Source organism: Rutidosis leptorrhynchoides, chromosome 11 (assembly GCF_046630445.1).
Source record: "Rutidosis leptorrhynchoides isolate AG116_Rl617_1_P2 chromosome 11, CSIRO_AGI_Rlap_v1, whole genome shotgun sequence".
Taxonomy (NCBI): Eukaryota; Viridiplantae; Streptophyta; class Magnoliopsida; order Asterales; family Asteraceae; genus Rutidosis; species Rutidosis leptorrhynchoides.
Window position 1 is genome coordinate 17716447 of NC_092343.1, and position 72089 is coordinate 17788535.

The following is a 72089-nucleotide window of genomic DNA, read 5'->3' on the forward strand; positions in this document are numbered from 1 at the left end:
CTTGTTGAAAGCATTGAATCAATTCTAGAAACCAATGAAATAATTATAGAAATAATACATGAAATAATTCTTGAAACCATTCTGACATCCATTTAAATATTAGCATTGAGCTAATTTTACTCGTTCTTACTAGGTTTCACATACCATTTTATACAAATACACATTCACAGTCAAACCGCTTCAATCAAATAATTTCATCTAGACCGGTTCATTCAGAAAATTTAGAAAAAATAAGAGTATTTTGACAGAAAAATTCATGAAAAGTCTATTTATTTCACACCCTAAAATGAGTAGTTTTACACGAGATTTAATATCTGGGAAACTAATATTAAAACTGTAAAAAAATACTCTTGTTGAAAACTTTGAATCAATTCGAGAAACTAATAAAATAATTATAGAAATAATACATGAAATATTTTGTGAAATCATTCTGACGTCCATTTAAATATTAGCATTGAGCCAATATTAATCGTTCTTACTAGGTTTCACATACCATTTTATACAAAAATACATTCACTGTCAAACCGCTTCAACCGAACAATTTCATCTAGACCAGTTCATTCAGAAAATTTAGAAAAAATAAGAGTATTTTGACAGAAAAATTCATGAAAAGTCTATTTGTTTCACACACTAAAATGAGTAGTTTTAAGCGAGATTTAATATCTGGGAAAGAAAAATTAAAATCGTAAAAAAACATTCTTGTTGAAAGCATTGAATCAATTTGAGAAACCAGTGAAATAATTAAAGAAATAATACATGAAATAATTCGAGAAACCATTCTGACGTCCATTTAAATTTTAGAATTGAGCTAATTTTACTCGTTCTAACTAGGTTTCACATACCATTTTATACAAAAATACATTCACAGTCAAACCGCTTCAACCTAACAATTTCATCTAGACGTGTTCATTCAGAAAATTTAGAAAAAATAGGAGTATTTTGACAGAAAAATTCATGAAAAGTCTATTTATTTCACACACTAAAATGAGTAGTTTTACGCGAGATTTAATATCTGGGAAACTAAAATTAAAAGTGTAAAAAAATATTCTTGTTGAAAGTATTGAATCAATTCTAGAAACCAATGAAATAATTATAGAAATAATACATGAAATAATTCGTGAAACCATTCTGACGTCCATTTAAATATTAGCATTGAGCTAATTTTACTCGTTCTTACTAGGTTTCACATACCATTTTATACAAATACACATTCACAGTCAAACCGCTTCAATCAAACAATTTCATCTAGACCGGTTCATTCAGAAAATTTAGAAAAAATAAGAGTATTTTGACAGAAAAATTTTTGAAAAGTCTATTTATTTTACACACTAAAATGATTAGTTTTACGCGAGATTTAATATCTGGGAAAGTAAAATTAAAATCGTAAAAAAATATTCTTGTTGAAAACTTTGAATCAATTCAAGAAACTAATAAAATAATTATAGAAATAATACATGAAATATTTTGTGAAATCATTCTGACGTCCATTTAAATATTAGCATTGAGCTAATTTTACTCGTTCTTACTAGGTTTCACATACCATTTTATACAAAAACACATTCACAGTCAAACCGCTTCAACCAAACAATTTCATCTATACGTGTCCATTCAGAAAATTTAGAAAAAATAAGAGTATTTTGACAGAAAAATTTATGAAAAGTCTATTTATTTCACACACTAAAATGAGTAACTTTTACGCGAGATTTAATATCTAGGAAAGTAAAATTAAAACTGTAAAAAAAAATATTCTTGTTGAAAGCATTGAATCAATTCTAGAAACCAATGAAATAATTATAGAAATAATACATGAAATAATTCGTGAAACCATTCTGACGTCCATTTAAATATTAGCATTGAGCCAATTTTACTCGTTCTTACTAGGTTTCACATACCATTTTATACAAATACACATTCACAGTCAAACCGCTTCAATCAAATAATTTCATCTAGACCGGTTCATTCAGAAAATTTAGAAAAAATAAGAGTATTTTGACAGAAAAATTCATGAAAAGTCTATTTATTTCACACACTAAAATGAGTAGTTTTACACGAGATTTAATATCTGGGAAAGTAAAATTAAAACTGTAAAAAAATACTCTTGTTGAAAACATTGAATCAATTCGAGAAACTAATAAAATAATTATAGAAATAATACATGAAATATTTCGTGAAACCATTCTGATGTCCATTTAAATATTAGCATTGAGCCAATATTAATCGTTCTTACTAGGTTTCACATACCATTTTATACAAAAATACATTCACTGTCAAACCGCTTCAACCGAATACTTTCATCTAGACCAGTTCATTCAGAAAATTTAGAAAAAATAAGAGTATTTTGACAGAAAAATTCATGAAAAGTCTATTTGTTTCACACACTAAAATGAGTAGTTTTAAGCGAGATTTAATATCTGGGAAAGTAAAATTAAAATCGTAAAAAAATATTCTTGTTGAAAGCATTGAATCAATTTGAGAAACCAGTGAAATAATTAAAGAAATAATACATGAAATAATTCGAGAAACCATTCTGACGTCCATTTAAATTTTAGAATTGAGCTAATTTTACTCGTTCTAACTAGGTTTCACATACCATTTTATACAAAAACACATTCACAGTCAAACCGCTTCAACCTAACAATTTCATCTAGACGTGTTCATTCAGAAAATTTAAAAAAAATAAGAGTATTTTGACAGAAAAATTCATGAAAAGTCTATTTATTTCACACACTAAAATGAGTAGTTTTACGCGAGATTTAATATCTGGGAAACTAAAATTAAAAGTGTAAAAAAATATTCTTGTTGAAAGCATTGAATCAATTCTAGAAACCAATGAAATAATTATAGAAATAATACATGAAATAATTCGTGAAACCATTCTGACGTCCATTTAAATATTAGCATTGAGCTAATTTTACTCGTTCTTACTAGGTTTCACATACCATTTTATACAAATACACATTCACAGTCAAACCGCTTCAATCAAACAATTTCATCTAGACCGGTTCATTCAGAAAATTTAGAAAAAATAAGAGTATTTTGACAGAAAAATTTTTGAAAAGTCTATTTATTTTACACACTAAAATGATTAGTTTTACGCGAGATTTAATATCTGGGAAAGTAAAATTAAAATCGTAAAAAAATATTCTTGTTGAAAACTTTGAATCAATTCAAGAAACTAATAAAATAATTATAGAAATAATACATGAAATATTTTGTGAAATCATTCTGACGTCCATTTAAATATTAGCATTGAGCTAATTTTACTCGTTCTTACTAGGTTTCACATACCATTTTATACAAAAACACATTCACAGTCAAACCGCTTCAACCAAACAATTTCATCTATACGTGTCCATTCAGAAAATTTAGAAAAAATAAGAGTATTTTGACAGAAAAATTTATGAAAAGTCTATTTATTTCACACACTAAAATGAGTAACTTTTACGCGAGATTTAATATCTAGGAAAGTAAAATTAAAACTGTAAAAAAAAATATTCTTGTTGAAAGCATTGAATCAATTCTAGAAACCAATGAAATAATTATAGAAATAATACATGAAATAATTCGTGAAACCATTCTGACGTCCATTTAAATATTAGCATTGAGCCAATTTTACTCGTTCTTACTAGGTTTCACATACCATTTTATACAAATACACATTCACAGTCAAACCGCTTCAATCAAATAATTTCATCTAGACCGGTTCATTCAGAAAATTTAGAAAAAATAAGAGTATTTTGACAGAAAAATTCATGAAAAGTCTATTTATTTCACACACTAAAATGAGTAGTTTTACACGAGATTTAATATCTGGGAAAGTAAAATTAAAACTGTAAAAAAATACTCTTGTTGAAAACATTGAATCAATTCGAGAAACTAATAAAATAATTATAGAAATAATACATGAAATATTTCGTGAAACCATTCTGATGTCCATTTAAATATTAGCATTGAGCCAATATTAATCGTTCTTACTAGGTTTCACATACCATTTTATACAAAAATACATTCACTGTCAAACCGCTTCAACCGAATACTTTCATCTAGACCAGTTCATTCAGAAAATTTAGAAAAAATAAGAGTATTTTGACAGAAAAATTCATGAAAAGTCTATTTGTTTCACACACTAAAATGAGTAGTTTTAAGCGAGATTTAATATCTGGGAAAGTAAAATTAAAATCGTAAAAAAATATTCTTGTTGAAAGCATTGAATCAATTTGAGAAACCAGTGAAATAATTAAAGAAATAATACATGAAATAATTCGAGAAACCATTCTGACGTCCATTTAAATTTTAGAATTGAGCTAATTTTACTCGTTCTAACTAGGTTTCACATACCATTTTATACAAAAACACATTCACAGTCAAACCGCTTCAACCTAACAATTTCATCTAGACGTGTTCATTCAGAAAATTTAAAAAAAATAAGAGTATTTTGACAGAAAAATTCATGAAAAGTCTATTTATTTCACACACTAAAATGAGTAGTTTTACGCGAGATTTAATATCTGGGAAACTAAAATTAAAAGTGTAAAAAAATATTCTTGTTGAAAGCATTGAATCAATTCTAGAAACCAATGAAATAATTATAGAAATAATACATGAAATAATTCGTGAAACCATTCTGACGTCCATTTAAATATTAGCATTGAGCTAATTTTACTCGTTCTTACTAGGTTTCACATACCATTTTATACAAATACACATTCACAGTCAAACCGCTTCAATCAAACAATTTCATCTAGACCGGTTCATTCAGAAAATTTAGAAAAAATAAGAGTATTTTGACAGAAAAATTCTGGAAAAGTCTATTTATTTTACACACTAAAATGAGTAGTTTTACGCGAGATTTAATATCTAGGAAAGTAAAATTAAAATCGTAAAAAAATATTCTTGTTGAAAGCATTAAATCAATTTGAGAAACCAGTGAAATAATTAAAGAAATAATACACGAAATAATTCAAGAAACCATTCTGACGTCCATTTAAATATTAGCATTGAGCTAATTTTACTCGTTCTTACTAGGTTTCACATACCATTTTATACAAAAACACATTCACAGTCAAACCGCTTCAACCAAACAATTTCATCTAGACGTGTTCATTCAGAAAATTTAGAAAAAATAAGAGTATTTTGACAGAAAAATTTATGAAAAGTCTATTTATTTCACACACTAAAATGAGTAACTTTTACGCGAGATTTAATATCTAGGAAAGTAAAATTAAACTGTAAAAAAATATTCTTGTTGAAAGCATTGAATCAATTCTAGAAACTAATGAAATAATTATAGAAATAATACATGAAATAATTCCTGAAACCATTCTGACGTCCATTTAAATATTAGCATTGAGCCAATTTTACTCGTTCTTACTAGGTTTCACATACCATTTTATACAAATACACATTCACAGTCAAACCGCTTCAATCAAATAATTTCATCTAGACCGGTTCATTCAGAAAATTTAGAAAAAATAAGAGTATTTTGACAGAAAAATTCATGAAAAGTCTATTTATTTCACACACTAAAATGAGTAGTTTTACGCGAGATTTAATATCTGGGAAACTAAAATTAAAAGTGTAAAAAAATATTCTTGTTGAAAGCATTGAATCAATTCTAGAAACCAATGAAATAATTATAGAAATAATACATGAAATAATTCGTGAAACCATTCTGACGTCCATTTAAATATTAGCATTGAGCTAATTTTACTCGTTCTTACTAGGTTTCACATACCATTTTATACAAATACACATTCACAGTCAAACCGCTTCAATCAAACAATTTCATCTAGACCGGTTCATTCAGAAAATTTAGAAAAAATAAGAGTATTTTGACAGAAAAATTCTTGAAAAGTCTATTTATTTTACACACTAAAATGAGTAGTTTTACGCGAGATTTAATATCTGGGAAAGTAAAATTAAAATCGTAAAAAAATATTCTTGTTGAAAACTTTGAATCAATTCGAGAAACTAATAAAATAATTATAGAAATAATACATGAAATATTTTGTGAAATCATTCTGACGTCCATTTAAATATTAGCATTGAGCTAATTTTACTCGTTCTTACTAGGTTTCACATACCATTTTATACAAAAACACATTCACAGTCAAACTGCTTCAACCCAACAATTTCATCTATACGTGTCCATTCAGAAAATTTAGAAAAAATAAGAGTATTTTGACAGAAAAATTTATGAAAAGTCTATTTATTTCACACACTAAAATGAGTAACTTTTACACGAGATTTAATATCTAGGAAAGTAAAATTAAAACTGTAAAAAAAATATTCTTGTTGAAAGCATTGAATCAATTCTAGAAACCAATGAAATAATTATAGAAATAATACATGAAATAATTCGTGAAACCATTCTGACGTCCATTTAAATATTAGCATTGAGCCAATTTTACTCGTTCTTACTAGGTTTCACATACCATTTTATACAAATACACATTCACAGTCAAACCGCTTCAATCAAATAATTTCATCTAGACCGGTTCATTCAGAAAATTTAGAAAAAATAAGAGTATTTTGACAGAAAAATTCATGAAAAGTCTATTTATTTCACACACTAAAATGAGTAGTTTTGCGCGAGATTTAATATCTGGGAAAGTAAAATTAAAACTGTAAAAAAATACTCTTGTTGAAAACATTGAATCAATTCGAGAAACTAATAAAATAATTATAGAAATAATACATGAAATATTTCGTGAAACCATTCTGATGTCCATTTAAATATTAGCATTGAGCCAATATTAATCGTTCTTACTAGGTTTCACATACCATTTTATACAAAAATACATTCACTGTCAAACCGCTTCAACCGAATAATTTCATCTAGACCAGTTCATTCAGAAAATTTAGAAAAAATAAGAGTATTTTGACAGAAAAATTCATGAAAAGTCTATTTGTTTCACACACTAAAATGAGTAGTTTTAAGCGAGATTTAATATCTGGGAAAGTAAAATTAAAATCGTAAAAAAATATTCTTGTTGAAAGCATTGAATCAATTTGAGAAACCAGTGAAATAATTAAAGAAATAATACATGAAATAATTCGAGAAACCATTCTGACGTCCATTTAAATTTTAGAATTGAGCTAATTTTACTCGTTCTTACTAGGTTTCACATAACATTTTATACAAAAACACATTCACAGTCAAACCGCTTCAACCTAACAATTTCATCTAGACGTGTTCATTCAGAAAATTTAAAAAAAATAAGAGTATTTTGACAGAAAAATTCATGAAAAGTCTATTTATTTCACACACTAAAATGAGTAGTTTTACGCGAGATTTAATATCTGGGAAACTAAAATTAAAAGTGTAAAAAATTTTCTTGTTGAAAGCATTGAATCAATTCTAGAAACCAATGAAATAATTATAGAAATAATACATGAAATAATTCATGAAACCATTCTGACGTCCATTTAAATATTAGCATTGAGCTAATTTTACTCGTTCTTACTAGGTTTCATATACCATTTTATACAAATACACATTCACAGTCAAACCGCTTCAATCAAACAATTTCATCTAGACCGGTTCATTCAGAAAATTTAGAAAAAATAAGAGTATTTTGACAGAAAAATTCTTGAAAAGTCTATTTATTTTACACACTAAAATGAGTAGTTTTACGCGAGATTTAATATCTAGGAAAGTAAAATTAAAATCGTAAAAAAATATTCTTGTTGAAAGCATTAAATCAATTTGAGAAACCAGTGAAATAATTAAAGAAATAATACATGAAATAATTCAAGAAACCATTCTGACGTCCATTTAAATATTAGCATTGAGCTAATTTTATTCGTTCTTACTAGGTTTCACATACCATTTTATACAAAAACACATTCACAGTCAAACCGCTTCAACCAAACAATTTCATCTATACGTGTTCATTCAGAAAATTTAGAAAAAATAAGAGTATTTTGACAGAAAAATTTATGAAAAGTCTATTTATTTCACACACTAAAATGAGTAACTTTTACGCGAGATTTAATATCTAGGAAAGTAAAATTAAAACTGTAAAAAAATATTCTTGTTGAAAGCATTGAATCAATTCTAGAAACCAATGAAATAATTATAGAAATAATACATGAAATAATTCCTGAAACCATTCTGACGTCCATTTAAATATTAGCATTGAGCCAATTTTACTCGTTCTTACTAGGTTTCACATACCATTTTATACAAATACACATTCACATTCAAACCGCTTCAATCAAATAATTTCATCTAGACCGGTTCATTCAGAAAATTTAGAAAAAATAAGAGTATTTTGACAGAAAAATTCATGAAAAGTCTATTTATTTCACACACTAAAATGAGTAGTTTTACGCGAGATTTAATATCTGGGAAAGTAAAATTAAAACTGTAAAAAAATACTCTTGTTGAAAACATTGAATCAATTCGAGAAACTAATAAAATAATTATAGAAATAATACATGAAATATTTTGTGAAACCAATTTGATGTCCATTTAAATATTAGCATTGAGCCAATATTACTCGTTCTTACTAGGTTTCACATACCATTTTATACAAAAACACATTCACATTTAAACCGCTTCAACCAAACAATTTCATCTAGACCGGTTCATTGAGAAAATTTAGAAAAAATAAGAGTATTTTGACAGAAAAATTCATGAAAAGTCTATTTATTTCACACACTAAAATGAGTAGTTTTACGCGAGATTTAATATCTGGAAAAGTAAAATTAAAATCGTAAAAAAATATTCTTGTTGAAATCATTGAATCAATTTGAGAAACCAGTGAAATACTTAAAGAAATAATACATGAAATAATTCGAGAAACCATTCTGACGTCCATTTAAATATTAGCATTGAGCTAATTTTACTCGTTCTTAGTAGGTTTCACATACCATTTTATACAAAAACACATTCACAGTCAAACCGCTTCAACCAAACAATTTCATCTAGACGTGTTCATTCATAAAATTTAGAAAAAATAAGAGTATTTTGACAAAAAAATTCATGAAAAGTCTATTTATTTCACACACTAAAATGAGTAGTTTTACGCGAGATTTAATATCTGGGAAAGTAAAATTAAAACGGTAAAAAAATACTCTTGTTGAAAACATTGAATCAATTCGAGAAACTAATAAAATAATTATAGAAATAATACATGAAATATTTCGTGAAACCAATTTAATGTCCATTTAAATATTAGCATTGAGCCAATATTACTCGTTCTTACTAGGTTTCACATACCATTTTATACAAAAACACATTCACATTTAAACCGCTTCAACCAAACAATTTCATCTAGACCGGTTCATTGAGAAAATTTAGAAAAAATAAGAGTATTTTGACAGAAAAATTCATGAAAAGTCTATTTATTTCACACACTAAAATGAGTAGTTTTACGCGAGATTTAATATCTGGAAAAGTAAAATTAAAATCGTAAAAAAATATTCTTGTTGAAATCATTGAATCAATTTGAGAAACCAGTGAAATACTTAAAGAAATAATACATGAAATAATTCGAGAAACCATTCTGACGTCCATTTAAATATTAGCATTGAGCTAATTTTACTCGTTCTTACTAGGTTTCACATACCATTTTATACAAAAACACATTCACAGTCAAACCGCTTCAACCAAACAATTTCATCTAGACGTGTTCATTCAGAAAATTTAGAAAAAATAAGAGTATTTTGACAGAAAAATTCATGAAAAGTCTATTTATTTCACACACTAAAATGAGTAGTTTTACGCGAGATTTAATATCTAGAAAAGTAAAATTAAAACTGTAAAAAAATATTCTTGTTGAAAGCATTGAATCAATTCTAGAAACCAATGCAATAATTATAGAAATAATACATGAAATAATTCGTGAAACCATTCTGACGTCCATTAAAATATTAGCATTGAGCTAATTTTACTCGTTCTTACTTGGTTTCACATACAATTTTATACAAATACACATTCACAGTCAAACCGCTTCAATCAAACAATTTCATCTAGACCGGTTCATTCAGAAAATTTAGAAAAAATAAGAGTATTTTGACAGAAAAATTCATGAAAAGTCTATTTATTTCACACACTAAAATGAGTAGTTTTACGCGAGATTTAATATCTGGGAAACTAAAATTAAAAGTGTAAAAAAATATTCTTGTTGAAAGCATTGAATCAATTCTAGAAACCAATGAAATAATTATAGAAATAATACATGAGATAATTCGTGAAACCATTCTGACGTCCATTTAAATATTAGCATTGAGCTAATTTTACTCGTTCTTACTAGGTTTCACATACCATTTTATACAAATACACATTCACAGTCAAACCGCTTCAATCAAACAATTTCATCTAGACCGGTTCATTCAGAAAATTTAGAAAAAATAAGAGTATTTTGACAAAAAAATTCATGAAAAGTCTATTTATTTCACACACTAAAATGAGTAGTTTTACGCGAGATTTAATATCTGGAAAAGTAAAATTAAAATCGTAAAAAAATATTCTTGTTGAAATCATTGAATCAATTTGAGAAACCAGTGAAATACTTAAAGAAATAATACATGAAATAATTCGAGAAACCATTCTGACGTCCATTTAAATATTAGCATTGAGCTAATTTTACTCGTTCTTACTAGGTTTCACATATCATTTTTAACAAAAACACATTCACAGTCAAACCGCTTCAACCAAACAATTTCATCTAGACGTGTTCATTCAGAAAATTTAGAAAAAATAAGAGTATTTTGAGAGAAAAATTCATAAAAAGTCTATTTATTTCACACACTAAAATGAGTAACTTTTACACGAGATTTAATATCTAGGAAAGTAAAATTAAAACTGTAAAAAAATATTCTTGTTGAAAGCATTGAATCAATTCTAGAAACCAATGAAATAATTATAGAAATAATACATGAAATAATTCGTGAAACCATTCTGACGTCCATTTAAATATTAGCATTGAGCCAATTTTACTCGTTCTTACTAGGTTTCACATACCATTTTATACAAATACACATTCACAGTCAAACCGCTTCAATCAAATAATTTCATCTAGACCGGTTCATTCAGAAAATTTAGAAAAAATACGAGTATTTTGACAGAAAAATTCATGAAAAATCTATTTATTTCACACACAAAAATAAGTAGTTTTACGCGAGATTTAATATCTGGGAAAGTAAAATTAAAACTGTAAAAAAATACTCTTGTTGAAAACATTGAATCAATTCGAGAAACTAATAAAATAATTATAGAAATAATACATGAAATATTTCGTGAAACCATTCTGATGTTCATTTAAATATTAGCATTGAGCCAATATTACTCGTTCTTACTAGGTTTCACATACCATTTTATACAAAAACACATTCACATTTAAACCGCTTTAACCAAACAATTTCATCTAGACCGGTTCATTGAGAAAATTTAGAAAAAAATAAGAGTATGTTGACAGAAAAATTCATGAAAAATCTATTTGTTTCACACACTAAAATGAGTAGTTTTAAGCGAGATTTAATATCTGGGAAAGTAAAATTAAAATCATAAAAAAATATTCTTGTTGAAAGCATTGAATCAATTTGAGAAACCAGTGAAATAATTAAAGAAATAATACATGAAATAATTCGAGAAACCATTCTGACGTCCATTTAAATTTTAGAATTGAGCTAATTTTACTCGTTCTTACTAGGTTTCACATACCATTTTATACAAAAACACATTCACAGTCAAACCGCTTCAACCTAACAATTTTATCTAGACGTGTTCATTCAGAAAATTTAGAAAAAATAAGAGTATTTTGACAGAAAAATTCATGAAAAGTCTATTTATTTCACACACTAAAATGAGTAGTTTTACGCGAGATTTAATATCTGGGAAACTAAAATTAAAACTATAAAAAAATATTCTTGTTGAAAGCATTGAATCAATTCTAGAAACCAATGAAATAATTATAGAAATAATACATGAAATAATTCGTGAAACCATTCTGACGTCCATTTAAATATTAACATTGAGCTAATTTTACTCGTTCTTACTAGGTTTCACATACCATTTTATACAAATACACATTCACAGTCAAACCGCTTCAATCAAACAATTTCATCTAGACCGATTCATTCAGAAAATTTAGAAAAAATAAGAGTATTTTGACAGAAAAATTCATGAAAAGTCTATTTATTTTACACACTAAAATGAGTAGTTTTACGCGAGATTTAATATCTGAGAAAGTAAAATTAAAATCGTAAAAAAATATTCTTGTTGAAAGCATTAAATCAATTTGAGAAACCAGTGAAATAATTAAAGAAATAATACATGAAATAATTCAAGAAACCATTCTGACGTCCATTTAAATATTAGCATTGAGCTAATTTTACTCGTTCTTACTAGGTTTCACATACCATTTTATACAAAAATACATTCACAGTCAAACCGCTTCAACCAAACAATTTCATCTATACGTGTTCATTCAGAAAATTTTGAAAAAATAAGAGTATCTTGACAGAAAAATTTATGAAAAGTCTATTTATTTCACACACTAAAATGAGTAACTTTTACGCGAGATTTAATATCTAGGAAAGTAAAATTAAAACTGTAAAAAAATATTTTTGTTGAAAGCATTGAATCAATTCTAGAAACCAATGAAATAATTATAGAAATAATACATGAAATAATTCGTGAAACCATTCTGACGTGCATTTAAATATTAGCATTGAGCCAATTTTACTCGTTCTTACTAGGTTTCACATACCATTTTATACAAATACACATTCACAGTCAAACCGCTTCAATCAAATAATTTCATCTAGAACGGTTCATTCAGAAAATTTAGAAAAAATAAGAGTATTTTGACAGAAAAATTTATGAAAAGTCTATTTATTTCACACACTAAAATGAGTAGTTTTACGTGAGATTTAATATCTGGGAAAGTAAAATTAAAACTGTAAAAAAAATACTCTTGTTGAAAACATTGAATCAATTCGAGAAACTAATAAAATAATTATAGAAATAATACATTAAATATTTCGTGAAACCATTCTGATGTCCATTTAAATATTAGCATTGAGCCAATATTACTCGTTCTTACTAGGTTTCACATACCATTTTATACAAAAACACATTCACATTTAAACCGCTTCAACCAAACAATTTCATCTAGACCGGTTCATTGAGAAAATTTAGAAAAAATAAGAGTATTTTGACAGAAAAATTCATGAAAAGTCTATTTATTTCACACACTAAAATGAGTAGTTTTACGCGAGATTTAATATCTGGGAAACTAAAATTAAAACTGTAAAAAAATATTCTTGTTGAAAGCATTGAATCAATTCTAGAAACCAATGCAATAATTATAGAAATAATACATGAAATAATTCGTGAAACCATTCTGACGTCCATTTAAATATTAGCATTGAGCTAATTTTACTCGTTCTTACTTGGTTTCACATACCATTTTATACAAATACACATTCACAGTCAAACCGCTTCAATCAGACAATTTCATCTAGACGTGTTCATTCAGAAAATTTAGAAAAAATAAGAGTATTTTGACAGAAAAATTTATGAAAAGTCTATTTATTTCACACACTAAAATGAGTAGTTTTACACGAGATTTAATATCTGGGAAACTAAAATTAAAACTGTAAAAAAATATTCTTGTTGAAAGCATTGAATCAATTCTAGAAACCAATGCAAAAATTATAGAAATAATACATGCAATAATTCGTGAAACCATTCTGACGTCCATTTAAATATTAGCATTGAGCTAATTTTACTCGTTCTTACTTGGTTTCACATACCATTTTATACAAATACACATTCACAGTCAAACCGCTTCAATCAAACAATTTCATCTAGACGTGTTCATTCAGAAAATTTAGAAAAAATAAGAGTATTTTGACAGAAAAATTCATGAAAAGTCTATTTATTTCACACACTAAAATGAGTAGTTTTACGCGAGATTTAATATCTGGAAAAGTAAAATTAAAATCGTAAAAAAATATTCTTGTTGAAATCATTGAATCAATTCTAGAAACCAATGAAATAATTATAGAAATAATACATGAAATAATTCGTGAAACCATTCTGACGTCCATTTAAATGTTAGCATTGAGCCAATTTTACTCGTTCTTGCTAGGTTTCACATACCATTTTATACAAAAATACATTCACAGTCAAACCGCTTCAACCAAACAATTTCATCTAGACCGGTTCATTCAGAAAATTTAGAAAAATAAGAGTATTTTGACAGAAAAATTCATGAAAATTCTATTTATTTCACACACTAAAATGACTAGTTTTACGCGAGATTTAATATCTGAGAAAGTAAAATTAAAATCGTAAAAAAATATTCTTGTTGAAAGCATTGAATCAATTTGAGAAACCAGTGAAATAATTAAAGAAATAATACATGAAATAATTCGAGAAACCATTCTGACGTCCATTTGAATATTAGCATTAAGCTAATTTTACTCATTCTTACTAGGTTTCACATACCATTTTATACAAAAACACATTCACAGTCAAACCGCTTCAACCGAACAAGTTCATCAGAACGTGTTCATTCATAAAATTTAGAAAAAATAAGAGTATTTTGACAGAAAAATTCATGAAAAGTCTATTTATTTCACACACTAAAATGAGTAGTTTTATGTGAGATTTAATATCTGGGAAGGTAAAATTAAAATTGTAAAAAAATATTCTTGTTGAAAGCATTGAATCAATTTGAGAAACCAGTGAAATAATTAAAGAAATAATACATGAAATAATTCGAGAAATCATTCTGACGTCCATTTAAATATTAGCATTGAGCTAATTTTACTCGTTCTTACTATGTTTCACATACCATTTTATACAAAAACACATTCACAGTCAAACCGCTTCAACCAAACAATTTCATCTAGACGTGTTCATTCAGAAAATTTAGAAAAAATACGAGTATTTTGACCGAAAAATTCATGAAAAGTCTATTTATTTCACACACTAAAATGAGTAGTTTTACGTGAGATTTAATATCTGGGAAGGTAAAATTAAAATAGTAAAAAAATATTCTTGTTGAAAGCATTGAATCAATTTGAGAAACCAGTGAAATAATTAAAGAAATAATACATGAAATAATTCGAGAAACCATTTTGACGTCCATTTAAATATTAGCATTGAGCTAATTATACTCGTTCTTACTAGGTTTCACATACCATTTTATACAAAAACACATTCACAATCAAACCGCTTCAACCAAACAATTTCATCTAGACGTGTTCATTCAGAAAATTTAGAAAAAATAAGAGTATTTTGACAGAAAAATTCATGAAAAGTCTATTTATTTCACACACTAAAATGAGTACTTTTACGCGAGATTTAATATCTAGGAAAGTAAAATTAAAACTGTAAAAAAATATTCTTGTTGAAAGTATTGAATCAATTCTAGAAACCAATGAAATAATACATGAAATAATACATGAAATAATTCGTGAAACCATTCTGACGTCCATTTAAATGTTAGCATTGAGCCAATTTTACTCGTTCTTGCTAGGTTTCACATACCATTTTATACAAAAACACATTCACAGTCAAACCGCTTCAACCAAACAATTTCATCTAGACCGGTTCATTCAGAAAATTTAGAAAAAATAAGAGTATTTTGACAGAAAAATTCATGAAAAGTCTATTTATTTCACACACTAAAATGAGTAGTTTTATGCGAGATTTAATATCTGGGAAAGTAAAATTAAAACTGTAAAAAAATATTCTTGTTGAAAGCATTGAATCAATTCGAGAAACCAGTGAAATAATTATAGAAATAATACATGAAATAATTCGTGAAACCATTCTGACGTCCATTTAAATATTAGCATTGAGCCAATATTACTCGTTCTTACTAGGTTTCAAATACCATTTTATATAAAAACACATTCACATTTAAACCGCTTCAACCAAATAATTTCATCTAGACCGGTTTATTTAGAGAATTTAGAAAAAATAAGAGTATTTTGACAGAAAAATTTATGAAAAGTCTATTTATTTCACACACTAAAATGAGTAGTTTTACGCGAGATTTAATATCTGGGATAGTAAAATTAAAACTGTAAAAAAATATTCTTGTTAAAAGCATTGAATCAATTTGAGAAAACAGTGAAATAATTATAGAAATAATACATGAAATAATTCGTGAAACCATTCTGACGTCCATTTAAATATTAGTATTGAGCCAATATTACTAGTTCTTATTAGGTTTCAAATACCATTTTATATAAAAACACATTCACATTTAAACAGCTTCAACCAAACAATTTCATCTAGACCAGTTCATTCAGAAAATTTAGAAAAAATAAGAGTATTTTGACAGAAAAATTCATGAAAAGTCTATTTATTTCACACACTAAAATGAGTAGTTTTACGTGAGATTTAGTATCTGGGAAGGTAATATTAAAATCGTAAAAAAATATTCTTGTTGAAAGCATTGAATCAATTTGAGAAACCAGTGAAATAATTAAAGAAATAATACATGAAATAATTCGAGAAATCATTCTGACGTCCATTTAAATATTAGCATTGATCTAATTTTACTCGTTCTTACTAGGTTTCACATACCATTTTTTACAAAAACACATTCACAGTCAAACCGCTTCAACCAAACAATTTCATCTAGACGTGTTCCTTTAGAAAATTTAGAAAAAATACGAGTATTTTGACAGAAAAATTCATGAAAATTCTATTTATTTCACACACTAAAATGAGTACTTTTACGCGAGATTTAATATCTAGAAAAGTAAAATTAAAACTATAAAAAAATATTCTTGTTGAAAGCATTGAATCAATTTAAAAAACCAATAAAATAATTATAAAAATAATACATGAAATAATTCGTGAAACCATTCTGACATCCTTTTAAATATTAGTATTGAGCCAATTTTACTCATTTTTACTAGGTTTCACATACCATTTTATATAAAAACACATTCACAGTCAAACCGCTTCAACCAAATAATTTAATCTAGACCGGTTCATTGAGAAAATTTAGAAAAAATAAGTGTATTTTGACTGAAAAATTCATGAAAAGTCTATTTATTTTACACACTAAAATGAGTACTTTTACACGAGATTTGATATATAGGAAAGTAAAATTAAAACTGTAAAAAATTCTTGTTGAAAGCATTGAATCAATTCGAGAAACAATGAAATAATTATAGAAATAATACATGAAATAATTCGTGAAACCATTCTGACGTCCATTTAAATGTTAGCATTGAGCCAATTTTACTCGTTCTTGCTAGGTTTCACATACCATTTTATACAAAAACACATTCACAGTCAAACCGCTTCAACCAAACAATTTCATCTAGACCGGTTCATTCAGAAAATTTAGAAAAATAAGAGTATTTTGACAGAAAAATTCATGAAAAGTCTATTTATTTCACACACTAAAATGACTAGTTTTACGCGAGATTTAATATCTGAGAAAGTAAAATTAAAATCGTAAAAAAATATTCTTGTTGAAAGCATTGAATCAATTTGAGAAACCAGTGAAATAATTAAAGAAATAATACATGAAATAATTCGAGAAACCATTCTGACGTCCATTTGAATATTAGCATTAAGCTAATTTTACTCATTCTTACTAGGTTTCACATACCATTTTATACAAAAACACCTTCACAGTCAAACCGCTTCAACCGAACAAGTTCATCAGAACGTGTTCATTCATAAAATTTAGAAAAAATAAGAGTATTTTGACAGAAAAATTCATGAAAAGTCTATTTATTTCACACACTAAAATGAGTACTTTTACGCGAGATTTAATATATAGGAAAGTAAAATTAAAACTATAAAAAAATATTCTTGTTTAAAGCATTGAATCAATTCTAGAAACCAATGAAATAATTATAGAAATAATACATGAAATAATTCGTGAAATCATTCTGACGTCCATTTAAATATTAGAATTGAGCCAATATTACTCTTTCTTACTAGGTTTCGCATACCATTTTATAAAAAAAAACACTTTCACATTTAAACCGCTTCAACCAAACAATTTCATCTAGACCGGTTCATTCAGAGAATTTAGAAAAAATAAGTGTATTTTGACATAAAAATTCATGAAAAGTCTATTTATTTCACACACTAAAATGAGTAGTTTTACGCGAGATTTAATATCTGGGAAAGTAAAATTAAAACTGTAAAAAAATATTCTTGTTAAAAGCATTGAATCAATTTGAGAAAACAGTGAAATAATTATAGAAATAACACATGAAATAATTCGTGAAACCATTCTGACGTCCATTTAAATATTAGTATTGAGCCAATATTACTCGTTCTTATTAGGTTTCAAATACCATTTTATATAAAAACACATTCACATTTAAACCGCTTCAACCAAACAATTTCATCTAGACCAGTTCATTCAAAAAATTTAGAAAAAATAAGAGTATTTTGACAGAAAAATTCATGAAAATTCTATTTATTTCACACACTAAAATGAGTAGTTTTACGTAAGATTTAATATCTGGGAAGGTAAAATTAAAATCGTAAAAAAATATTCTTGTTGAAAGTATTGAATCAATTTGAGAAACCAGTGAAATAATTAAAGAAATAATACATGAAATAATTCGAGAAACCATTCTGACATCCATTTAAATATTAGCATTGAGCTAATTTTACTCGTTCTTACTAGGTTTCACATACCATTTTATACAAAAACACATTCACAGTCAAACCGCTTCAACCAAACAATTTCATCTAGACCGGTTCATTCAGAAAATTTAGAAAAAATAAGAGTATTTTGACAGAAAAATTCATGAAAAGTCTATTTATTTCACACACTAAAATGAGTAGTTTTACGCGAGATTTAATATCTGGGAAAGTAAAATTAAAACTGTAAAAAAATATTCTTGTTGAAAGCATTGAATCAATTCGAGAAACCAGTGAAATAATTATAGAAATAATACATGAAATAATTCGTGAAACCATTCTGACGTCCATTTAAATATTAGCATTGAGCCAATATTACTCGTTCTTACTAGGTTTCAAATACCATTTTATATAAAAACACATTCACATTTAAACCGCTTCAACCAAACAATTTCATCTAGACCGGTTTATACAGAGAATTTAGAAAAAATAAGAGTATTTTGACAGAAAAATTTATGAAAAGTCTATTTATTTCACAAACTAAAATGAGTAGTTTTACATGAGATTTAATATCTGGGAAGGTAAAATTAAAATTGTAAAAAAATATTCTTGTTGAAAGCATTGAATCAATTTGAGAAACCAGTGAAATAATTAAAGAAATAATACATGAAATAATTCGAGAAATCATTCTGACGTCCATTTAAATATTAGCATTGAGCTAATTTTACTCGTTCTTACTATGTTTCACATACCATTTTATACAAAAACACATTCACAGTCAAACCGCTTCAACCAAACAATTTCATCTAGACGTGTTCATTCAGAAAATTTAGAAAAAATAAGAGTATTTTGACCGAAAAATTCATGAAAATTCTATTTATTTCACACACTAAAATGAGTACTTTTACGCGAGATTTAATATCTAGGAAAGTAAAATTAAAACTGTAAAAAAATATTCTTGTTGAAAGCATTGAATCAATTCTAGAAACCAATGAAATAATTATAGAAATAATACATGAAATAATTCGTGAAACCATTCTGACGCCCATTTAAATGTTAGCATTGAGCCAATTTTACTCGTTCTTGCTAGGTTTCACATACCATTTTATACAAAAACACATTCACAGCCAAACCGCTTCAACCAAACAATTTCATCTAGACCGGTTCATTCAGAAAATTTAGAAAAAATAAGAGTATTTTGACAGAAAAATTCATGAAAAGTCTATTTATTTCACACACTAAAATGAGTAGTTTTACGCGAGATTTAATATCTGGGAAAGTAAAATTAAAATCGTAAAAAAATATTCTTGTTGAAAGCATTGAATCAATTTGAGACAACAGTGAAATAATTATAGAAATAATACATGAAATAATTCGTGAAACCATTCTGACGTCCATTTAAATATTAGTATTGAGCCAATATTACTCGTTCTTACTAAGTTTCACATACCATTTTATATAAAAATATATTCACATTTAAACCGCTTCAACCAAACAATTTCATCAAGACCGGTTCATTCAGAAAATTTAGAAAAAATAAGAGTATTTTTACAGAAAAATTCATGAAAAGTCTATTTATTTCACACACTAAAATGAGTACTTTTACGTGAGATTTAATATCTGGGAAAGTAAAATTAAAACTGTAAAAAAATATTCTTGTTGAAAGCATTGAATAAATTTGAGAAACCAGTGAAATAATTATAGAAATAATACATGAAATAATTCGTGAAACCATTCTGACGTCCATTTAAATATTAGTATTGAGCCAATATTACTCGTTCTTATTAGGTTTCAAATACCATTTTATATAAAAACACATTCACATTTAAACCGCTTCAACCAAACAATTTCATCTAGACCGGTTCATTCAGAGAATTTGGAAAAAATAAGAGTATTTTGACAGAAAAATTCATGAAAAGTCTATTTATTTCACACACTAAAATGAGTAGTTTTACGAGAGATTTAATATTTGGGAAAGTAAAATTAAAACTTTAAAAAAATATTCTTGTTAAAAGCATTGAATCAATTTGAGAAAACAGTGAAATAATTATAGAAATAATACATGAAATAATTCGTGAAACCATTCTGACGTCCATTTAAATATTAGTATTGAGCCAATATTACTCGTTCTTATTAGGTTTCAAATACCATTTTATATAAAAACACATTCACATTTAAACCGCTTCAGCCAAACAATTTCATCTAGACCAGTTCATTCAGAAAATTTAGAAAAAATAAGAGTATTTTGACAGAAAAATTCATGAAAAGTCTATTTATTTCACACACTAAAATGAGTAGTTTTACGTGAGATTGAATATCTGGGAAGGTAAAATTAAAATCGTAAAAAAATATTCTTGTTGAAAGCATTGAATCAATTTGAGAAACCAGTGAAATAATTAAAGAAATAATACATGAAATAATTCGAGAAACCATTCTGACGTCCATTTAAATATTAGCATTGAGCTAATTTTACTCGTTCTTACTAGGTTTCACATACCATTTTATACAAAAACACATTCACAGTCAAACCGCTTCAACCAAACAATTTCATCTAGACGTGTTCATTCAGAAAATTTAGAAAAAATAAGAGTATTTTGACAGAAAAATTCATGAAAAGTCTATTTATTTCACACACTAAAATGAGTACTTTTACGCGAGATTTAATATCTAGGAAAGTAAAATTAAAACTGTAAAAAAATATTCTTGTTGAAAGTATTGAATCAATTCTAGAAACCAATGAAATAATACATGAAATAATACATGAAATAATTCATGAAACCATTCTGACGTCCATTTAAATGTTAGCATTGAGCCAATTTTACTCGTTCTTGCTAGGTTTCACATACCATTTTATACAAAAACACATTCACAGTCAAACCGCTTCAACCAAACAATTTCATCTAGACCGGTTCATTCAGAAAATTTAGAAAAAATAAGAGTATTTTGACAGAAAAATTCATGAAAAGTCTATTTATTTCACACACTAAAATGAGTAGTTTTACGCGAGATTTAATATCTGGGAAAGTAAAATTAAAACTGTAAAAAAATATTCTTGTTGAAAGCATTGAATCAATTCGAGAAACCAGTGAAATAATTATAGAAATAATACATGAAATAATTCGTGAAACCATTCTGACGTCCATTTAAATATTAGCATTGAGCCAATATTACTCGTTCTTACTAGGTTTCAAATACCATTTTATATAAAAACACATTCACATTTAAACCGCTTCAACCAAATAATTTCATCTAGACCGGTTTATTCAGAGAATTTAGAAAAAATAAGAGTATTTTGACAGAAAAATTTATGAAAAGTCTATTTATTTCACACACTAAAATGAGTAGTTTTACGCGAGATTTAATATCTGGGATAGTAAAATTAAAACTGTAAAAAAATATTCTTGTTAAAAGCATTGAATCAATTTGAGAAAACAGTGAAATAATTATAGAAATAATACATGAAATAATTCGTGAAACGATTCTGACGTCCATTTAAATATTAGTATTGAGCCAATATTACTAGTTCTTATTAGGTTTCAAATACCATTTTATATAAAAACACATTCACATTTAAACAGCTTCAACCAAACAATTTCATCTAGACCAGTTCATTCAGAAAATTTAGAAAAAATAAGAGTATTTTGACAGAAAAATTCATGAAAAGTCTATTTATTTCACACACTAAAATGAGTAGTTTTACGTGAGATTTAGTATTTGGGAAGGTAAAATTAAAATCGTAAAAAAATATTCTTGTTGAAAGCATTGAATCAATTTGAGAAACCAGTGAAATAATTAAAGAAATAATACATGAAATAATTCGAGAACTCATTCTGACGTCCATTTAAATATTAGCATTGATCTAATTTTACTCGTTCTTACTAGGTTTCACATACCATTTTATACAAAAACACATTCACAGTCAAACCGCTTCAACCAAACAATTTCATCTAGACGTGTTCCTTCAGAAAATTTAGAAAAAATACGAGTATTTTGACAGAAAAATTCATGAAAATTCTATTTATTTCACACACTAAAATAAGTACTTTTACGCGAGATTTAATATCTAGAAAAGTAAAATTAAAACTATAAAAAAATATTCTTGTTGAAAGCATTGAATCAATTTGAAAAACCAATAAAATAATTATAAAAATAATACATGAAATAATTCGTGAAACCATTCTGACATCCTTTTAAATATTAGTATTGAGCCAATTTTAATCATTTTTACTAGGTTTCACATACCATTTTATATAAAAACACATTCACAGTCAAACCGCTTCAACCAAACAATTTAATCTAGACCGGTTCATTGAGAAAATTTAGAAAAAATAAGTGTATTTTGATTGAAAAATTCATGAAAAGTCTATTTATTTTACACACTAAAATGAGTACTTTTACATGAGATTTGATATATAGGAAAGTAAAATTAAAACTGTAAAAAATTCTTGTTGAAAGCATTGAATCAATTCGAGAAACAATGAAATAATTATAGAATAATACATGAAATAATTCGTGAACCCATTCTGACATCCATTTAAATATTAGTATTGAGCCAACTTTACTCGTTCTTACTAGGTTTCACATACCATTTTATAAAAAAACACATTCACAGTCAAACCGCTTCAACCAAACAATTTCATCTAGACCGGTTCATTGAGAAAATTTTGAAAAAATAAGAGTATTTTGACAGAAAAATTCATAAAAAGTCTATTTATTTCACACTCTAAAATGAGTAATTTTACACGAGATTTAATATCTAGAAAAGTAAAATTAAAACTATAAAAATATATTCTTGTTGAAAGCATTGAATCAATTTGAAAAACAAATGAAATAATTATAGAAATAATACATGAAATAATTCGTGAAACCATTCTGACATCCATTTAAATATTACTCTTGAGCCAATTTTACTCGTTCTTACTAGGTTTCACATACCATTTTATACAAAAACACATTCACATTCAAACCGCTTTACCCAAACAATTTCATGTAGACAGGTTCATTGAGAAAATTTAGAAAAAATAAGAGTGTTTTAACAGAAAAATTCATGAAAAGTCTATTTATTTCACACACTAAAATGAGTACTTTTACTCGAGATTTAATATCTAGAAAAGAAAATTTAAAACTATAAAAAAATATTCTTGTTGAAAGCATGAAATCAATTTGAAAAACCAATGAAATAATTATAGAAATAATACATGAAATAATTCGTGAAACCATTCTGACATCCATTTAAATATTAGTATTGAGCCAATTTTACTCGTTCTTACTAGGTTTCACATACCATTTTATATAAAACCACATTCACAGTCAAACCGCTTCAACCAAACAATTTCATCTAGACCGGTTCATTGAGAAAATTTAGAAAAAATAAGAGTATTTTGACAGAAAAATTCATGAGAAGTCTATTTATTTCACACACTAAAATGAGTACTTTTACGCGAGATGTAATATCTAGGAAAGTAAAATTAAAACTATAAAAAAATATTCTTGTTGAAAGAATTGAATCAATTTTAAAAACAAATGAAATAATTATAGAAATAATACATGAAATAATTCGTGAAACCATTCTGACATCCATTTAAATATTACTCTTGAGCCAATTTTAGTCGTTCTTACTAGGTTTCACATACCATTTTATACAAAAACATATTCACAGTCAAACCGCTTTAACCAAACAATTTCATCTAGACCGGTTCATTGAGAAAATTTAGAAAAAATAAGAGTGTTTTAACAGAAAAATTCATGAAAAGTCTATTTATTTCACACACTAAAATGATTACTTTTACGCGATATTTAATATCTAGAAAAGTAAAATTAAAACTATAAAAAAAATATTCTTGTTGAAAGCATTGAATCAATTTGAAAAACTAATGAAATAATTATAGAAATAATACATGAAATAATTCGTAAAACCATTCTGACATCCATTTAAATATTAGTATTGAGCCAATTTTACTCGTTCTCACTAGGTTACACATACCATTTTATATAAAAACACATTCACAGTTAAACCGCTTCAACCAAACAATTTCATCTAGACCGGTTCATTGAGAAAATTTAGAAAAAATAAGAGTATTTTGACAGAAAAATTCATGAAAAGTCTATTTATTTCACACACTAAAATGAGTATTTTTACGCGAGATTTAATATCTAAGAAAGTAAAATTAAAACTATAAAAAAATATTCTAGTTGAAAGCATTGAATCAATTTGAAAAACAAATGAAATAATTATAGAAATAATACATGAAACCATTCGTGAAACCATTCTGACATCCATTTAAATATTACCCTTGAGCCAATTTTACTCGTTCTTACTAGGTTTCACATACCATTTTATACAAAAACACATTCACATTCAAATCGTTTTAACTAAACAATTTCATCTAGACCGGTTCCTTGAGAAAATTTAGAAAAAATAAGGGTGTTTTAACAAAAAAATTCATGAAAAGTCTATTTATTTCACACACTAAAATGAGTACTTTTACTCGAGATTTAATATCTAGAAAAGAAAAATTAAAACTATAAAAAAATATTCTTGTTGAAAGCATTGAATCAATTTGAAAAACAAATGAAATAATTATAGAAATAATACATGAAATAATTCGTGAAACCATTCTGACATCCATTTAAATATTACTCTTGAGCCAATTTTAGTCGTTCTTACTAGGTTTCACATACCATTTTATACAAAAACACATTCACAGTCAAACCGCTTTAACCAAACAATTTCATCTAGACCGGTTCATTGAGAAAATTTAGAAAAAATAAGAGTGTTTTAACAGAAAAATTCATGAAAAGTCTATTTATTTCACACACTAAAATGATTACTTTTACGCGATATTTAAAATCTAGAAAAGTAAAATTAAAACTATAAAAAAAATATTCTTGTTGAAAGCATTGAATCAATTTGAAAAACCAATGAAATAATTATAGAAATAATACATGAAATAATTCGTGAAACCATTCTGACATCCATTTAAATAATAGTATTGAGCTAATTTTACTCGTTCTTACTAGGTTTCACATACCATTTTATATAAAAACACATTCACAGTCAAACCGCTTCAACCAAACAATTTCATCTAGACCGGTTCATTGAGAAAATTTAGAAAAAATAAGAGTATTTTGGCAGAAAAATTCATGAAAAGTCTATTTATTTCACACACTAAAATGAGTACTTTTACGCGATATTTAATATCTATTAAAGTAAAATTTAAACTATAAAAAAATATTCTTGTTGAAAGCATTGAATCAATTTGAAAAACAAATAAAATAATTATAGAAATAATACATGAAATAATTCGTGAAACCATTCTGACATCCATTTAAATATTACTCTTGAGCCAATTTTACTCGTTCTTTCTTGGTTTCACATACCATTTTATACAAAAACACATTCACAGTCAAACCGCTTTAACCAAACAATTTCATCTAGACCGGTTCATTGAGAAAATTTAGAAAAAATAAGAGTGTTTTAACAGAAAAATTCATGAAAAGTCTATTTATTTCACACTAAAATGAGTACTTTTACGCGAGATTTAATATCTAGAAAAGTAAAATTAAAACTATAAAAAAATATTCTTGTTGAAAGCATTGAATCAATTTGAAAAACTAATGAAATAATTATAGAAATAATACATTAAATAATTCGTGAAACCATTCTTACATCCATTTAAATATTAGTATTTAGCCAATTTTACTCGTTCTTACTAGGTATCACATACCATTTTATATAAAAACACATTCACAGTCAAACCGCTTCAACCAAATAATTTCATCTAGACCGGTTCATTGAGAAAATTTAGAAAAAATAAGAGTATTTTGACAGATAAATGCATGAAAAGACTATTTATTTCACACACTAAAATGAGTACTTTTATGCGAGATTTAATATCTAGGAAAGTAAAATTAAAGCTATAAAAAAAATTTCTTGTTGAAAGCATTGAATCAATTTGAAAAATAAATGAAATAATTATAGAAATAATACATGAAATAATTCGTGAAACCATTCTGACATCCATTTAAATATTACTCTTGAGCTAATTTTACTCGTTCTTACTAGGTTTCACATACCATTTTATACAAAAACACATTTACAGTCAAACCGCTTTAACCAAACAATTTCATCTAGACCGATTCATTGAGAAAATTTAGAAAAAATAAGAGTGTTTTAACAGAAAAATTCATGAAAAGTCTATTTATTTCACACACTAAAATGAGTACTTTTACGCGAGATTTAATATCTAGAAAAGTAAAATTAAAACTATAAAAAAAATATTCTTGTTGAAAGAATTGAATCAATTTGAAAAACCAATGAAATAATTATAGAAATAAAACATGAAATAATTCGTGAAACCATTCTGACATCCATTTAAATATTAGTATTGAGCCAATTTTACTCGTTCTTACTAGGTTTCACATACCATTTTATACAAAAACACATTCAAAGTCAAACCGCTTCAACCAAACAATTTCATCTAGACTGGTTCATTGAGAAAATTTAGAAAAAAATAAGAGTATTTTAACAGAAAAATTCATGAAAAGTCTATTTATTTCACACACTAAAATGAGTACTTTTACGCGAGATTTAATATCTAAGAAAGTAAAATTAAAACTGTAAAAAAAATTCTTGTTGAAAGCATTGAATCAATTCGAAAAACCAATGAAATAATTATAGAAATAATACATGAAATAATTCGTGAAACCATTCTGACATCCATTTAAATATTAGTCTTGAGCCAATTTTACTCGTTCTTATTAGGTTTCACATACCATTTTATACAAAAACACATTCACAGTCAAACCGCTTAAACCAAACAATTTCATCTAGACCGGGTCATTGAGAAAATTTAGAAAAAATAAGAGTATTTTAACAGAAAAATTCATGAAAAGTCTATTTATTTCACACACTAAAATGAGTACTTTTACGCGAGATTTAATATCTAGAAAAGTAAAATTAAAACTATAAAAAAATATTCTTGTTGAAAGCATTGAATCAATTTGAAAAACTAATGAAATAATTATAGAAATAATACATGAAATAATTCGTGAAACCATTCTGACATCCATTTAAATATTAGTATTGAGCCAATTTTACTCGTTCTTACTAGGTTTCACATATCGTTTTATATAAAAACACATTCACAGTCAAACCGCTTCAACCAAACAATTTCATCTAGACCGGTTCATTGAGAAAATTTAGAAAAAATAAGAGTATTTTGACAGATAAATTCATGAAAAGTCTATTTATTTCATACACTAAAATGAGTACTTTTAAGCGAGATTTAATATCTAGGAAAGTAAAATTAAAGCTATAAAAAAAATTTCTTGTTGAAAACATTGAATCAATTTGAAAAACAAATGAAATAATTATATAAATAATACATGAAATAATTCGTGAAACCATTCTGACATCCATTTAAATATTACTCTTGAGCTAATTTTACTCGTTCTTACTAGGTTTCACATACCATTTTATACAAAAACACATTTACAGTCAAACCGCTTTAACCAAACAATTTTATCTAGACCGATTCATTGAGAAAATTTAGAAAAAATAAGAGTGTTTTAACAGAAAAATTCATGAAAAGTCTATTTATTTCACACATTAAAATGAGTACTTTTACGCGAGATTTAATATCTAGAAAAGTAAAATTAAAACTATAAAAAAATATTCTTATTGAAAGCATTGAATCAATTTGAAAAACCAATGAAATAATTATAGAAGTAAAACATGAAATAATTCGTGAAACCATTCTGACATCCATTTAAATATTAGTATTGAGCCAATTTTACTCGTTCTTACTAGGTTTCACATACCATTTTATACAAAAACACATTCAAAGTCAAACCGCTTCAACCAAACAATTTCATCTAGACTGGTTCATTGAGAAAATTTAGAAAAAAATAAGAGTATTTTAACAGAAAAATTCATGAAAAGTCTATTTATTTCACACACTAAAATGAGTACTTTTACGCGAGATTTAATATCTAAGAAAGTAAAATTAAAACTGTAAAAAAAATTCTTTTTGAAAGCATTGAATCAATTCGAAAAACTAATGAAATAATTATAGAAATAATACATAAAATAATTCGTGAAACCATTCTGACATCCATTTAAATATTAGTCTTGAGCCAATTTTACTAGTTCTTACTAGGTTTCACATACCATTTTATACAAAAACACATTCAAAGTCAAACCGCTTAAACCAAACAATTTCATCTAGACCGGTTCATTAGGAAAATTTAGAAAAAATAAGAGTATTTTAACAGAAAAATTCATGAAAAGTCTATTTATTTCACACACTAAAATGAGTACTTTTACGCGAGATTTAATATCTAGAAAAGTAAAATCAAAATTATAAAAAAATATTCTTGTTGAAAGCATTGAATCAATTTGAAAAACCAACAAAATAATTATAGAAATAATACATGAAATAATTCGTGAAATCATTCTGACATCCATTTAAATATTAGTATTGAGCCAATTTTACTCGTTCTTACTAGGTTTCACTTACCATTTTATACAAAAATACATTCATTGTCAAACCGCGTCAACCAAACAATTTCATCTAGACCGGTTCATTGAGAACATTTAGAAAAAATAAGAGTATTTTGACAGAAAAATTCATGAAAAGTCTATTTATTTCACACACTAAAATGAGTACTTTTACGCGAGATTTAATATCTAGGAAAGTAAAATTAAAACTATAAAAAAATATTCTTGTTGAAAGCATTGAATCAATTTGAAAAACAAATGAAATAATTATAGAAATAATACATGAAATAATTCGTGAAACCATTCTGACATCCATTTAAATATTACTCTTGAGCCAATTTTACTCATTCCTACTATGTTTCACATACCATTTTGTACAAAAACACATTCAAAGTCAAACCGCTTCAACCAAACAATTTTATCTAGACAGGTTCATTAAGAAAATTTAGAAAAAATAAGAGTATTTTAACAGAATAATTTATGAAAAGTCTATTTATTTCACACACTAAAGTGAGTACTTTTACGCGAGACTTAATATCTAGGAAAGTAAAATTAAAACTGTAAAAAAAATTCTTGTTGAAAGCATTGAATCAATTCGAGAAACCAATGAAATAATTATAGAAATAATACATGAAATAATTCGTGAAACCATTCTTACATCCATTTAAATATTAGTCTTGAGCCAACTTTACTCGTTCTTACTAGGTTTCACATACCATTTTATACAAAAACACATTCACAGTCAAACCGCTTCAACCAAACAATTTCATATAGACTGGTTCATTCAGAAAATTTAGTAAAAATAATAGTATTTTAACAAAAAATTCATGAAAAGTCTATTTATTTCACACACTAAAATGAATACTTTTATACGAGATTAATATCTCGGAAAGTAAAATTAAAAATGTAAAAAAAATTCTTGTTGAAAGCATTGAATCAATTCGAGAAATCAATGAAATAATTATAGAAATAATACATGAAATAATTCGTGAAACCATTCTTACATCCATTTAAAAATTAGTATTGAGCTAATTTTGCTCGTTCTTACTAGGTTTCACATACCATTTTATACAAAAACACATTCACAGTTAAACAGCTTCAACCAAACAATTTCTTCTAGAACGGTTCATTGAAAAAATTTAGAAAAAATAAGAGTGTTTTAACAGAAAAATTCATGAAAAGTCTATTTATTTCACACAATAAAATGAGTACTTTTACACGAGATTTAATATATAGGAAAGTAAAATTAAAACTATCAAAAAATATTCTTGTTGAAAGTATTGAATCAATTTGCAAAACCAATGAAATAATTATAGAAATAATACATGAAATAATTCGTGAAACCATTCTTTCATCCATTTAAATATTAGTATTGAGCCAATTTTACTCGTTCTTACTAGGTTTCACATACCATTTTATACAAAAACACATTCACAGTCAAACCGCTCCAACCAAACAATTTTATCTAGACAGGTTCATTAAGGAAATTTAGAAAAAATAAGAGTATTTTAACAGAATATTTTATGAAAAGTCTATTTATTTCACACACTAAAATGAGTACTTTTACGCGAGACTTAATATCTAGGAAAGTAAAATTAAAACTGTAAAAAAAATTCTTGTTGAAAGCATTGAATCAATTCGAGAAACCAATGAAATAATTATAGAAATAATACATGAAATAATTCGTGAAACCATTATGACATCCATTTAAATATTAGTCTTGAGCCAACTTTACTCGTTCTTACTAGGTTTCACATACCATTTTATACAAAAACACATTCACAGTCAAACAGCTTCAACCAAACAATTTCATCTAGACCGGTTCATTGAGAAAATTTAGAAAAAATAAGAGTATTTTAACAGAAAAATTCATGAAAAGTCTATTTATTTCACACACTAAAATGAGTACTTTTACGCGAGATTTAATATCTAGAAAAGTAAAATTATAATTTTAAAAAAATATTCTTGTTGAAAGCATTGAATCAATTTGAAAAACCAATAAAATAATTATAGAAATAATACATGAAATAATACATGAAATAATTCGTGAAATCATTCTGACATCCATTTAAATATTAGTATTGTGCCAATTTTACTCGTTCTTATAGGTTTCACATACCATTTTATACAAAAATACATTCACAGTCTAACCGCTTCAACCAAACAATTTCATCTAGACTGGTTCATTGAGAAAATTTAGAAAAAAATATGAGTATTTTAACAGAAAAATTCATGAAAAGTCTATTTATTTCACACACTAAAATGAGAACTTTTACGCGAGATTTAATATCTACGAAAGTAAAATTAAAATTGTAAAAAAAAATCTTGTTGAAAGCATTGAATCAATTCGAAAAACCAATGAAATAATTATAGAAATAATACATGAAATAATTCATGAAACCATTCTTACATCCATTTAAATATTTATATTGAGCCAATTTTACTCGTTCTTACTAGGTTTCGCATACCATTTTATACAAAAACACATTCACAGTCAAACCGCTTAAACCAAACAATTTAATCTAGGCTGGTTCATTAAGAAAATTTAGAAAAAATAAGAGTATTTTAACAGAATAATTCATGAAAAGTCTATTTATTTCACACACTAAAATGAGTACTTTTACGCGAGACTTAATATCTAGGAAAGTAAAATTAAAACTGTAAAAAAAAATCTTGTTGAAAGCATTGAATCAATTCGAGAAACCAATGAAATAATTATAGAAATAATACATGAAATAATTCGTGAAACCATTCTGACATCCATTTAAATATTAGTCTTGAGCCAACTTTACTCGTTCTTTCTAGGTTTCACATACCATTTTATACAAAAACACATTCACAGTCAAACCGCTTCAACCAAACAATTTCATCTAGACCGGTTCATTCAGAAAATTTAGAAAAAATAATAGTATTTTAACAAAAAATTCATGAAAAGTCTATTTATTTCACACACTAAAATGAGTACTTTTACGTGAGACTTAATATCTAGGAAAGTAAAATTAAAACTATAAAAAAAAATTCTTGTTGAAAGCATTGAATCAATTCGAGAAACCAATGAAATAATTATAGAAATAATACATGAAATAATTCGTGAAACAATTCTGACATCCATTTAAATATTAGTCTTGAGCCAACTTTACTCGTTCTTACTAGGATTCACATACCATTTTATACAAAAACACATTCACAGTCAAACCGCTTCAACCAAACAATTTCATCTAGACCGGTTCATTGAGAAAATTTAGAAAAAATAAGAGTATTTTAACAGAAAAATTCATGAAAAGTCTATTTATTTCGCAAACTAAAATAAGTACTTTTACGCGAGATTTAATATCTAGAAAAGTAAAATTATAATTTTAAAAAAATATTCTTGTTGAAAGCATTGAATCAATTTGAAAAACCAATAAAATAATTATAGAAATAATACATGAAATAATTCGTGAAATCATTCTGACATCCATTTAAATATTAGTATTGAGCCAATTTTACTCATTCTTACTAGGTTTCACATACCATTTTATACAAAAACACATTCACAATCAAACCGCTTCAACCAAACAATTTCATCTAGACCGGTTCATTGAGAAAATTTAGAAAAAAATATGAGTATTTTAACCGAAAAATTCATGAAAAGTCTATTTATTTTACACACTAAAATGAGAACTTTTACGCGAGATTTAATATCTACGAAAGTAAAATTAAAATTGTAAAAAAAAATCCTGTTAAAAGCATTGAATCAAATCGAAAAACCAATGAAATAATTATAGAAATAATACATGAAATAATTCATGAAACCATTCTTACATCCATTTAAATATTAGTATTGAGCCAATTTTACTCGTTCTTACTAGGTTTCGCATACCATTTTATACAAAAACACATTCACAGTCAAACCGCTCAAACCAAACAATTTAATCTAGGCAGGTTCATTAAGAAAATTTAGAAAAAATAAGAGTATTTTAACAGAATAATTCATGAAAAGTCTATTTATTTCACACACTAAAATGAGTACTTTTACATGAGACTTAATATCTAGGAAAGTAAAATTAAAGCTGTAAAAAAAATTCTTGTTGAAAGCATTGAATCAATTCGAGAAACCAATGAAATAATACATGAAATAATTCGTGCAACCATTCTGACATCCATTTAAAGATTAGTCTTGAGCCAACTTTACTCGTTCTTACTAGGTTTCACATACCATTTTATATAAAAACACATTCACAGTCAAACCGCTTCAACCAAACAATTTCTTCTAGACCGGTTCATTCAGAAAATTTAGAAAAAATAAGAGTATTTTAACAGAATAATTCATGAAAAGACTATTTATTTCACACTAAAATGAGTACTTTTACGCGAGACTTAATATCTAGGAAAGTAAAATTAAAACTGTAAAAAAAATTCTTGTTGAAAGCATTGAATCAATTCGAGAAACCAATGAAATAGTTATAGAAATAATACATGAAATAATTCGTGAAACCATTCTGACATCCATTTAAATATTAGTCTTGAGCCAACTTTACTCGTTCTTACTAGGTTTCACATACCATTTTATACAAAAACACATTCACAGTCAAACCGCTTCAACCAAACAATTTCATCTAGACCGGTTCATTCAGAAAATTTAGAAAAAATAATAGTATTTTAACAAAAAATTCATGAAAAGACTATTTATTTCACCCACTAAAATGAGTACTTTTACGCGAGACTTAATATCTAGCAAAGTATAATTAAAACTGTAAAAAAAATTCTTGTTGGAAGCATTGAATCAATTCGAGAAACCAATGAAATAATTATAGAAATAATACATGAAATAATTCGTGAAACCATTCTGACATCCATTTAAATATTAGTCTTGATCCAACTTTACTCGTTCTTACTAGGTTTCACATACCATTTTATACAAAAACACATTCACTGTCAAACCGCTTCAACCAAACAATTTCATCTGGACCGGTTCATTGAGAAAATTTAGAAAAAATAAGAGTATTTTAACAGAAAAATTCATGAAAAGTCTATTTATTTCACACACTAAAATGAGTACTTTTACGCGAGATTTAATATCTAGAAAAGTAAAATTAAAATTATAAAAAAATATTCTTTTTGAAAGCATTGAATCAATTTGAAAAACCAATAAAATAATTATAGAAATAATACATGAAATAATTCGTGAAATCATTCTGACATCCTTTTAAATATTAGTATTGAGCCAATTTTACTCGTTCTTACTAGGTTTCACATACCATTTTATACAAAAACACATTCACAGTCAAACCGCTTCAACCACACAATTTCATCTAGACCGGTTCATTGAGAAAATTTAGAAAAAAATATGAGTATTTTAACAGAAAAATTCATGAAAAGTCTATTTATTTCACACACTAAAATGAGAACTTTTACGCGAGATTTAATATCTACGAAAGTAAAATTAAAATTGTAAAAAAAAATCTTGTTGAAAGCATTGAATCAATTCGAAAAACCAATGAAATAATTATAGAAATAATACATGAAATAATTCGTGAAACCATTCTTACATCCATTTAAATATTAGTATTGAGCCAATTTTACTCGTTCTTACTAGGTTTCGCATACTATTTTATACAAAAACACATTCACTGTCAAACCGCTTCAACCAAACAATTTAATCTAGGCAGGTTCATTAAGAAAATTTAGAAAAAATAAGAGTATTTTAACAGAATACTTCATGAAAAGTCTATTTATTTCACACACTAAAATGAGTACTTTTACGCGAGACTTAATATCTAGGAAAGTAAAATTAAAACTGTAAAAAAAATTCTTTTTGAAAGCATTGAATCAATTCGAGAAACCAATGAAATAATTATAGAAATAATACATGAAATAATTCATACAACCATTCTAACATCCATTTAAATATTAGTCTTGAGCCAACTTTACTCGTTCTTACTAGGTTTCACATACCATTTTATACAAAAACACATTCACAGTCAAACCGCTTCAACCAAACTATTTCATCTAGACCGGTTCATTCAGAAAATTTAGAAAAAATAAGAGTATTTTAACAAAAAATTCATGAAAAGTCTATTTATTTCACACACTAAAATGAGTACTTTCATACGAGATTAATATCTAGGAAAGTAAAATTAAAAATGTAAAAAAAATTCTTGTTGAAAGCATTGAATCAATTCGAGAAACCAATGAAATAATTATAGAAATAATACATGAAATAATTCGTGAAACCTTTCTCACATCCATTTAAATATTAGTAGTGAGCTAATTTTGCTCGTTCTTACTAGGTTTCGCATACCATTTTATACAAAAACACATTCACAGTCAAACAGCTTCAACCAAACAATTTCATCTAGACCGGTTCATTGAGAAAATTTAGAAAAAATAAGAGTGTTTTAACAGAAAAATTCATGAAAAGTCTCTTTATTTCACACACTAAAATGAGTACTTTTACACGAGATTTAATATATAGGAAAGTAAAATTAAAACTGTAAAAAAATATTCTTGGTGAAAGCTTTGAATCAATTTGCAAAACCAATGAAATAATTATAGAAATAATACATGAAATAATTCATGAACCCATTCTGACATCCATTTAAATATTAGTATTGAGCCAACTTTACTCGTTCTTACTAGGTTTCACATACCATTTTATACAAAAACACATTCACAGTCAAACTGCTTCAACCAAACAATTTCATCTAGACTTGTTAATTGAGAAAATTTAGAAAAAATAAGAGTATTTTGACAGAAAAATTCATGAAAAGTCTATTTATTTCACACACTAAAATGATTACTTTTACAGGAGATTTAATATCTAGGAAAGTAAAATTAATACTATAAAAAATATTCTTTTTGAAAGCATTGAATCATTTTGAAAAACCAATGAAATAATTATAGAAATAATACATTAAATAATTCGTGAAACCATTCTTACATCCATTTAAATATTAGTATTTAGCCAATTTTACTCGTTCTTACTAGGTTTTACATACCATTTTAGACAAAAACACATTCACAGTCAAACCGCTTCAACCAAACAATTTCATCTAGACCGGTTCATTGAGAAAATTTAGAAAAATAAGAGTATTTTGACAGAAAAATTCATGAAAAGTCTATTTATTTCACACACTAAAATGAGTACTTTTACGCGAGATTAATATCTAGGAAAGTAAAATTAAAACTGTAAAAACAATTCTTGTTGAAAGCATTGAATCAATTCAAAAAACTAATGAAATAATTATAGAAATAATACATGAAATAATTCGTGAAACAATTCTTACATCCATTTAAATATTAGTATTGAGCCAATTTTACTCGTTCTTACTAGGTTTCATATACCATTTTATACAAAAACATATTCACAGTAAAACCGCTTCAACCAAATAATTTCATCTAGACCGGTTAATTGAGAAAATTTAGAAAAAATAAGAGTATTTTGATAGAAAAATTCATGAAAAGTCTATTTATTTCACACATTAAAATGAGTACTTTTACACGAGATTTAATATATAGGAAAGTAAAATTAAAACTGCAAAAAAATTCTTGTTGAAAGCTTTGAATCAATTCGAGAAACTAATGAAATAATTATAGAAATAATACATGAAATAATTCGTGAACCCATTCTGACATCCATTTAAATATTAGTATTGAGCTAACTTTACTCGTTCTTACTAGGTTTCACATACCATTTTATACAAAAACACATTCACAGTCAAACTGCTTCAACTAAACAATTTCATCTAGACTTGTTAATTGAGAAAATTTAGAAAAAATAAGAGTATTTTGACAGAAAAATTCATGAAAAGTCTATTTATTTCACACACTAAAATGATTACTTTTACAGGAGATTTAATATCTAGGAAAGTAAAATTAATACTATAAAAAATATTCTTTTTGAAAGCATTGAATCATTTTGAAAAACCAATGAAATAATTATAGAAATAATACATTAAATAATTCGTGAAACCATTCTTACATCCATTTAAATATTAGTATTTAGCCAATTTTACTCGTTCTTACTAGGTTTTACATACCATTTTAGACAAAAATACATTCACAGTCAAACCGCTTCAACCAAACAATTTCATCTAGACCGGTTCATTGAGAAAATTTAGAAAAATAAGAGTATTTTGACAGAAAAATTCATGAAAAGTCTATTTATTTCACACATTAAAATGAGTACTTTTACACGAGATTTAATATATAGGAAAGTAAAATTAAAACTGCAAAAAAATTCTTGTTGAAAGCTTTGAATCAATTCGAGAAACTAATTAAATAATTAAAGAAATAATACATGAAATAGTTCGTGAAACCATTTTGACATCCATTTAAATATTAGTATTGAGCCAATATTACTCGGTCTTACTAGGTTTCACATACCATTTTATACAAAAACACTTTCACATTTAAACCACTTCAACCAAACAATTTCATCTAGACCGGTTCATTCAGAAAATTTAGAAAAAATAAGAGTATTTTGACAGAAAAATTCGTGAAAAGTCTATTTATTTCACACATTAAAATGAGTAGTTTTACGCGAGATTTAATATCTGGGAAAGTAAAATTAAAACTGTAAAAAATAATTCTTGATCAAAGCATTGAATCAATTCGAGAAACTAATAAAATAATTATAGAAATAATACATGAAATATTTCGTGAAATCATTCTGACGTCCATTTAAATATTAGTATTGAGCCAATTTTACTCGTTCTTACTAGATTTCACATACAATTTTATACAAAAACATATTCACTGTCAAACCGCTTGAACCGAACAATTTCATCTAGATGGGTTCATTCAGAAAATTTAGAAAAAAATAAGAGTATTTTGACAGAAAAATTCATGAGAAGTCTATTTATTTCACACACTTAAATGAGTACTTTTACGCGAGATTTAATATCTTGGAAAGTAAAATTAAAACTGTAAAAAAATTCTTGTTGAAAGCATTGAATCAATTCGAGAAACCAATGAAATAATTATAGAAATAATACATGAAATAATTCGTGAAACCTTTCTCACATCCATTTAAATATTAGTAGTGAGCTAATTTTGCTCGTTCTTACTAGGTTTCGCATACCATTTTATACAAAAACACATTCACAGTCAAACAGCTTCAACCAAACAATTTCATCTAGACCGGTTCATTGAGAAAATTTAGAAAAAATAAGAGTGTTTTAACAGAAAAATTCATGAAAAGTCTCTTTATTTCACACACTAAAATGAGTACTTTTACACGAGATTTAATATATAGGAAAGTAAAATTAAAACTGTAAAAAAATATTCTTGGTGAAAGCTTTGAATCAATTTGCAAAACCAATGAAATAATTATAGAAATAATACATGAAATAATTCATGAACCCATTCTGACATCCATTTAAATATTAGTATTGAGCCAACTTTACTCGTTCTTACTAGGTTTCACATACCATTTTATACAAAAACACATTCACAGTCAAACTGCTTCAACCAAACAATTTCATCTAGACTTGTTAATTGAGAAAATTTAGAAAAAATAAGAGTATTTTGACAGAAAAATTCATGAAAAGTCTATTTATTTCACACACTAAAATGATTACTTTTACAGGAGATTTAATATCTAGGAAAGTAAAATTAATACTATAAAAAATATTCTTTTTGAAAGCATTGAATCATTTTGAAAAACCAATGAAATAATTATAGAAATAATACATTAAATAATTCGTGAAACCATTCTTACATCCATTTAAATATTAGTATTTAGCCAATTTTACTCGTTCTTACTAGGTTTTACATACCATTTTAGACAAAAACACATTCACAGTCAAACCGCTTCAACCAAACAATTTCATCTAGACCGGTTCATTGAGAAAATTTAGAAAAATAAGAGTATTTTGACAGAAAAATTCATGAAAAGTCTATTTATTTCACACACTAAAATGAGTACTTTTACGCGAGATTAATATCTAGGAAAGTAAAATTAAAACTGTAAAAACAATTCTTGTTGAAAGCATTGAATCAATTCAAAAAACTAATGAAATAATTATAGAAATAATACATGAAATAATTCGTGAAACAATTCTTACATCCATTTAAATATTAGTATTGAGCCAATTTTACTCGTTCTTACTAGGTTTCATATACCATTTTATACAAAAACATATTCACAGTAAAACCGCTTCAACCAAATAATTTCATCTAGACCGGTTCATTGAGAAAATTTAGAAAAAATAAGAGTATTTTGATAGAAAAATTCATGAAAAGTCTATTTATTTCACACATTAAAATGAGTACTTTTACACGAGATTTAATATATAGGAAAGTAAAATTAAAACTGCAAAAAAATTCTTGTTGAAAGCTTTGAATCAATTCGAGAAACTAATGAAATAATTATAGAAATAATACATGAAATAATTCGTGAACCCATTCTGACATCCATTTAAATATTAGTATTGAGCCAACTTTACTCGTTCTTACTAGGTTTCACATACCATTTTATACAAAAACACATTCACAGTCAAACTGCTTCAACTAAACAATTTCATCTAGACTTGTTAATTGAGAAAATTTAGAAAAAATAAGAGTATTTTGACAGAAAAATTCATGAAAAGTCTATTTATTTCACACACTAAAATGATTACTTTTACAGGAGATTTAATATCTAGGAAAGTAAAATTAATACTATAAAAAATATTCTTTTTGAAAGCATTGAATCATTTTGAAAAACCAATGAAATAATTATAGAAATAATACATTAAATAATTCATGAAACCATTCTTACATCCATTTAAATATTAGTATTTAGCCAATTTTACTCGTTCTTACTAGGTTTTACATACCATTTTAGACAAAAATACATTCACAGTCAAACCGCTTCAACCAAACAATTTCATCTAGACCGGTTCATTGAGAAAATTTAGAAAAATAAGAGTATTTTGACAGAAAAATTCATGAAAAGTCTATTTATTTCACACATTAAAATGAGTACTTTTACACGAGATTTAATATATAGGAAAGTAAAATTAAAACTGCAAAAAAATTCTTGTTGAAAGCTTTGAATCAATTCGAGAAACTAATGAAATAATTATAGAAATAATACATGAAATAATTCGTGAACCCATTCTGACATCCATTTAAATATTAGTATTGAGCCAATTTTACTCGTTCTTACTAGGTTTCACATACCATTTTATACAAAAACACATTCACAGTCAAACTGCTTCAACCAAACAATTTCATCTAGACTTGTTAATTGAGAAAATTTAGAAAAAATAAGAGTATTTTGACAGAAAAATTCATGAAAAGTCTATTTATTTCACACACTAAAATGATTACTTTTACAGGAGATTTAATATCTAGGAAAATAAAATTAATACTATAAAAAATATTCTTTTTGAAAGCATTGAATCATTTTGAAAAACTAATGAAATAATTATTGAAATAATACATTAAATAATTCGAGAAACCATTCTTACATCCATTTAAATATTAGTATTTAGCCAATTTTACTCGTTCTTACTAGGTTTTACATACCATTTTAGACAAAAATACATTCACAGTCAAACCGCTTCAACCAAACAATTTCATCTAGACCGGTTCATTGAGAAAATTTAGAAAAATAAGAGTATTTTGATAGAAAAATTCATGAAAAGTCTATTTATTTCACACACTAAAATGATTACTTTTACGTTAGATTTAATATCTAGGAAAGTAAAATTAATACTATAAAAAATATTCTTGTTGAAAGCATTGAATCATTTTGAAAAACCAATAAAATAATTATAGAAATAATACATGAAATAATCCGTGAAACCATTCTTACATCCATTTAAATATTAGTATTGAGCCAATTTTACTCGTTCTTACTAGGTTTCACATACCATTTTATACAAAAACATATTCACAGTAAAACCGCTTCAACCAAATAATTTCATCAAGACCGGTTCATTGAGAAAATTTAGAAAAAATAAGAGTATTTTGATAGAAAAATTCATGAAAAGTCTATTTATTTCACACATTAAAATGAGTACTTTTACACGAGATTTAATATATAGGAAAGTAAAATTAAAACTGCAAAAAAATTCTTGTTGAAAGCTTTGAATCAATTCGAGAAACTAATGAAATAATTATAGAAATAATACATGAAATAATTCGTGAACCCATTCTGACATCCATTTAAATATTAGTATTGAGCCAACTTTACTCGTTCTTACTAGGTTTCACATACCATTTTATACAAAAACACATTCACAGTCAAACTGCTTCAACCAAACAATTTCATCTAGACTTGTTAATTGACAAAATTTAGAAAAAATAAGAGTATTTTGACAGAAAAATTCATGAAAAGTCTATTTATTTCACACACTAAAATGATTACTTTTACAGGAGATTTAATATCTAGGAAAGTAAAATTAATACTATAAAAAATATTCTTTTTGAAAGCATTGAATCATTTTGAAAAACCAATGAAATAATTATAGAAATAATACATTAAATAATTCGTGAAACCATTCTTACATCCATTTAAATATTAGTATTTAGCCAATTTTACTCGTTCTTACTAGGTTTTACATACCATTTTAGACAAAAATACATTCACAGTCAAACCGCTTCAACCAAACAATTTCATCTAGACCGGTTCATTGAGAAAATTTAGAAAAATAAGAGTATTTTGACAGAAAAATTCATGAAAAGTCTATTTATTTCACACATTAAAATGAGTACTTTTACACGAGATTTAATATATAGGAAAGTAAAATTAAAACTGCAAAAAAATTCTTGTTGAAAGCTTTGAATCAATTCGAGAAACTAATGAAATAATTATAGAAATAATACATGAAATAATTCGTGAACCCATTCTGACATCCATTTAAATATTAGTATTGAGCCAATTTTACTCGTTCTTACTAGGTTTCACATACCATTTTATACAAAAACACATTCACAGTCAAACTGCTTCAACCAAACAATTTCATCTAGACTTGTTAATTGAGAAAATTTAGAAAAAATAAGAGTATTTTGACAGAAAAATTCATGAAAAGTCTATTTATTTCACACACTAAAATGATTACTTTTACAGGAGATTTAATATCTAGGAAAATAAAATTAATACTATAAAAAATATTCTTTTTGAAAGCATTGAATCATTTTGAAAAACTAATGAAATAATTATTGAAATAATACATTAAATAATTCGAGAAACCATTCTTACATCCATTTAAATATTAGTATTTAGCCAATTTTACTCGTTCTTACTAGGTTTTACATACCATTTTAGACAAAAATACATTCACAGTCAAACCGCTTCAACCAAACAATTTCATCTAGACCGGTTCATTGAGAAAATTTAGAAAAATAAGAGTATTTTGATAGAAAAATTCATGAAAAGTCTATTTATTTCACACACTAAAATGATTACTTTTACGTTAGATTTAATATCTAGGAAAGTAAAATTAATACTATAAAAAATATTCTTGTTGAAAGCATTGAATCATTTTGAAAAACCAATAAAATAATTATAGAAATAATACATGAAATAATCCGTGAAACCATTCTTACATCCATTTAAATATTAGTATTGAGCCAATTTTACTCGTTCTTACTAGGTTTCACATACCATTTTATACAAAAACATATTCACAGTAAAACCGCTTCAACCAAATAATTTCATCAAGACCGGTTCATTGAGAAAATTTAGAAAAAATAAGAGTATTTTGATAGAAAAATTCATGAAAAGTCTATTTATTTCACACATTAAAATGAGTACTTTTACACGAGATTTAATATATAGGAAAGTAAAATTAAAACTGCAAAAAAATTCTTGTTGAAAGCTTTGAATCAATTCGAGAAACTAATGAAATAATTATAGAAATAATACATGAAATAATTCGTGAACCCATTCTGACATCCATTTAAATATTAGTATTGAGCCAACTTTACTCGTTCTTACTAGGTTTCACATACCATTTTATACAAAAACACATTCACAGTCAAACTGCTTCAACCAAACAATTTCATCTAGACTTGTTAATTGACAAAATTTAGAAAAAATAAGAGTATTTTGACAGAAAAATTCATGAAAAGTCTATTTATTTCACACACTAAAATGATTACTTTTACAGGAGATTTAATATCTAGGAAAGTAAAATTAATACTATAAAAAATATTCTTTTTGAAAGCATTGAATCATTTTGAAAAACCAATGAAATAATTATAGAAATAATACATTAAATAATTCGTGAAACCATTCTTACATCCATTTAAATATTAGTATTTAGCCAATTTTACTCGTTCTTACTAGGTTTTACATACCATTTTAGACAAAAATACATTCACAGTCAAACCGCTTCAACCAAACAATTTCATCTAGACCGGTTCATTGAGAAAATTTAGAAAAATAAGAGTATTTTGACAGAAAAATTCATGAAAAGTCTATTTATTTCACACATTAAAATGAGTACTTTTACACGAGATTTAATATATAGGAAAGTAAAATTAAAACTGCAAAAAAATTCTTGTTGAAAGCTTTGAATCAATTCGAGAAACTAATGAAATAATTATAGAAATAATACATGAAATAATTCGTGAACCCATTCTGACATCCATTTAAATATTAGTATTGAGCCAATTTTACTCGTTCTTACTAGGTTTCACATACCATTTTATACAAAAACACATTCACTGAAATGTCCCGTTCTTATTGATTAAAAACGTTCCATATTAATTGATTTCGTTGCGAGGTTTTGACCTCTATATGAGACGTTTTTCAAAGACTGCATTCATTTTTAAAACAAACCATAACCTTTATTTCATAAATAAAGGTTTAAAAAGCTTTACGTAGATTATCAAATAATGATAATCTAAAATATCCTGTTTACACACGACCATTACATAATGGTTTACAATACAAATATGTTACATCGAAATCAGTTTCTTGAATGCAGTTTTTACACACTATCATACAAACATGGACTCCAAATCTTGTCCTTATTTTAGTATGCAACAGCGGAAGCTCTTAATATTCACCTGAGAATAAACATGCTTTAAACGTCAACAAAAATGTTGGTGAGTTATAGGTTTAACCTATATATATCAAATCGTAACAATAGACCACAAGATTTCATATTTCAATACACATCCCATACATAGAGATAAAAATCATTCATATGGTGAACACCTGGTAACCGACAATAACAAGATGCATATATAAGAATATCCCCATCATTCCGGGACACCCTTCGGATATGATATAAATTTCGAAGTACTAAAGCATCCGGTACTTTGGATGGGGTTTGTTAGGCCCAATAGATCTATCTTTAGGATTCGCGTCAATTAGGGTGTCTGTTCCCTAATTCTTAGATTACCAGACTTAATAAAAAGGGGCATATTCGATTTCGATAATTCAACCATAGAATGTAGTTTCACGTACTTGTGTCTATTTTGTAAATCATTTATAAAACCTGCATGTATTCTCATCCCAAAAATATTAGATTTTAAAAGTGGGACTATAACTCACTTTTACAGATTTTTACTTCGTCGGGAAGTAAGACTTGGCCACTGGTTGATTCACGAACCTATAACAATATATACATATATATCAAAGTATGTTCAAAATATATTTACAACACTTTTAATATATTTTGATGTTTTAAGTTTATTAAGTCAGCTGTCCTCGTTAGTAACCTACAACTAGTTGTCCACAGTTAGATGTACAGAAATAAATCGATAAATATTATCTTGAATCAATCCACGACCCAGTGTATACGTATCTCAGTATTGATCACAACTCAAACAATATATATTTTGGAATCAACCTCAACCCTGTATAGCTAACTCCAACATTCACATATAGAGTGTCTATGGTTGTTCCGAAATATATATAGATGTGTCGACATGATAGGTCGAAACATTGTATACGTGTCTATGGTATCTCAAGATTACATAATATATAATACAAGTTGATTAAGTTATGGTTGGAATAGATTTGTTACTAATTTTCACGTAGCTAAAATGAGAAAAATTATCCAATCTTGTTTTACCCATAACTTCTTCATTTTAAATCCGTTTTGAGTGAATCAAATTGCTATGGTTTCATATTGAACTCTATTTTATTAATATAAACAGAAAAGTATAGGTTTATAGTCAGAAAAATAAGTTACAAGTCGTTTTTGTAAAGGTAGTCATTTCAGTCGAAAGAACGACGTCTAGATGACCATTTTAGAAAACATACTTCCACTTTGAGTTTAACCATAATTTTTGGATATAGTTTCATGTTCATAATAAAAATCATTTTCTTAGAATTACAACTTTTAAATCAAAGTTTATCATAGTTTTTAATTAACTAACCCAAAACAGCCCGCGGTGTTACTACGACGGCGTAAATCCGGTTTTACGGTGTTTTTCGTGTTTCCAGGTTTTAAATCATTAAGTTAGCATATCATATAGATATAGAACATGTGTTTAGTTGATTTTAAAAGTCAAGTTAGAAGGATTAACTTTTATTTGCGAACAAGTTTAGAATTAACTAAACTATGTTCTAGTGATTACAAGTTTAAACCTTCGAATAAGATAGCTTTATATGTATGAATCGAATGATGTTATGAACATCATTACTACCTTAAGTTCCTTGGATAAACATACTGGAAAATAGAAAAATGGATCTAGCTTCAACGGATCCTTGGATGGCTCGAAGTTCTTGAAGCAGAATCATGACACGAAAACAAGTTCAAGTAAGATCATCACTTGAAATAAGATTGTTATAGTTATAGAAATTGAACCAAAGTTTGAATATGATTATTACCTTGTATTAGAATGATAACCTACTGTAAGAAACAAAGATTTCTTGAGGTTGGATGATCACCTTACAATATTGGAAGTGAGCTAGCAAACTTGAAAGTATTCTTGATTTTATGAAACTAGAACTTTTGAAATTTATGAAGAACACTTAGAACTTGAAGATAGAACTTGAGAGAGATCAATTAGATGAAGAAAATTGAAGAATGAAAGTGTTTGTAGGTGTTTTTGGTCGTTGGTGTATGGATTAGATATAAAGGATATGTAATTTTGTTTTCATGTAAATAAGTCATGAATGATTACTCATATTTTTGTAATTTTATGAAATATTTCATGCTAGTTGCCAAATGATGATTCCCACATGTGTTAGGTGATTCACATGGGCTGCTAAGAGCTGATCATTGGAGTGTATATACCAATAGTACATACATCTAAAAGCTGTGTATTGTACGAGTACGAATACGGGTGCATACGAGTAGAATTGTTGATGAAACTGAACGAGGATGTAATTGTAAGCATTTTTGTTAAGTAGAAGTATTTTGATAAGTGTCTTGAAGTCTTTCAAAAGTGTATGAATACATATTAAAACACTACATGTATATACATTTTAACTGAGTCGTTAAGTCATCGTTAGTCGTTACATGTAAATGTTGTTTTGAAACCTTTAGGTTAACGATCTTGTTAAATGTTGTTAACCCATTGTTTATTATAACAAATGAGATGTTAAATTATTATATTATCATGATATTATGATATATAATATATCTTAGTATGATGTATATACAGTTAAATGTCGTTACAACGATAATCGTTACATATATGTCTCGTTTCGAAATCATTAAGTTAGTAGCCTTATTTTTACATATGTATTTCATTGTTAATACACTTAATAATATATTTACTTATCATTTAACATAATTAACCAAGTGTATCAATATCTTAATATGATTCATATGTACCTAGTAAGACGTTGTTATAACGATAATCGTTATATATATCGTTTTCGAGTTTCTTAAATTAATAGTCTCATTTTTATGTATATAACTCATTGTTAAAATACCTAATGAGATACATACTTATAATAAAAACATGTTAACTATATATATAACCATATATATGTCATCGTATAGTTTTTTATAAGTTTTAACGTTCGTGAATCACCGGTCAACTTGGGTGGTCAATTGTCTATATGAAACATATTTCAATTAATCAAGTCTTAACAAGTTTGATTGCTTAACATGTTGGAAACATTTAATCATGTAAATATCAATCTCAATTAATATATATAAACATGGAAAAGTTCGGGTCACTACAGTACCTACCCGTTAAATAAATTTCGTCCCGAAATTTTAAGCTGTTGAAGGTGTTGACGAATCTTCTGGAAATAGATGCGGGTATTTCTTCTTCATCTGATCTTCACGCTCCCAGGTGAACTCGGGTCCTCTACGAGCATTCCATCGAACCTTAACAATTGGTATCTTGTTTTGCTTAAGTCTTTTAACCTCACGATCCATTATTTCGACGGGTTCTTCGATGAATTGAAGTTTTTCGTTGATTTGGATTTCATCTAACGGAATAGTGAGATCTTCTTTAGCAAAACATTTCTTCAAATTCGAGACGTGGAAAGTGTTATGTACAGCCGCGAGTTGTTGAGGTAACTCAAGTCGGTAAGCTACTGGTCCGACACGATCAATAATCTTGAATGGTCCAATATACCTTGGATTTAATTTCCCTCGTTTACCAAATCGAACAACGCCTTTCCAAGGTGCAACTTTAAGCATGACCATCTCTCCAATTTCAAATTCTATATCTTTTCTTTTAATGTCAGCGTAGCTCTTTTGTCGACTTTGGGCGGTTTTCAACCGTTGTTGAATTTGGATGATCTTCTCGGTAGTTTCTTGTATAATCTCCGGACCCGTAATCTGTCTATCCCCCACTTCACTCCAACAAATCGGAGACCTGCACTTTCTACCATAAAGTGCTTCAAACGGCGCCATCTCAATGCTTGAATGGTAGCTGTTGTTGTAGGAAAATTCTGCTAACGGTAGATGTCGATCCCAACTGTTTCCGAAATCAATAACACATGCTCGTAGCATGTCTTCAAGCGTTTGTATCATCCTTTCGCTCTGCCCATCAGTTTGTGGATGATAGGCAGTACTCATGTCTAGACGAGTTCCTAATGCTTGCTGTAATGTCTGCCAGAATCTTGAAATAAATCTGCCATCCCTATCAGAGATAATAGAGATTGGTATTCCATGTCTGGAGACGACTTCCTTCAAATACAGTCGTGCTAACTTCTCCATCTTGTCATCTTCTCTTATTGGTAGGAAGTGTGCTGATTTGGTGAGACGATCAACTATTACCCAAATAGTATCAAAACCACTTGCAGTCCTTGGCAATTTAGTGATGAAATCCATGGTAATGTTTTCCCATTTCCATTCCGGGATTTCGGGTTGTTGAAGTAGACCTGATGGTTTCTGATGCTCAGCTTTGACCTTAGAACACGTCAAACATTCTCCTACGTATTTAGCAACATCGGCTTTCATACCCGGCCACCAAAAATGTTTCTTGAGATCCTTGTATATCTTCCCCGTTCCAGGATGTATTGAGTATCTGGTTTTATGAGCTTCTCTAAGTACCATTTCTCTCATATCTCCAAATTTTGGTACCCAAATCCTTTCAGCCCTATACCGGGTTCCGTCTTCCCGAATATTAAGATGCTTCTCCGATCCTTTGGGTATTTCATCCTTTAAATTTCCCTCTTTTAAAACTCCTTGTTGCGCCTCCTTTATTTGAGTAGTAATGTTATTATGAATCATTATATTCATAGATTTTACTCGAATGGGTTCTCTGTCCTTCCTGCTCAAGGCATCGGCTACCACATTTGCCTTCCCCGGGTGGTAACGAATCTCAAAGTCGTAATCATTCAATAATTCAATCCACCTACGCTGCCTCATATTCAGTTGTTTCTGATTAAATATGTGTTGAAGACTTTTGTGGTCGGTATATATAATACTTTTGACCCCATATAAGTAGTGCCTCCAAGTCTTTAATGCAAAAACAACCGCGCCTAATTCCAAATCATGCGTCGTATAATTTTGTTCGTGAATCTTCAATTGTCTAGACGCATAAGCAATCACCTTCGTTCGTTGCATTAATACACAACCGAGACCTTGCTTTGATGCGTCACAATAAATCACAAAATCATCATTCCCTTCAGGCAATGACAATATAGGTGCCGTAGTTAGCTTTTTCTTCAATAACTGAAACGCTTTCTCTTGTTCATGATTCCATTCAAATTTCTTCCCTTTATGCGTTAATGCAGTCAAGGGTTTTACTATTCTGGAAAAGTCTTGGATGAACCTTCTGTAGTAACCAGCTAGTCCTAAAAACTGGCGTATGTGTTTCGGAGTTTTCGGGGTTTCCCACTTTTCAACAGTTTCTATCTTTGCCGGATCCACCTTAATACCTTCTTTGTTCACTATGTGACCGAGGAATTGAACTTCTTCCAACCAAAATGCACACTTTGAAAACTTAGCGTACAATTCTTCCTTCCTCAATACTTCTAACACCTTTCTCAAATGTTCACCATGTTCTTGGTCATTCTTTGAGTAAATAAGTATGTCATCAATGAAAACAATGACAAACTTGTCAAGGTATGGTCCACACACTCGGTTCATAAGGTCCATGAACACAGCTGGTGCATTAGTTAAACCAAACGGCATGACCATAAACTCGTAATGACCGTAACGTGTTCTGAAAGCAGTCTTTGGAATATCATCTTCTTTCACCCGCATTTGATGATACCCGGAACGTAAGTCAATCTTTGAATAAATAGACGAGCCTTGTAGTTGATCAAATAAGTCGTCGATTCTCGGTAGTGGGTAGCGGTTCTTGATGGTAAGTTTGTTCAACTCTCGGTAGTCGATACACAACCTGAATGTACCATCTTTCTTCTTGACAAACAAAACAGGAGCTCCCCACGGTGATGTGCTTGGTCGAATGAAACCACGCTCTAAAAGTTCTTGTAATTGGCTTTGCAGTTCTTTCATCTCGCTGGGTGCGAGTCTGTAAGGAGCACGAGCTATTGGTGCAGTTCCTGGTACAAGATCTATTTGAAATTCAACGGATCGATGTGGGGGTAATCCCGGTAATTCTTTCGGAAATACATCGGGAAATTCTTTTGCAATGGGAACATCATTGATGCTCTTTTCTTCAGTTTGTACTTTCTCTACGTGTGCTAGAACAGCATAGCAACCTTTTCTTATTAGTTTTTGTGCCTTCAAATTACTAATAAGATGTAGCTTCGTGTTGCCCTTTTCTCCGTACACCATTAAGGGTTTTCCTTTTTCTCGTATAATGCGAATTGCATTTTTGTAACAAACGATCTCTGCTTTCACTTCTTTCAACCAGTCCATACCGATTATCACATCAAAACTCCCTAACTCTACTGGTATCAAATCAATCTTAAATGTTTCGCTAACCAGTTTAATTTCTCGATTCCGACATATATTATCTGCTGAAATTAATTTACCATTTGCTAATTCGAGTAAAAATTTACTATCCAAAGGCGTCAATGGACAACTTAATTTAGCACAAAAATCTCTACTCATATAGCTTCTATCCGCACCCGAATCAAATAAAACGTAAGCAGATTTATTGTCAATAAGAAACGTACCCGTAACAAGCTCCGGGTCTTCCTGTGCCTCTGCCGCATTAATATTGAAAACTCTTCCGCGGCCTTGTCCATTCGTGTTCTCCTGGTTCGGGCAATTTCTAACAATGTGGCCCGGTTTTCCACATTTATAACAAACTACATTGGCATAACTTGCTCCGACACTACTTGCTCCGCCATTACTCGTTCCGACACCATTTGTTCCTTTCGTTCTGTTAACCCCTGGTCCGTAGACCTCACACTTCGCCGCGCTATGACCATTTCTTTTACACTTGTTGCAAAATTTGGTGCAGAACCCCGAGTGATTCTTTTCACACCTTTGGCATAGCTGCTTCTGATTGTTGTTGTTGTTGCGGTTATTATTGTTGTTGGGATGATTGTTGTAGTTGCTGTTGTTGTTGTTGTTGTTGTTGGGCCGTTTGTTGTAGTTGCGATTGATGTTGCGATTGTTGGGATAATTGTTGCGATTATTGTTGTAATTGCTGTTGTTGTTGTATTGGTGATTCTTATCACCGTTTTCCTCCCACTTTCTTTTGACTTGCTTCACATTAGCCTCTTCAGCAGTCTGTTCTTTAATTCTTTCTTCAATCTGGTTCACTAGTTTGTGAGCCATTCTACATGCCTGTTGTATGGAGGCGGGCTCGTGTGAACTTATATCTTCTTGGATTCTTTCCGGTAATCCTTTCACAAACGCGTCGATCTTCTCTTCCTCATCTTCGAATGCTCCCGGACACAATAGGCACAATTCTGTGAATCGTCTTTCGTACGTGGTAATATCAAATCCTTGGGTTCGTAACCCTCTAAGTTCTGTCTTGAGCTTATTGACCTCGGTTCTGGGACGGTACTTCTCGTTCATCAAGTGCTTGAATGCTGACCACGGTAGTGCGTACGCATCGTCTTGTCCCACTTGCTCTAGATAGGTATTCCACCATGTTAACGCAGAACCTGTGAAGGTATGCGTAGCGTACTTCACTTTGTCCTCTTCAGTACACTTACTTATGGCAAACACCGATTCGACCTTCTCGGTCCACCGTTTCAATCCGATCGGTCCTTCGGTTCCATCAAATTCCAAAGGTTTGCAGGCAGTGAATTCTTTGTAGGTGCATCCTACACGATTTCCTGTACTGCTAGATCCAAGGTTATTGTTGGTATGTAGCGCAGCCTGTACTGCGGCTATGTTTGAAGCTAGAAAAGTACGGAATTCCTCTTCATTCATATTCACGGTGTGTCGAGTAGTCGGTGCCATTTCCTTCAAAATAGTTAAATGGAATAAGTTAATCATACAGAATATTAAGAGTAGTTAATAGTATTTCGTAGCATAATATGAACTCATTTATAAAAGCTTTTTCTTCATATTAGCGTTTTATAAGTTTAAATTCGGGTAGTACCTACCCGTTAAGTTCATACTTAGTAGCTAATATACAATTCAACTACTACAATTCTATATGAAAAACTGATTATAATAATATTTCGCGTTCAAACTTTTATACAAAATTTTACAAACTTACAATACCGCTTATTTTACATAAAGCATGAAATATAGCACACAATAACTTTGATACAAGATAGTTGTGAAGATAATTCTAGCTAGTACACAAGTCGTTCAGCAAAGGCAATAAAGACACGTAATTCATACGTCCAGAAACAAGTCATGCATTCTGGTTTTACTAGGACTACTTCCCATCCTTGGTCTTGTGCAACATAACCGTTATGGCCGTTGATAAGACAGCGTGTTGTAACGTCGTCAAAGGGACGAGGGTTACGTAATGTCCAACAGTCCCGTAATAATCTAAAAACCTCATTTCTTACCCCAATTACCGACTCCGTCACTTGTGGAAACGTTTTGTTTAATAGTTGTAGCCCGATGTTCTTGTTCTCACTTTGGTGAGAAGCGAACATTACTAATCCGTAAGCATAACATGCTTCTTTATGTTGCATGTTAGCCGCTTTTTCTAAATCACGAAGTTCAATATTCGGATATATTGAGTCAAAATAATTTCTTAACCCGTTGCGTAAAATAGCATTTGGGTTCCCCGCAATATATGCGTCAAAGTAAACACATCGTAACTTATGGGTTTCCCAATGTGATATCCCCCATCTTTCAAACGAAAGTCTCTTATAAACCAAGACATTCTTGGAACGTTCTTCGAATGTCTTACAAACTGATCTCGCCTTAAATAGTTGTGCCGAAGAATTCTGGCCGACTCTAGACAAGATTTCATCAATCATGTCTCCGGGTAGGTCTCTTAAAATATTGGGTTGTATATCCTTTTTGTGTTTTTAAACTATAAAATAGACAAGAGTTAGATTCATAAAAAAAATACTTATTAATACAAGCAATTTTTACATATATCATAAAGCATAAGAACACTATATTACATATATTACACCACACGAATACAACTATCTTATTCCGACTCGCTCGTTTCTTCTTCTTCGGTTTTGGTTCGTTTTTCCAAGTTTCTAGGGATATATGATGTTCCCCTAATACGAGCCGTCGTTGTCCACATTGGTTTAGAAAAACCTGGTGGTTTAGAGGTTCCCGGGTCATTGTTACAACTTAAGGACTTCGGGGGTTGACGATACATATAAAGTTCATCGGGGTTGGAATTAGATTTCTCTATTTTTATGCCCTTTCCCTTATTATTTTCTTTTGCCTTTTTAAATTCAGTTGGGGTAATTTCTATAACATCATCGGAATTCTCGTCGGAATCCGATTCATCGGAGAATTGGTAATCCTCCCAATATTTTGCTTCCTTGGCGGAAACACCATTGACCATAATTAACTTTGGTCGGTTGGTTGAGGATTTTCTTTTACTTAACCGTTTTATTATTTCCCCCACCGGTTCTATTTCTTCATCCAGTTCCGATTCTTCTTCCGGTTCCGATTCTTCTTCCGGTTCCGACTCTTCTTCCGGTTCCTCTTCGGGAACTTGTGAATCAGTCCACAAATCATTCCAATTTACATTTGACTCTTCATTATTATTAGGTGAGTCAATGGGACTTGTTCTAGAGGTAGACATCTATCACATAATATCAAACACGTTAAGAGATTAATATATCACATAATATTCATATGTTAAAAATATATAGTTTCCAACAAAAATGTTAAGCAATCATTTTTAAAGAAAACACGGTCGAAGTCCAGACTCACTAATGCATCCTAACAAACTCGATAAGACACACTAACGCAAATTTTCTGGTTCTCTAAGACCAACGCTCGGATACCAACTGAAATGTCCCGTTCTTATTGATTAAAAACGTTCCATATTAATTGATTTCGTTGCGAGGTTTTGACCTCTATATGAGACGTTTTTCAAAGACTGCATTCATTTTTAAAACAAACCATAACCTTTATTTCATAAATAAAGGTTTAAAAAGCTTTACGTAGATTATCAAATAATGATAATCTAAAATATCCTGTTTACACACGACCATTACATAATGGTTTACAATACAAATATGTTACATCGAAATCAGTTTCTTGAATGCAGTTTTTACACACTATCATACAAACATGGACTCCAAATCTTGTCCTTATTTTAGTATGCAACAGCGGAAGCTCTTAATATTCACCTGAGAATAAACATGCTTTAAACGTCAACAAAAATGTTGGTGAGTTATAGGTTTAACCTATATATATCAAATCGTAACAATAGACCACAAGATTTCATATTTCAATACACATCCCATACATAGAGATAAAAATCATTCATATGGTGAACACCTGGTAACCGACAATAACAAGATGCATATATAAGAATATCCCCATCATTCCGGGACACCCTTCGGATATGATATAAATTTCGAAGTACTAAAGCATCCGGTACTTTGGATGGGGTTTGTTAGGCCCAATAGATCTATCTTTAGGATTCGCGTCAATTAGGGTGTCTGTTCCCTAATTCTTAGATTACCAGACTTAATAAAAAGGGGCATATTCGATTTCGATAATTCAACCATAGAATGTAGTTTCACGTACTTGTGTCTATTTTGTAAATCATTTATAAAACCTGCATGTATTCTCATCCCAAAAATATTAGATTTTAAAAGTGGGACTATAACTCACTTTTACAGATTTTTACTTCGTCGGGAAGTAAGACTTGGCCACTGGTTGATTCACGAACCTATAACAATATATACATATATATCAAAGTATGTTCAAAATATATTTACAACACTTTTAATATATTTTGATGTTTTAAGTTTATTAAGTCAGCTGTCCTCGTTAGTAACCTACAACTAGTTGTCCACAGTTAGATGTACAGAAATAAATCGATAAATATTATCTTGAATCAATCCACGACCCAGTGTATACGTATCTCAGTATTGATCACAACTCAAACTATATATATTTTGGAATCAACCTCAACCCTGTATAGCTAACTCCAACATTCACATATAGAGTGTCTATGGTTGTTCCGAAATATATATAGATGTGTCGACATGATAGGTCGAAACATTGTATACGTGTCTATGGTATCTCAAGATTACATAATATACAATACAAGTTGATTAAGTTATGGTTGGAATAGATTTGTTACTAATTTTCACGTAGCTAAAATGAGAAAAATTATCCAATCTTGTTTTACCCATAACTTCTTCATTTTAAATCCGTTTTGAGTGAATCAAATTGCTATGGTTTCATATTGAACTCTATTTTATTAATATAAACAGAAAAGTATAGGTTTATAGTCAGAAAAATAAGTTACAAGTCGTTTTTGTAAAGGTAGTCATTTCAGTCGAAAGAACGACGTCTAGATGACCATTTTAGAAAACATACTTCCACTTTGAGTTTAACCATAATTTTTGGATATAGTTTCATGTTCATAATAAAAATCATTTTCTCAGAATTACAACTTTTAAATCAAAGTTTATCATAGTTTTTAATTAACTAACCCAAAACAGCCCGCGGTGTTACTACGACGGCATAAATCCGGTTTTACGGTGTTTTTCGTGTTTCCAGGTTTTAAATCATTAAGTTAGCATATCATATAGATATAGAACATGTGTTTAGTTGATTTTAAAAGTCAAGTTAGAAGGATTAACTTTTATTTGCGAACAAGTTTAGAATTAACTAAACTATGTTCTAGTGATTACAAGTTTAAACCTTCGAATAAGATAGCTTTATATGTATGAATCGAATGATGTTATGAACATCATTACTACCTTAAGTTCCTTGGATAAACATACTGGAAAATAGAAAAATGGATCTAGCTTCAACGGATCCTTGGATGGCTCGAAGTTCTTGAAGCAGAATCATGACACGAAAACAAGTTCAAGTAAGATCATCACTTGAAATAAGATTGTTATAGTTATAGAAATTGAACCAAAGTTTGAATATGATTATTACCTTGTATTAGAATGATAACCTACTGTAAGAAACAAAGATTTATTGAGGTTGGATGATCACCTTACAAGATTGGAAGTGAGCTAGCAAACTTGAAAGTATTCTTGATTTTATGAAACTAGAACTTTTGAAATTTATGAAGAACACTTAGAACTTGAAGATAGAACTTGAGAGAGATCAATTAGATGAAGAAAATTGAAGAATGAAAGTGTTTGTAGGTGTTTTTGGTCGTTGGTGTATGGATTAGATATAAAGGATATGTAATTTTGTTTTCATGTAAATAAGTCATGAATGATTACTCATATTTTTGTAATTTTATGAGATATTTCATGCTAGTTGCCAAATGATGATTCCCACATGTGTTAGGTGATTCACATGGGCTGCTAAGAGCTGATCATTGGAGTGTATATACCAATAGTACATACATCTAAAAGCTGTGTATTGTACGAGTACAAATACGGGTGCATACGAGTAGAATTGTTGATGAAACTGAACGAGGATGTAATTGTAAGCATTTTTGTTAAGTAGAAGTATTTTGATAAGTGTCTTGAAGTCTTTCAAAAGTGTATGAATACATATTAAAACACTACATGTATATACATTTTAACTGAGTCGTTAAGTCATCGTTAGTCGTTACATGTAAATGTTGTTTTGAAACCTTTAGGTTAACGATCTTGTTAAATGTTGTTAACCCATTGTTTATTATAACAAATGAGATGTTAAATTATTATATTATCATGATATTATGATATATAATATATCTTAGTATGATGTATATACAGTTAAATGTCGTTACAACGATAATCGTTACATATATGTCTCGTTTCGAAATCATTAAGTTAGTAGCCTTATTTTTACATATGTATTTCATTGTTAATACACTTAATAATATATTTACTTATCATTTAACATAATTAACCAAGTGTATCAATATCTTAATATGATTCATATGTACCTAGTAAGACGTTGTTATAACGATAATCGTTATATATATCGTTTTCGAGTTTCTTAAATTAATAGTCTCATTTTTATGTATATAACTCATTGTTAAAATACCTAATGAGATACATACTTATAATAAAAACATGTTAACTATATATATAACCATATATATGTCATCGTATAGTTTTTTATAAGTTTTAACGTTCGTGAATCACCGGTCAACTTGGGTGGTCAATTGTCTATATGAAACATATTTCAATTAATCAAGTCTTAACAAGTTTGATTGCTTAACATGTTGGAAACATTTAATCATGTAAATATCAATCTCAATTAATATATATAAACATGGAAAAGTTCGGGTCACTACATTCACAGTCAAACTGCTTCAACCAAACAATTTCATCTAGACTTGTTAATTGAGAAAATTTAGAAAAAATAAGAGTATTTTGACAGAAAAATTCATGAAAAGTCTATTTATTTCACACACTAAAATGATTACTTTTACAGGAGATTTAATATCTAGGAAAATAAAATTAATACTATAAAAAATATTCTTTTTGAAAGCATTGAATCATTTTGAAAAACTAATGAAATAATTATTGAAATAATACATTAAATAATTCGAGAAACCATTCTTACATCCATTTAAATATTAGTATTTAGCCAATTTTACTCGTTCTTACTAGGTTTTACATACCATTTTAGACAAAAATACATTCACAGTCAAACCGCTTCAACCAAACAATTTCATCTAGACCGGTTCATTGAGAAAATTTAGAAAAATAAGAGTATTTTGACAGAAAAATTCATGAAAAGTCTATTTATTTCACACACTAAAATGATTACTTTTACGTTAGATTTAATATCTAGGAAAGTAAAATTAATACTATAAAAAATATTCTTGTTGAAAGCATTGAATCATTTTGAAAAACCAATAAAATAATTATAGAAATAATACATGAAATAATTCGTGAAACCATTATTACATCCATTTAAATATTAGTATTGAGCCAATTTTACTCGTTCTTACTAGGTTTCACATACCATTTTATACAAAAACATATTCACAGTAAAACCGCTTCAACCAAATAATTTCATCAAGACCGGTTCATTGAGAAAATTTAGAAAAAATAAGAGTATTTTGATAGAAAAATTCATGAAAAGTCTATTTATTTCACACATTAAAATGAGTACTTTTACACGAGATTTAATATATAGGAAAGTAAAATTAAAACTGCAAAAAAATTCTTGTTGAAAGCTTTGAATCAATTCGAGAAACTAATGAAATAATACATGAAATAATTCGTGAACCCATTCAGACATCCATTTAAATATTAGTATTGAGCCAACTTTACTCGTTCTTACTAGGTTTCACATACCATTTTATACAAAAATACATTCATAGTCAAACCGCTTCAACCAAACAATTTCATCTAGACCGGTTAGTTGAGAAAATTTAGAAAAAATAAGAGTATTTTGACTGAAAAATTCATGAAAAGTGTATTTATTTCACACACTAAAATGATTACTTTTACGTTAGATTTAATATCTAGGAAAGTAAAATTAATACTATAAAAAATATTCTTGTTGAAAGCATTGAATCATTTTGAAAAACCAATAAAATAATTATAGAAATAATACATGAAATAATTCGTGAAACCATTCTTACATCCATTTAAATATTAGTATTGAGCCAAGTTTACTCGTTCTTACTAGGTTTCTCATACCATTTTATACAAAAACACATTCACAGTCAAACCGCTTAAACCAAACAATTTCATCTAGACCGGTTCATTGAGAAAATTTAGAAAAAATAAGAGTATTTTGATAGAAAAATTCATGAAATGTAACGACACTGGATTTTTCCAACGATTATTTATTAATACATGTGATTAAACGATTGTATGTTATTACATTTACATGTTGCCATGATACACTATACTTGACTTTTAAGTGCCCGAAATGTCTTTGCGACACCCGAAACTTCACGAATAATATTTTTAGGATATTATTTACATTCATGATTAGTTGTATTAATCATTTTAATTAACTAAGGTTTTTAGTTAATTACTTGGGCTTTAATTGGTTCAACTTGTGAATTATTGAACTTGGGCTTGTTTAAAGTAAATGGACTTATGTTATTGGGCTTCCAAGCCCACCCTACCTTTTAAGTGAACTAGTTAGCCCACTCTTTCATGTGTAAGTATCATATTTGAATTGAACTAGTTAGTTAAAAGACTTAGAATCTTGTTAGCACCTTATCCCCATGCATGGCCATCCATTAACCACTATTTTTAGCTTTAACATGCAAGTATCCAACAAACATCTTCCCCCTCTCTTTGTGCAGCTAAAACCGTGTCCTTTTAGGCATGGTTAGGAGTGCTTTTGTTTCATTTCTCATTACTTGTTTACTCTCATTCTCTCACAATTTCAAACACTCTCAAACTTGCTTCATTCCCTCTCACTTTTCTCTCTAGTTCTTGTAAGTAAACTTGAATCATTCTTCCTTTCTTTCCTTTGTAAAACCGTGACATATCACTCTTCATCATCATCATTCTTTGTTTGTTAAATCTTTAGTTACTTGTGTTGATTACTAGTTGTTCTTTACTAGTTACAAGATCAAACTTACTAGTTTGATTCTTTATAATATCTTGTATTTATCAAGAACACTCAAGAACATAACTTACTAGTTATGATTCTACATATACTTTCTTAAAAGATTGCAAGTTCATGTGTTGATTAAACTCATACTTGAAGTTCATGAAGTAAACTTTAAAGTTTACTTTCTAAAGATCAAACTTTGGTTTGAATCTTTAAAGTATGAACAACCATGAATAATTTACTTGTTTTTTTAGTTACTTGCACTTTAATTTTATGTTTGTTGGTTATTATTGGTCAAGTTTTACTAGTTAACCTTGATCTCATTAATCTTGAACTAAAAGTTAACTTTGAAAGTTCAAGAACACACAAATAAGTTTTCTTTAAAAATAACTTTGTATACTTATGCTTGATCTAGACTTTTGGGTCTTGGATCTTCAAGATCTAACTAATAACTATGTTCTACATCTTAAGATCTTGATTATTTAGTTTACTTTCAAGTTTGAAACTTGTTATTAGCTTTAAAGTTCATGTATGTGTTAGATCTAAGACTTTGATGTAACTTTGGTTCATCAAACTTCATACAACTCTTAAGTGAGTTGTGCTTCATGTCTTAGACTTGCACTAGGGTTATGATGGTCAAGACTTGGTTAAGATGATGTAGATACATCAATGAGTTGTACACTTGAAGCTATATGCATCAAGGATGAGAACCATGATGAACATCAAGCACCAAGACCACCGGAACTCACTTAAACTTACTGTTTCTGTCCAAACCCTACTGACCTGCTGTTTCTGTAATAGACCAGTTGACCTGTGTAGTGACCCAGAAATTTCCGATCAAATTTAAACTTAATCTTTATATAATTCCGACATGATAAGCAAAGTCTGTATTGTTGAAATCTCAAATACTTTGAACTGTGTTCATATAATTATTTACCCTTTGACTGTGCCCAACGATTCACGAACAATTGTGTGTAAATAAATATGTATATATATATATATATATATATATATATATATATATATATATATATATATATATTGTAAATTATAAATATTAAAGAGTCAGTAAGTTATATAATTGATAGTAATATATTTGTAATATTATTACCATTGATTTCACTATTATTATCAATATTTGTATCATTAATATTATTATATAATGTATATATGAAATTTGATATGTACAAGTATTATTATTAATATTAGTATTATTATCATTATTAATTCTATTGTTATTATTATGATCTGTTTCATTAGTATTAGATATTAAAATTGTATAATTAGTGTTATTATGATTAATATTATTTATATACTTATTATTAGTAGTAATATTATTAATAATTGATGTATACATTTATTTATATAAACTATAATTAAATACACATGTAAACATATATAGAAAATACAGTATATATATATTCAAAGATATATACAGATATATATCTATATAAAAATAGTATATACATATTAAATACAATCCAATACGTATTCTGTTAGCCATCACCATCATTGTAAATTATTTTCTTCTTCTTCTGTTCTTAATTGGTACTTCATATCTGCAATTTGTTATCAATCCAATCTTCACTGCAAAAAGCCAAACGCGTAAACACAAATTCTATTATAAATCAAAATCAAGTTTTGTATTTTTTTCTCTTGTTCTGTCCTTCCTCCTCTTATTCGTGATCTTCTTGTCAACTAATATCTTCACATCAATACAAGACTTGAGAGATTTTTATCTCAACAAATTATCTCAACAATTACTGCATGCTGCTGCTTACTGTTACTGCTATATGCCGTATGCTATTACATGATTTCACTACTGCATGATATTACTTGCTTTCGATTGCATGCGACTTCTGAACGATTCGTTATTATTGCCATGCTACTTATTGTTATACATGATTTAAACTGTTGGCCTAATATGTGCTTGCTTTATGACTTACTGACATGGAAAATTTATTTTCCTTGTTCAGATGTCGGATGTACCACCTGCTAGCGTTTTGGGCAGTTCAGACTCAGACCCCATCGCCCCACCTGCTGCTGCTGCCGATACAACGGTCCTGCTACCCATTAGTGATCCCGGCGCATCTACTTCCGGAGCCAGTAGAAGTACACCTGCCCTAGTGGCTGCTTCCGATGGACACGTAGGCCCTACGGAGATTCCAGCTCCGTCTGCTCCCAGACCCTCGGGGTCACAGCCCCGCATCGGTTGGATTGAGATTCCCGTGGAGTTCGGGGAAGGGCCATTTCGTAACCATATGCGCACGCCTTGCCGACGCACTCTCGACGGACGTTTAGTGCCGATTCCGCCAGGCAGACACAGACAGATGTTGGCCGCCTTCGGACTGCCAGTTGAGCCACCCGTGTCGCCACCACATGATTCAGACGACGGGTCTTCCACTGATGCTCCATCAGAAGACACCTCTTCGGATGACTCCAGTGACGACGAGGACCCCGTTGATATACCTATACAGGCACCCTCCACCCCGCCGAAGAAGCGGTACCGTCCTGATGGCACCGTTATTCCAGGGGTGAATGGAGGTCGTGCTTTCACTGACGCTTTTGGTTGGCGTCGGAGGGTTACTGCCCGTAAGCGGCTTGTGCCGTACCCTGCCAACCCACAGATACGTAAGGCACCTCATTACGTGCTGACTATTTCTGGAGCCGGGACATCTGCACATCGTTTCGTGAGGGCTGCACCACCTGCATCACCGGCACCACCTGCATCACCGGCACCACCTGCACCGTCGGCACCGTCTGCCCCACCAACTCCCACTGTCGAGGAATTGACATGGGAGGTGGGAATTCTCCGAGCTCAGGTTACTAAGGTCGAGGAGCAGATGGCTCAGGTTTTAGACATCCTACACCCACCTCCACCGTAGGACTTTTATATTAGATTTCATGATGTAATCTAGTTGTAGCTTCTTGTATTATTTATGTATTGTACGGACTTATTCGGATGTATGAAACTTATTATTATTAATGGAACTTTGCGTTATTTAAATTCTTGCACGATGTTCTATTTACATTACTGTACGATGACTCTGTGGTATTTGTACCTAGATATGTTATTTAATAACATGTGATGTTTTGATTCCATGTTGGTTAATATATACTATATTATTACATATTGAATGCTGGATTTTGACTTAAGTCAAAACTTTTGTTTAGAATACCATGGCCAACGGAAGAACCAAACCTACTGCAGCCCAGATTGAGGACATGATCAACGAACGGGTCGCTGCAGCCCTAGCAGAAAGAAATCTCCAAGCTCCACCGCCACCACCACCAGTTATCCCACCCATTCGAAATGGGTGTACTTACAAGGAATTCCAGAGCTGCAAACCGCATAACTTCAGTGGAACCGAGGGACCGGTTGGTCTCACCAGATGGTTCGAGAAACTTGAATCAGTATTCCTAGTTAGCAACTGTTCGGAGGACAACAAAACCAAGTTTACATCTTGCACGCTATCTGACGGCGCACTAACGTGGTGGAACACGTTAGCTCAAGCAAAAGGTATCGATGAGGCGTATGCTACACCATGGGAGGAATTCAAGGCTGCTATGATTGATGAGTATTGTCCGAGAACCGAAATCCAGAAGATGGAAATCGAATTCATGCAGTTAAAGGCCGTTGGGAACAACCTTGACGGTCACAACAAGAGATTCTTGGAACTAGCTCTTATGTGTCCGACAATGGTCACACCAAAATTCAAGCGTATGGAGAGATACTTCTGGGGACTTCCTAAGTCCATTAAAGGAAACGTCACATCTTCCAAACCACCGAATGCTCCCAAAGCAATACGCATGGTGCATACCCTCATGAATCAGATTTTTATTGATGAGCCGGAGAAGGCTAAGTTTGAGGCTGGTAGTAGCGAAAAGAGGAAATGGGACAACAACCACAACAACCACAACAACCACAACAACCACAACAACAACAACAGGGGGAGAAACTACGATCAAACCCCCGCCAAGAGGCACAACAACGGTGGAAACCCTAATCCCAACAACAACACCAACACCAACCCGAACTACAAAGTAACCTTACCACAATGCAAGCGGTGCTACAAGCACCATACTGGATATTGCAATGTTGTCTGTGAGAAGTGCCAACGGGCTGGGCATATCGGGAAGGACTGCAAGGTCACAACTTTTAATGGGAAGCCGAACACCAATGGACCGAAAAAGTGCTACGAATGCGGACAGACGGGCCATTTTAGAAATGCGTGCCCAAACAAGCGAAAAGATGGCGGGCCACCCCGTGGTAGAGCTTTTAATGTTAATGCAAGGGATGCACGCGATAACCCCGACTTGGTAACAGGTATATTCACAATCAACAATCTTTTAGCATCTGTCTTGTTTGATACTGGTGCGGATAGAAGTTATGTATGTAGACATTTTTGTGATAAGATTAATTGGCCATTAGTCCCGTTAAAAGAAAGTATGCTTGTCGAGGTCACCAACGGTAAACTTGAAAAGGTTGACCATATTAGTCGTGGAGCTATTATCAACATAGCTGGAGCAGATTTCAAAATTGACTTGATACCTATCAAACTGGGAAGTTTTGACGTGATCGTCGGTATGGATTGGTTGAGAAAGATAAAGGCCGATATTATCTGTGGAGATAAAGCACTTCGCATACCACAAGGAGATGGCGAACCACTGGTTATCTATGGAGAGAGATGTACCTCGAAGTTGAACCTCATTAGTTGCGTGAAAGCGCAAAAGATTATGAAGAAGGGACGTTTTGCTGTCGTAGCACATGTGAAAGCGGTAGAAACTGAGGTGAATAGCATGAACGACGTTCGAATTGTGAACGAATTTTTCGATGTCTTCCCAGAGGAATTTCCTGGATTGCTGCCACAGAGAGCAGTAGAGTTTCAGATTGATTTAGTGCCAGGAGCTGCACCTGTAGCTCGCGCACCTTATAGACTCGCACCTTCCAAGATGCAAGAATTACAAAGTCAACTACAAGAACTACTTGATCGAGGATTTATCCAACCAAGCTTCTCGCCTTGGGGCGCACCCGTGCTGTTTGTGAAGAAGAAGGATGGATCCTTCCGTATGTGTATCGACTACCGTGAACTCAACAAATTGACTATCAAGAATCGGTATCCTCTTCCATGAATTCACGATCTTTTTGATTAACTACAAGGATCGAGCATCTACTCAAAAATCGATTTGCGATCCGGATATCACCAGCTGAGGGTGAAAGAAAGCGATGTAATGAAGACTGCATTCAGGACTCGTTATGGTCATTATGAGTTTCTCGTGATGCCATTCGGTTTGACAAATGCACCTGCCGTGTTCATGGACCTCATGAATCGTGTCTGCAAGCCTTACTTGGACAAGTTTGTCATCGTCTTCATAGATGATATCCTCATCTACTCTAAGAGCGAAGAAGAGCATGAGCAACACCTCCGGCTAGTACTTGAACTCTTGAGACAAGAGCAACTTTACGCCAAATTCTCTAAGTGTGAATTTTGGTTGAAGGAAGTTCGGTTTCTGGGTCATGTTGTGAGCGGCCAGGGTATCAAAGTAGATCCCACCAAGATTGAAGCCATCAGCAAGTGGGAGACCCCCACTACTCCAACGCATATTCGCCAATTCCTAGGTCTCGCCGGTTATTACCGAAGGTTCATTGAAGTATTTTCTCTGATTGCGCGTCCTTTGACCGCGCTGACTCACAAGGGCAAGAAGTTCATTTGGGAACCCGCACACGAATCAGCATTCCAAACTTTGAAGAAGAAGTTGACCACCGCACCTATCCTATCACTACCAGAGGGCAGTGACGACTTTGTTGTTTATTGTGATGCATCGAAGAGTGGTTTTGGTTGTGTACTGATGCAACGATCAAAGGTTATTGACTATGCCACCTACCAATTGAAGATTCACGAGCGGAACTACACTACTCACGATCTTGAACTTGGAGCCGTTGTCTTTGCGCTCAAATTGTGGAGACACTTTTTGTATGGAACTAAGAGCACTATATTCACCGACCACAAGAGCCTCCAGCACATCTTTGATCAGAAGCAACTGAATATGAGACAGCGTCGATGGATCGAGAAGCTCAACGATTACGACTGTGAACTCCGTTATCACTCTGGCAAGGCCAATGTTGTAGCTGACGCTTTAAGCCAAAAGGAGAGGACGGCACCTCTTCGTGTTAGGGCTCTGAACATCACCATCCATTCGAACCTCAACAGTCAGATCAGAGTAGCCCAAGATGAGGCTTTCAAGGAGGAGAACATATCTCACGAACATTTGAACATACTTGTCTCTCGATTCGAGGTTAGGGAGTCTGGACTCCGATGTTATGCCGGAGGAATTTGGGTACCTTGTTATGGAGATCTACGAAACCTGATACTTGATGAAGCACACAAATCGAGATATTCGATTCATCCTGGAGCGGGCAAGATGTACCACGACCTTAAAGAACAATATTGGTGGCCGAATCTTAAGAAGGACGTTGCGACTTATGTTGGTAAGTGTTTGACTTGCTCGAAGGTTAAAGCCGAGCATCAGAGACCTTCTGGGTTGCTTTAACAACCGGAAATCCCACAATGGAAGTGGGAAAGGATCACCATGGATTTCATTACTAAGATGCCAAAGACGGTGGGCGGATACGATACTATTTGGGTTATTGTTGACCGCCTTACTAAATCTACAAACTTTTTAGCGATGAAGGAAACGGATACAATGGAAAGACTTGCTCAACTTTACATCAAGGAGGTTGTATCACGACACGGTGTACGTTTATCGATCATCTCAGATCGCGATCCCCGTTTTGCTTCTAGATTTTGGCGTTCTTTGCAAGAAGCCATGGGAACTCGTCTTGAGATGAGTACTGCTTATCATCTTCAGACTGACGGGCAAAGTGAATGAATGATTCAGACGTTGGAAGACATGTTGCGTGCATGTGTCATTGATTTTGGAAAGGCCTGGGAAAGGCATTTTCCACTAGCCGAATTCTCGTACAACAATAGTTATCACTCTAGCATTAATGCTGCACCTTTTGAAGCATTGTATGGCCGTAAGTGTTGATCTCCTATTTGTTGGGCCGAAGTAGGCGAAAGGCAAATCACCGGACTCGAGGTAGTCCATGAAATGACAGAGAAGATTGCTCAGATTCAAGCTAGACTTAAGACTACCCGTGATCGCCAAAAGAGTTATGCCGATCTCAAACGTAAAGACTTTGAATTCAACGTTGGTGACCGTGTAATGTTAAAGGTTTCACCTTGGAAGGGTGTGATTCGTTTTGGAAAACGTGGAAAGTTAAACCCACGATACATTGGTCCTTTTGAAATCTTGGAACGTGTTGGACCCATTGCTTACCGTTTGGATCTACCATCACAATTGAGCTCAGTTCATCCGACCTTCCACGTGTCAAACTTGAAGAAGTGTCTTGCTGCACCTGAACTCATCATACCACTTGAAGAACTTACAATTGATGACAAACTCCACTTTGTGGAAGAGCCTGTTGAGATTATGGATCGTGAGATCAAAACTTTGAAACGCAACAAGATTCCGATCGTCCGGGTACGATGGAATGCTAAACGAGGACCTGAGTTTACTTGGGAGCGAGAGGATCAAATGATGCGGAAATATCCTCACCTTTTCCCAACTCCTCCATCTACCTCAGCTTAAATTTCGGGACGAAATTTTCTTTAACAGGTGGGTAATGTAACGACCCTGGATTTTTCCAACAATTATTTATTAATAATTATTTTTATTAATACGTGTGATTAAACGAATGTATGTTATTACATTTACATGTTGCCATGTTACACTATACTTGACTTTTAAGTGCCCGAAACGTCTTTGCGACACCCGAAACTTCACGAATAATATTTTTAGGATATTATTTACATTCATGATTAGTTTTATTAATCATTTTAATTAACTAAGGTTTTTAGTTAATTACTTGGGCTTTAATTGGTTCAACTTGTGAATTATTGAACTTGGGCTTGTTTAAAGTAAATGGACTTATGTTATTGGGCTTCCAAGCCCACCCTACCTTTTAAGTGAACTAGTTAGCCCACTCTTTCATGTGTAAGTATCATATTTGAATTGAACTAGTTAGGTAAAAGACTTAGAATCTTGTTAGCACCTTATCCCCATGCATGGCCATCCATTAACCACTATTTTTAGCGTTAACATGCAAGTATCCAACAAACATCTTCCCCCTCCCTTTGTGCAGCTGAAACCGTGGCCTTTTAGGCATGGTTAGGAGTGCTTTTGTTTCATTTCTCATTACTTGTTTACTCTCATTCTCTCACAATTTCAAACACTCTCAAACTTGCTTTATTCCCTCTCACTTTTCTCTCTAGTTCTTGTAAGTAAACTTGAATCATTCTTCCTTTCTTTCCTTTGTAAAACTGTGACATATCACTCTTCATCATCATCATTCTTTGTTTGTTAAATCTTTAGTTACTTGTGTTGATTACTAGTTGTTCTTTACTAGTTACAAGATCAAACTTACTAGTTTGATTCTTCATAATATCTTGTATTTATCAAGAACACTCAAGAACATAACTTACTAGTTATGATTCTACATATACTTTCTTAAAAGATTGCAAGTTCATGTGTTGATTAAACTCATACTTGAAGTTCATGAAGTAAACTTTAAAGTTTACTTTCTAAAGATCAAACTTTGGTTTGAATCTTTAAAGTATGAACAACCATGAATAATTTACTTGTTTATTTAGTTACTTGCACTTTAATTTTATGTTTGTTGGTTATTATTGGTCAAGTGTTACTAGTTAACCTTGATCTCATTAATCTTGAACTAAAAGTTAACTTTGAAAGTTCAAGAACACATAAATAAGTTTTCTTTAAAAATAACTTTGTATACTTATGCTTGATCTAGACTTTTGGGTCTTGGATCTTCAAGATCTAACTAAGAACTATGTTCTACATCTTAAGATCTTGATTAGTTAGTTTACTTTCAAGTTTGTAACTTGTTATTAGCTTTAAAGTTCATGTATGTGTTAGATCTAAGACTTTGATGTAACTTTGGTTCATCAAACTTCATACAACTCTTAAGTGAGTTGTGCTTCATGTCTTAGACTTGCACTAGGGTTATGATGGTCAAGACTTGGTTAAGATGATGTAGATACATCAATGAGTTGTACACTTGAAGCTATATGCATCAAGGATGAGAACCATGATGAACATCAAGCACCAAGACCACCAGAACTCACTTAAACTTACTGTTTTTGTCCAAACCCTACTAACCTGCTGTTTCTGTAACAGACCAGTTGACCTGTGTAGTGACCGGGAAATTTCCGATCAAATTTAAACTTAATCTTTATATAATTCCAACATGATAAGCAAAGTCTGTATTGTTGAAATCTCAAAAACTTCAAACTGTGTTCATATAATTGTTTACCCTTTGACTGTGCCCAACGATTCACGAACAATTGTGTGTAAATAAATATGTATATATATATATATATATATATATATATATATATATATATATATATATTGTAAATTATAAATATTAAAGAGTCAGTAAGTTATATAATTGATAGTAATATATTTGTAATATTATTACCATTGATTTCACTATTATTATCAATATTTGTATCATTAATATTATTATATAATATATATATGAAATTTGATATGTACAAGTATTATTATTAATATTAGTATTATTATCATTATTAATTCTATTGTTATTATTATGATCTGTTTCATTAGTATTAGATATTAAAATTGTATAATTAGTGTTATTATGATTAATATTATTTATATACTTATTATTAGTAGTAATATTATTAATAATTAATGTATACATTTATTTATATTAACTATAATTAAATATACATGTAAACATATATAGAAAATACAGTATATATATATTCAAAGATATATACAGATATATATCTATATAAAAACAGTATATGCATATTAAATACAATCCAATACGTATTCTGTTAGCCATCACCATCATTGTAAATTATTTTCTTCTTCTTCTGTTCTTAATTGGTACTTCATATCTGCAATTTGTTATTAATCCAATCTTCACTGCAAAAAGCCAAACGCGTAAACACAAATTCTATTATAAATCAAAATCAAGTTTTGTATTTTTTCTCTTGTTCTGTCCTTCCTCCTCTTATTTGTGATCTTCTTGTCGACTAATATCTTCACAACAATACAAGACTTGAGAGATTTTTATCTCAACAATTATAACCCACCACATCCATCCAACCCATGTTAAATCACTGCAAAATGTTCGATCACCAATCTCTTTATCTCTCTCTAATCTTTCTTGGTGAACAAACATTAACTACCACCTTCGTACTATATATTTTTCACTTCATCAACACTACAACAAACCACCTTGTGTTCGTTTATGTTTAATCGATCACCACCTCCACCATGAACATAAACATCCATCACCACCACAAGACCCACTACCATCAACGAGAACCATAATCATCATCTTTAATATTTTCTTTCCCTCTTTCATTTCATTTCCAATTCTGTCACAAGAATATGGTTGTGCAGCCTACAATCATCTTTATTTTCTTACTCTTTTCTTCGATTAACACCTGAGATTTTATTCAGATCAAACGGGTATGAAACAACTTGCAAATCACCAATTTGAACCATCAAGGTCATAACCCGTTATCTCTCTCTCTCTCTCTCTCTCTCCCTTTCTTCCCTCTTCTCCTTTGTATTTTCCTGCTGCATACTTCTGTGTTTGCCGTTTCCTTTAATAAACCGCCACATGCCAAACACCCCTTTATTTATAATATCAGTCGATATGATGAGAGTAGTAATATCAACGTGGCTATTTAATTATATAATAATCTTCTTTGGCCGATAATGAGATTACTAAAGGGACGTCTTTTTTTTACTTTATTATGAGGGTGGGACAAAGTTTACATATTATGGCAGACAAAACAAATGTGGATATCAAATAGGATTAAATTAGTGGATTGATAAGTATGGTGGGGTTGAGGAAAATGAATCCTATGTGTAGTAGTTGAGGCAAAAACCGAATTACCATATTCAATCTCTAATCTCTATTCTAGCCAATCACGTTTACACATCTTTACTTGGGCCGAAGTTTATTATTTCCTGTTGGACATACGATTCAGTTTATCTAATTGGGTCGAGACCCATCTGCTATTTCCTGCTGGACTATTATGATCGATTGTAGCATGGGATTGCAAGACATCGCCATTTGTGGGAATTATAAATGTTTTGCGTTAGAATAAATAAAGGTGATTAATCTTGTATATTTTTTGTTTATGACTGATCGAGGAAGAAATGAAGTCACGAGGGTGATGATATGAGCAAGAGTATGATGTTAAATATGAAAATGATAAGGATTACAGTTAGGTGATGACTTTGTATGATAATGATAATGTAATCGTGAAGTGATACATGAATTCATGTAGAAGATATATGATAATAGAGATGATGACGATGCAGATGTACGTGGGTGTGTATAATGAGGACAGTCGAAATATGGGATGATACAAATAGAATACGTATTAAAAACAGAAAAGTATTGACAGGAGGATGGTTGGGTATGTTGAGTTTAAACGAAGGGTCGTGGGTTCAATCCCCGGTTATGGCAAAATTATTTTTAATTAACAACAAAAATGTTGGGCCATGACTAGTATTTCTCTGTTGGGCTTCGATTTCATTTGGGCCGAGTTCTATTTTAATGTATGTTGGGCCAAAGGAAACTAGTTAAATATATATGGTATACGGGTCATATCAGATAAACTAGGTAGAAGGAATGGTTAAGGGTGTTAGCGGTATAGCGAGAGTTCAGGGGTTCAAGTCCTAGCAAGGACAGATTTGTTATTTTTTTGGAGATCACACCCTTAAGGTAGTTTCTATTATTATTAATGTTATTATCATTATTATTTTTGTTATTATTATTATTATTAAGTATTGTTATTATTATTATTATCGTCATTAAAAATTATTATTACTAATACAAGTAGTAAATAAAATTTATTATTAATACGATTATAATTACAATGATATGTATATATATATATATATATATATATATATATATATTTTACTAAAATTAATATCATTACTAATATGTGTGTTATTATTATTAACATGTATAAGATTATTATTATCATTATTAACGATATCAGTTTTATTATTATTAGTATTATCAATTATCATTGTTAATGAAGTTATTATTATTAGTAACTCATTAATATAAAAACTATCATTTCTAACAAATAAATATTTTTATACAAAATATATTTAGTACACATACTATAACGATATTAAAATCTCATATAACTACATATTAACATTATATAGATAAATATATATTTTTATCATGCATAAACCCTAAAATAAATTGTTATATTAGCTATATAAAATATATAAACTAATCATATTAAATGTATCTATATAACATATGAGATAACAAGTATGTTATTAATAATAATATATATAAACTTGTTCGATTACGATTATATGTTTTAATAGATATACAAATGATATAGGTTCGTGAATCCGAGGCCAACCCTATACTTGTTCAATGTCGTTCTATGTATTTTTACTACAAAATACAATAGGTGAATTCATTTGATCCCTCTTTACTCATTACATTTTTGGGCTGAGAATACATGCGCTGTTTTTTTTTTCAACTGCTTTATTAAATGCTTTT